Here is a 72,089-nt window from a genome sequence, read left to right as displayed (position 1 = left end):
GCTATATTTCATGGTATCAACACGAAACAAATGAAATATAAAACTTTTGTTATAGTTTCTGTTTGACAAACCGAATGGGGCCTTTGCTGAGGAATTTGTTGTTTCGTTTTGAATTTCACGCATAGCTACATGACGGCTATCCGCGCTAGCTGTCCTTAATTTAGCAATGTAAGACTAGAGGAAAGGCAGCTAGTCATAACCACCACCGCCAACTCTTGGGGTACTCTTTTACTAACGAGTAGTAGAATTGACCGTCACGTTATAGCGTCCCCACGGCTGAAAGGGCGAGAATGTTTGGTGTGATGGTCGCTAAAAAAGGAGAGCTTTAATTAAAAACATAAGCACCATGGCAACAAAGTCATATTAAAAACATAAGCACCATGGCAACAAAGTCATATTAAAAACATAAGCACCATGGCAACAAAGTCATATTAAAAACATAAGCACCATGGCAACAAAGTCATATTAAAAACATAAGCACCATGGCAACAAAGTCATATTAGGCAGTCTGCTCTATTCACCAGGCCCGGCATGGCCAAGCGTGTTAAGGCGTGCGACTCGTAATCTGAGGGTCGCAGGTTCGCTTCCCCGTCGCGCCAAACATGCTCGCCCTCCCAGCCGTGGGGGCGTTATAATGTTACGGTCAATCCCACTATTCGTTGGAAAAAGAGCAGCCCAAGAGTTGGCGGTGGGTGGTGATGACTAGCTGCCTTTCCTCTAGTCTTACACTGCTAAATTAGGGACGGCTAGCACAGATAGCCCTCGGGTCGCTTTGTGCGAAATTCCAAAACAAACTATTCACCGCGAAAGTCACTGTGAAAGTCCGTAAATTCTACGCTGTTTCACTGTAAAATGTGTAAATATATACATACATATGGTTTACACGTGATATATAAACACATACTGTGTACAACTTAACTTATGTGTGTTTTCTTATAGCAAAGTCACATTGGGCTATCTGCTGAGCTCACCGAGAGGAATCGAACCCCTGATTTTAGCGTTGTAAATCCGCGGATTACTGCTGTACTAGCGGATGGTGCAACTTAAAATGGAAAGAATTTTAGCAAAAAAAAATAAAAATAGAAAATAAGAAACATTTCGAAGTACAGAAAGGAATGTAAGGTACTTAACACCAGGGGTTCAGTTATACGCGGTAGAAAAAGTACAAATAACCTGCTAGGTAGCTTTAAACTAAGAAAACAACAATTTATTTAGAATGGAGGTGTTTGAAAGGGATTGAATCTGTTTCTTAGGTTTTTGTTCGCTTTCAACAATTTTCTCGAAATTTTCATTTCTTGTCTCCAGGTTTTATCACCAGAAAGGTTATTCAGTTATCAAGAAATTAAAATACGGATGATTTTAAAATTACCTTTTCAATTCATAGGAGGTTTCGAACCAAGAACTTTCTGCCTGCTTTCGTTAGTGGTTTACCAATATATTAGTACTCCCTGTGAGGTCACCTATATTTGCAGAACTTTGCGCCAGTTATTGATATCACACGTCTTCCGTCCAGAAATGTAATCTCTGCGCTTTTCTTAACCCTATAAGCAACAAACATCCTATTTTAAAATGAAATTTAAAAAAAAATTATAGCCTTAAACTGATTCAGTCTCGAGCCACTTACAAAGAACGTTTACTGTTACTGAACAAACATACAAGCTATAACAGGAACTGGATTCTCAAAATGGCTGGTATGAGAATCGAAACTTTAATTAAATTAAAGTAGAGAACAACCTGTTGACCTTCTTAGGTCATCTTCATCACGAGGGACCGTCTTTTTATTTTTTAAATAAAGCATTTATCTTCTCTCACATCTATAAGGCCCGGCATGGCCAAGCGCGTTAGGCGTGCGACTCGTAATCCGAGGGTCGCGAGTTAGAGCCCGCGTCACGCTAAACATGCTCGCCCTCCCAGCCGTGGGGCGTATAATGTGACGTTCAATCCCACTATTCGTTGGTAAAAGAGTAGCCCAAGAGTTGGCGGTGGGTGGTGATGACTAGCTGCCTTCCCTCTAGTCTTACACTGCTAAATTAGGGACGGCTAGCACAGATAGCCCTCGAGTAGCTTTGTGCGAAATTCCAAAACAAACACATCTATAAACTATAACTTTTTGACACATTCTTCAAAGTATATGTTTCAATGTTTTGTTTTTTATTTGCTTGGTGTATTTCAACTTTTCATGAATACTGCATCTGTACGTATTTTGTATATTATCTCCAATGTTTATATATTACTGGTTCCAAAACCTAAAGTTTATGTAATATCTAATTAAATATGAGAACATTTTTACCGCAATTCTTTCATTTTAAATTACACTCTGGATTCCACAAGATGAAACATCACAAGTGTCACACTGTGGCGGATTTAAGGTTGTGTGAGCCCAGGAACCAATAATTTTTGTGGGCCCTATATCGCATGTAATTTTATATAAAATAAAATTATCAATGGCCCCCATTTAGACCTTGGAGCTGAGCCCCCTCTAGCCCCTACCTAAAGACGCCACTAAACTTTCACAGTTGAGTCTGAACTTATAAAACTACAGAGGAAATGTTTACATTGTCCATGAACCGTTTCAATATTGTGTAAAACATCTTTTAAATAAAGTTACAAAACATAAGTTTTCGTTTTATTTACAAATAGACATAGGAAGATCCTTAAGGGATATAGGTTTGGTATGTAAACTCTTAATACCAAACAGCGTTGAATGTTAAATCTATTATAATTTACGTTACAGATTAGTTGAAAAGAGTAAACGTACAATAATTAGATTTTTGAATAATTAATTAGATGTCCTTGTTGCAGTATAATATATTCATATTGTATCTAATAATCTGTAAATGTCTGCTCTAAACAAGCAGTTCTATTTTTAATATTATACAAAATAAAATGTAACTAACTGCCCTAAATAAGCAGTCTTGTGTTTTTATTTTGTGTCTAATAACACTATGTAACAAAATTTTTACTTTTCTTGTTCCTGCGCATAAAGCGTCATTTCCCCGTATTTATCGGTGACTGGATCAGGTGTACTTGGTGGTGGTTATTCACGTATGTATTGTGACTGAGCTATGAGTACTTGGTGGTGGTTATCCACGGGTGTATGATGACTGAGCCATGTGTACTTGGTGGTGGTTATCCACGTATGTATGGTCACTGAGTCAGGTGTACTTGGTGGTAGTTATCCACGTATGTATGGTCACTGCGCCAGGTGTACTTGGTGGTGGTTATCCACGTATGTATGGTCACTGCGCCAGGTGTACTTGGTGGTGGTTATCCATGTACGTGTTGGTGACTGGGCCAGATGTACTTGGTGGTGGTTATCTACGTATGTATGGTCACTGCGCCAGGTGTACTTGGTGGTGGTTATCCAAGTATGTATGGTCACTGGGTCAGGTGTACTTGGTGGTGGTTATCCACGTGTGTATGGTCACTGGGCCAGATGTACTTGGTGGTGATTATCCATGTACGTGTTGGTGACTGGGCCATGTGTACTTGGTGGTGGTTAACCACGTGTATATGCTGACTGAGCCACTTTGTGACAATAATACAAGAGTGAAGTATCATACTGTTCTAATGTGATGACGTCACCTTTCCTATTACTTAAGTAAAACATGTATGAGTGTTATTTAAACACTCCTTTGCACGTAGTGCCGATGTTAATTTTATTGCTGGCATTAATAATAAGAAGGTGGCGCTTTTCTCGAAAAGTTTTGTTTGTTTGTTTTGGAATTTCGCACAAAGCTACTCGAGGGCTATCTGTGCTAGCCGTCCCTAATTTAGCAGTGTAAATTAGAGGGAAGGCAGCTAGTCATCACCACCCACCGCCAACTCTTGGGCTACTCTTTTACCAACGAATAGTGAGATTGACCGTCACATTATAACGCCCCCACGGCTGGGAGGGCGAGCATGTTTGGCGCGACTCGGGCGCGAACCCGGGACCCTCAGATTACGAAGCGCACGCCTTAACGCGTTAGGCCATGCCAGACCTTCTCGGAAAGACAATGGTACTGCGACTAGTTTGAATTACAGAAACGTATTTAGTATGTGTGGAAAAAGTAGAATTGAAGATTATATAAGTATTGTCAGGGTTAGCAGTTTAAACCACATGTTAATAGTAAGTAAAGTATAGTCAGGGTTAGCAGTTTAAACCACATGTTAATAGTAAGTAAAATATAGTCAGGGTTAGCAGTTTAAACCACATGTTAATAGTAAGTAAAGTATAGTCAGGGTTAGCAGTTTAAACCACATGTTAATAGTAAGTAAAGTATAGTCGGGGTAAGCAGTTTAAACCACATGCTAATAATAAATTAAGTATAGTCGGGGTAAGCAATTTAAACCACATGTTAATAATAAATAAAGTACTGTATTTAAAGAACAGGAATATAGTAAGCATTTCTCAATAATCAGTAATAAACGAAAACAACATCTGTTTCTATAAAGGAAAAATCATTCACTCATTAAGAAAAATATTCGTTATCTAAATTTATCGATCTGTCTGTCTAACTGCTTCTAATTGTATGTTTCAAATATCCTCGTCTGTGTGTGTCTGTACACATCTTTGTTGTTAGTATATATGATTCAATGATTGATTTATTGAGAATCTTTGAGATGACAGGGTTTATTGAATTTTGTAGTTGTAATAAGATATAAATTTGTAATCCAACAAGCGACTTTACGCTATATTTATATAAACATTACTCGCTGTTTGAAGATTCTGTTCCATATAACCTCTTGCAACAGACAGGAGAAAAGTGACATTAGATGTGGACTTTAACAATGGTTATTAGATCAAACCTGTTGCAGTTTTTCCTTTTCTTCAAACTTTCTGATTTGATCAGAGAAAATATCACAGTTTAACATTTTTATTTGTTGGTAAAGAGTTTGTACATAACTTGACTTGATTACGTTCTCAAAAACACAGTTAGAAACACGTGTTCATAAAGTTTTACAACTTGTACTGTGTGTTTTGGTTTTGAATTTCGCACAAAGCTACACGAGGGCTATCTGCGCTAGCCGTCCGTAATTTTGTAGTGTAAGACTAGAGGGAAGGCAGCTAGTCATCACCACCCACCGCCAACTCTTGGGCTACTCTTTTACCAACGAATAGTGGGATTGACCGTCACACTACAACGCCCCCACGGCTGAAAGGACGAGTATGTTTGGTGCGACGGGAATTCGAACCTGCGACCCTCAGATTAGGAGTCGAACGCCTCAACCCACTTGGCCATGCTTGGCCGCTAAACCCAGTTAGAAACACACGTTCATAAAATGTTACAATTTGTACTAATAGACATAATGACCCGAAAAATTCAATTTGTGTAAACGTAGTTACAAACATGTTCATAAAGTGTTACAACTTGTACTAGTAGACCCATTGATACGAAATATTCAATTCGTTTAAACGTAACTGGAAACACATGTTCATAACTTGTTACAACTTGTACTGACAGACATAGTGACGCGAAAAATTAAATTCGTGTAACCTACAGAACGTAGCAGTCACATGTACCGTGAGCTACATATCACCAGCCACACAGAGCAGTTAGTTATTAAACATACATAGCGTAACAGTCACACGTAACCATGATCAACGTACATTAATATATAAATTACACTATGTAACAAAATTTTTACTGTTTTTTGTTCCTGGACAGAAAGTATTATTTTCCAATTGCTAATGCCTAAAGTAAATGGAAAACACCTATTTTTCTCTTCAAACTTTGCTTTTATGACCTGGGTAACGAAATTTTAAAATTCTTCAATTTTCTAGAACATTCCAGGTAGATTCAGTGCTGAGCAGCTGATAGAGAATTTTCTTGAACTTACAAGAATTTTCAAGAACTTTCTAGAATGTTGTAGAACTTCACTCGTCAAAATGGGCTCTCCTTCTGCCACAATGCATCCGGTCTGTGCGAGACAATTGGAATTGCCTGTAACCCGAACGAGTGGCGCCTCTTCATTGATAGCTCATCCAGAAGCCTCAAAGCTGTGCTGCTCCATAACGGGAATAAGTATCCGTCCCTTCTCCTGGCTCGTTTGGTGCACCTCAAAGAGGAATACAACAGCATCAAGACCTTGCTAGAAGCCTTGAAGTATGATGAATATTGCTGAAAGGTTATCGGAGACTTCAAAATGGTGACATTCCTGATGGGTTTCCAGGAGGCTTTACCAAGTTTCCCTGTTATCTTTGCCTTTGGAACAGCAGGGACACCGCAGCGCACTAAAACAGGGAAGCACTGGCCACAATGGACCGAATTCTCTGTGGGGAGGCACAGTGTCAAGTGTAAGCCACTAGTGGATCTCCAAAAGGTGTTGTTCCCACCATTGTACATAAAATTGGGTCTTATGAAACAATTTGTCACAGCTCTTGATAAGGAGTCTGCTGCCTTCAAGTATCTTCAAGACTTCTTCCTTAAGCTGTCTGACGCAAAGGTCAAAGCTGGTGTCTTCGTTGGACCATAAATATAAAAGATCTTGGAGGGCACAAAATTCCCCAAGATGCTCGTAAGGAAGGAAAAAAAAAACTTGGGGCAGCTTTGTCGCAGTGATTCGGGGATTCTTGGGCAATCACAAGTCCGAAAAGTATGTGGAACTGGTTAAGGCTTTGGTGAAGAACTACGGCAAAATGGACTGCAGGATGTCCATATCTTTGACACTCATCTTGATAAATTCAAGGAGAACATGGGAGCATACTCAGAGGAGCAAGGAGAGCACTTCCACAAAGATATACTGGACTTTGAACGTCGCCACCAAGGAGCATATAATGAAAACATGATGGGAAACTATATTTGGAGGCTGATATGTAAAATTGGTTTACATTATAGTCGCAAATCTTGAAAAACTACTCACTTCTAAACATTTTTGTATAACTTTAGTATAAATACATGTAAATCTTGATTCATGTTATTTTATTTAGACCTTATGTAAATGAAAATGTGCAAATTTGCCCGTTTTTACATAGAAAAAAGGTTGATTTCTAAATTTCCTTATCCAGGTCACAAAAGCAAAGTTTGAAGGGAACGATGGCCATTTTCTGTACTTTTACAACATAAGCAATTAAGAACTAACACATACTATCCAGGAGCAAAACTTGTGTTACATAGTGTTATTTGCGAATGTTTTCGTTAAACAACATAAAATACCGTACTATAATCTTAACTTCCAAACAGCAAATGGTTAATGTGATTGATAAATTTTGTTACTGAAATCTTGTTTGATTTACGATTGGTTATATTTCTTGTATCTTTTTTTTGTTTTTATAATACTAATCGATAAAACTTAACATTAATTATTTTATGTATTTATATTATTAGTATCTTCTAGAAATTATAAATACGTTTACTGGTATAAAACTATTATAGTTTTCCCCCTATATTATGTTATTATAATTACCATCATAGTATACTTATGACTTTTTTATAATATCTGGTTGAAAGACTTCTCGCCCTCTGGTTGAGGGAAACCTTACACCTTATTTTCTCTAATTATTACACAATATTTTAAAAACGTAAGGAGCGAGGGGCACTCTTATTTGTCATTAAACGTATTTTTTGTTTTTGTAGGAAGTAAAGTTGTAATCTCACTCGTGATACCTCAAAATAAGACATTTGTATCAGGTAATGCCCAAGGGTAGAGACCTCCCTTGTGCTGAACCGAAAGTAGTTTTCGGTCATTTGAGATACGTCTGCGCCCTGGTCAGCCTGACTTTTTTGTGTATAAAAGATCAGACTCTATATGTTGTTTGTTCTTCTTATAGCAAAGCCACTTTTGGCTATCTGTTGTGTCTAGAGAGTAATTGAACCCCTGATTTTAGCGTTGTAAATCCATAAATTTACCGCTGTCTCAGCGGGGGACGATTCTATATGGACTGAATCAAATAGATTATTATGTAGAAATCGAATATGTTTCGATATTTATTCGAAGATTTTAAATAGATTTTTTTTTGCTTTCTTCTGATGTAAAAAGTTTTGCTTTCACTAAATATTAATTTTCTCGTATTTAGTTTGGGATCATTCCAATTGTTTGGTTTGAATTTCGCGCAAAGCTACAACAGGGCTATCTGCGCTAGCCATGCTTAATTTAGCAGTGCAAGACTAGAGGGAAGGCAGCTAATCATCGCTACTCACAACCAATGAATAGTGACATTTACTGTCACATTGTAACGCTCTCAAGGCTGAGCATGTTTGATGTGATTTGGATTCGAACCCGCGCCCCTCAGATTGCGAGTCGAATGCCCTAACCACCTGGCCAGCCAAACCGACTCATTCTAGTATTGTGTGAGAAAACTAATAACGTTTTCTCTTTACAGTTTTTCACATTTCTTTTTATTATTTTCCAGCAATACAAAATATAAATTAGTGTTATTTTGGGTGTGTAATCTCTTGTTTTGTGTTGGACTTGATGGAAGTCAGTGAAAAGTTAATCTTTACTTTGTAATAAGGTATTTATCAGACCTACTATTCTTGTTGACTGTTCCAATTTACTCTGAAGGAAGTCAGTGAATCTGAGAACACAACAGAGACGTTTTAGGGCCGTGATCACTGAAAGTTTATTTTCCCAAAATGAGTGTCTGTGTTCTTCTATCCTTTGGTGATTGTGCAGAGGTTCCGAACCTCAGGAAGGAAATGACATTTTCTTGTAATTGAAGGACATGTAACAAGTGTTGGGAGAGGTGGTTCAGCAGAAGTTCTTTCCTGAATATCAGACTTTTGGTGATAAGAGGAATGATAGCAGAGAGAATCGAGTAAAACATTCAGGCAGCACACATGTGCAGTAGCAGTTCGTCTCATAGGTTTGGGTGTTGAAATTAACAAGTCGTATTTATTATTTCATCAATTGATAGAAATCCGTCCCAAGACGGAACTCTGTCTTCCCTGTGATAATGCGAAAATCCATATTGGTCATTTCAGCACAACTTACAAGCCGGGAAGGAGAAATGCTATTACCTGATGTATCAAGAATGGTTGACAAAGTTCTCCCTCTGAGGCTGAGCCTCAGTGCCGAAAAACTTAAATGATTCAAGATCTTCATGGTAATGTTTGGCCTGGTAAGTTCAAGATGAAATGGAGTGGTTTCTGTTCCTGAACACTGCTCACCAACAGCAATTCTTTCTGCTAGAAGACACAAGTTGGTGAAAGTTAAAATGTATTTCCGATAGGTGTCAGGCTATTGCATATTAAATGTCGGATTTTCATGTGCAAATTTGAAACTCGATTTTAAGTGGTTGAAAGAAAAGCATTATCGTAAATCAGAATAATAAAGTGTATTGTCTGGTTCATTTCAAACTCATTTTATTTTTTATTTCAGAAACTAACTAATTTTCTTGTACGATTCCCAGCTTGGTCACAATGCGACGACAGCAGCTCGTAATATTAATTACACATTTGGCTAATGAATGCACAGCAAAGTGTTGGTTTAGGAGATTTTGCTCTGGTGACAGAAGCCTTCAAAATGAGCCTCGAGGCTGCCCCTCAGACAGCCATTAATGAGAAAGAATTGAAGTTCTTAATTGAATCTGACATGTACCAAATCGTAAGAGAACTTGCTGACAGACTTAATGTTCAGTATTCAACACTCTTCCATTTGTTCAACATCTTGAAGCACTCTGCAAGGTGAAAAAGCTCTATAAATTGACACCTCACGCACCTCACGAACTTACTGAAAACCATCAAAAGACGAGTTGAAATTTGTTCATTACTTACTCGCAACAAAAACGACCTCGTTACTTTATGTAATTATCACCTGTAATAAAAAATGGATTCTTTAAAACAGTCGACGACGATCCAGACAGTGGCTCGAGCACCACCAAAACAAGCTCTTCACTTCAAGAAGCTTATGGTTAGTGTTTGGTTGTTGTCAACAGATGTGATCCATTATTCATTCTCAAACCAAGGGAACAATCACAGCAGAGAAATATTGTTGTGAACTTGAACGTATGCATCAAACGTTGTCACGAAAACTATATAGTAACAGTCAATGATTCTTCATTACAATGCTCGCCCTTACGCCTCACGTGTTACTGCCCCAAAACTAAACGAACCTGAAGAAACTTTACCTCACACATCAGTTCCTTCTCTTGTATATTATCACTTTTTTAAAGATTTGGATATTTTTCTAAAGGAAAAAAGTTTGCAAATCAAAGGTCAATCGAAAGTGCCTTCGAAGACTTCGCTGCATCAAATGACGTCCAGTTCTTTAAAGATGGTATTTATAAACTTACAACTCGTTGGCAGAAGTGTATTGAATGTAAAAGAGCTTAGTTTGTTTGAATAAATTAAACAACAAAAAGATGTATTGTTTCACATTTTCTTCAAAAATCCGACATTTCATATGCAGTAGCAGATACCCCACCCTCTCACGCCCCCCGCTAGTACAGTGGTAAGTCCACGAATCTACAACGCTAAAATCAGGGGTTCGATTCCCCTAGGTGGGCTCAGCAGATGGTCTGATGTAGATTGCTATAAGAAAACACCTCTCACAAGATTAGCTTTTACCGTTTTGTGCTGCCCTCTATATGCGAAGATGCTTTATATCGCATCCCACAATAAAAATTCCATGTCTCATGCAAATCGTCATGTGTAATATCTCCACCAGTAGGAAGGTGCTACTATCCTGTGACGCATGTGATCCCCTCTTTGCGTCACTACAGAACCATCACCTTGAAATCTGACACAAAATGCAAGTACTGGAAGATTATAAAATATAGGAAGTATAAGTATAGGAAGATAATAAAATACAACTTCCGATCACAAGATTAGCTAGAATCTCGCATATTGAGAAGGAGGGACTGGTGTAAGGGAAGAACAGATGGGAGAAACAGATAAAGTGATTTGCAGAAGGACACAGCACCATTTCTGAACCAGGCATCTCTTTGGCATGAACAGAAATGAATACACATGGCAAAAAAGGAAAGAAACTCATCCAATCCAAGTGGGAGAGGATAAACCAGGAAAGTAAACCAAATAAAATAAATAGTTCAATCCCACAGAAAGTTGGTAAAAATGCGTCACATGGCATAGAACGGCAAGAACACAGCACAGTGTACTTGGTAAGTCAACTGTATCTAAGACCTCCTCACTGCATACAATATCTACATGAGGGATCACACCGTCTTCACCTCAAGCTCTAAACTTCGAGACCTAAGGAAACGACCAACAGCAGGGCAGGACATAGGAGTGGCATTGAACAAGGGATCTCGAAATGTATCATCTGGTATACGAGCAAAGTTCACTGCATTCAAATCAACTGTTGCGACTGTGACTCTGGTCCACAACGTCCAAATGCTAATATTATCGCCATTGCAAGAGAAAACGAGGGAATGTCCGAAGAAACAACTCAAGTATACCCTCCATGTTCCATTAAACAGAGGAAAGAATGGAGGGAGGAAAATGGACAACTCCAAACCTGTGTGAGAACTTATGTTGATTGGTTCACTTAACATCACACTAATATCTACGTGAGAGTAGGAGGGTGGCACCAATAAAGAGTGAAATACATTCAGACATCACATTCTGTTATATGTGTAATTAACTCCATAAGATGTTATACTACCTACACAAGCAGAACACTACGATCATACTCTAAATTAAATGGTTATAGCCATCTATGTGGCACCCATTCACCAGGATGCCTCAATGATGAACCACCCTAGCAGCTTGGAACTGATAAGAAGTAAGGACTCTAATATTTCACTAAAAAATACAATGAAAAAGAGTGTTGAAGAGTCCAGAGGGACTGCTACACTAAAGACAGTGCAATGGGTGACCGTGAAACTCGATTTTTAAAAGCAGACCACACAAATTTCTTATTAATCAAAGCATGGCAGGGATGGGCCTATTTATGTAACATATATCACGAGGTTACTGACACTTCAATGATCTAATGAAACTCAAATGTGAGTTTGCAAATCAACATAGCATACAGTCCAGATTGATGTATAAGAAATAATACATGGTCAGGCACTAATCAACTCAGAGCAGGATCCAAGAGACAAACTTCAAAGCAAGAAAAGAACCATTAATAAAAATTTACATCATAGCCACACTGACGTCACAGTTGCTAAGCAATACCACAAGAAGAAATTGCAATGTGGAGATAATGCAAGATGAACATCTGAAGGTTGACTATCCTCAGCTGCAGAATCTCCCCCAAAGGCTGAGGAAGACGAGAAGCATTGGCAAGGTGAAGTGGTAGATGTGATGAAAGGTAACATGGAACAACATATGTGAAGGAGGCAAATAAAAATAAGCCGAATAGAGTAAATGACGAACTCAAATGATAAAGATAAAAGAATAAATATTCTTAGAGGAAGAGGGTTGCCACGGAAGAAACAGATGGTAACCCCTGAAGGAAGCCATTTGGGCAATATAATGAAGGGCACACACCAGGCATAAAAATCTATTTAGATCAGGAAGATGGTGGAGATTAGAAATAGAAAGAAGGGAAACGGGTGAAAAGGAAGAGTTAACCTCATGAGTCACCGAGGTCTGAGGAAGGAAAGAACTATTAAGATAAAGGAGAAGATGGTACAGCGTGCGAGTGACGTCAATAGCGAATATTTCTGACTGACGCCACTCACAGGCTAAGATGAGAAGGAAAGACACCTTACAAAATACGTAAAATAAAGAACACGAGGTGAGTGGCTCAAATGAAGGTAAGGTAATGGAATGGAGTACAAAATTAATGTCCCAATCCAGAAGAAGCAGATGCTTAGACGGCTGACATATCTAGAAAAAATGGATCAAAAATGTAAGGAAAGAGGAAAGACTTTGCAGTAACGAGAAAAATGGAAGGTATGGGATAGGGCTTCCCGATACTGATGAGAGAGAAGATCCCTTCTCAAAAGCCATAAAAACTTCAAGACACTAGCAACCATTGGAAAGAAACTGGAAACCCACCCCACCTCTTCTGACCCATTCTATTTACACTAATACACAGCCACGGACGAATGACAAATACAATGAGGTACATGAAACACCACCTAACGTGAGAAAGTGGATCTCCTCGTCAGGGATTGGACGCCAGTCAGGCATGAAGATGGAGGACGTGAAGTACGGTATGCAGAACTAGCGACTGTGATTGACTTACAAAGTCAGAATATAAAAGGAGAAAGACAGAAGGAAACAACCATAATTAGAGTTAGTGAGAACACATTGAACAGTCCTGTAAGTAGCAATTGGAAGGGCTGTGCACAGAGTGGAATGGATGAGGAAGACTATACCATGAAATAATTGGATAAACATACAGAATTTGTTTGAGAAATCCTATAGCCATATCTCCAGGATGGGAAATTGGGAATCAAAACAAAATTAACTGGTGACTGAGGAGAATACCATCAACTGCAAAGCCAGTGAAAAACATTTGTTAAAATGAAGACGACCTAAGAAGGTCGAAACGTTGTTCTGAACGTTATTTTAATTAAAATGTTAATACCCATGCCAGCTGTTAAGAATATATATTTTACTTCAAGTGGGTTTCTCGTCACCACGATATTTCTTTCCCAATTTTCCATAGTTCAATCCAGGATGACTTGAACTATTTCAAGCAGGTTCTGAGCTAGAAGGTCTAAACTTTGATACCATCGAAAACTTGATGAAGTTATAGTTTGGAACTGAAATGTAATCATGCTCTAGTTGCACAGATGTTTTGAGCTGAACGTAAAACTCAAAGTAGTTTGGTGCTTACAACTAATAATTTCTGCTGGTTGCATGCGATGATATACCCTTCAATAGCCATTGCAGACTGATAACACATTCTAGTTGACAAGTTCATGAAAGTGAAATACCATGAGACACCATTTGGAAGTTATAGATAGTTGCTACCTATCAGACACATTACTTGTGGCAATGTGGTTCAAAGTAGTAACTTAAAATCTGCAGGAAAAGGTAAAGTTAACATCAGTAGTTGTGGTAGTAAGTCCTAATACAAGTTATTCTTTTGAACAAGTATGTTTCTTCAAGTTTTAGCTTTGCCACAATCAAATTAACAGCTGGCAAACTCTGATACCGTAACTCAAACAGTATGGTTTCCAGCAAAAGGCAGAGGCATGGTAACCTTACTATGATGTCTTTGCAGGTAAGAATTATGTTTGTGCCCAGATTTCAACTCAGAGGGGAAGACAAAACATCTGATTTGTTTGTGGGCAGCAGGAGAATAGCCTTGCAAACTGCCCATATACTGAAGGCATTGGGACAGACTAAATACACAGTCATATCCCACTGTGAGCTGTAGCTGCTATCATTTAAATTCTGTAAAGCTAACAGAGCCCCATTTTGACTTGTTTGACAAGAAGCACTCAAACAGTCTAGGATCAGTGTGGTAGTCAGCCCAGCCCTGAATGGTGTTTGGTAAAGATACATATTCAAGATATGGAGATACTATGTGATACAAAAACAGTTAGAACCATCATGGATATCACCATACATCAGACACTACAGGTAAAGCCACCATTTTGGCCAGTAACATTTACTTCTTTCTGGGTTTCACTAATAAGATGATGAAGGTAGTAATTCCAGATAACAATGGTTTATTAAATTAACTACATTCACAACTCTGATAATGTATAGTTCTCATCTTCACTGCTTAATTATTTTGATTAAAAGTCTTTGATATGAATACATATTCATGCATATAGTTGCAGAATGGTCTGACAATAAGGCTACTTAATTTGTAACCAACAGCTTGAATCTCCATTGACGATAAAGCTCATTCTCTCACCTTTCAATTTTATACTATTTCATTAATAATTGTTTTCCCTTTTTGATAATCAAAATACCTTCCAGAAAGTTCATAATTTCAAAACTATTTCTCTCCAAAAATACAGGAATAATTACGAAGATACTGAGCATCATTTCAACAATTACTTGAGTTATATGTAGTACATATAATTTTCTATTTTCAATTTTCTACTATTTCATTAATCAATGTTTTCCCTTTTTGATAATCAAAATACCTTCCAGAAATTTCATAATTTCAAAACTATTTCTCTCCAAAAATACAGGAATAATTACGAAGATACTGAGCATCATTTCAACAATTACTTGAGTTATATGTAGTACATAGAACAAGTTTCATTAAGTTGCTCTGCTTTTGATCAGTTATTCACGACCTATATTCTTAGGTAGCATATTTGATTATTTGCAAAACCACATATACATATATATTTAAATACTACTGAGCATATTCATTATTCTAATAAAAGAAATTTAAGGTAGTTATGTTTCAAGATTATGTTGTGTTGAAAATGTATCACTGCAAGATAGATGACTTATTGATGGTGTACCATTGCTGGATGAACGACCTGTTAAAAATGTATCACTGTAGGGTGGATGTTCTGTTAAGGATGTATCACTTTATTGGATGACCTGTTAATGGTGTATCACTAAAAGATGGATGATTTGTTAATGGTACATCAATGCAGGATGGTTGTTTTGTTGAGGGTGTATCACTGCAGGATGGATGGTGTATTATTACATCAGTAGCTATTACATAATCAAGTTATCATTTAATTTTAGAATGAAGCTGTTTGTGTAAAAGACAGATTTCTTATGTTTATAAATTTCACAGAAATAACCTCTTGACAACTTTCAGGGGAACATTTAGTAATAAAACTACTTGTTGTAAAGAGTTAGTTCTGAAAAATCCATAGTATATTTATTACAAAATACATATGTTTATTAGACACTAGATGGCACACCTTTATAAAACTAATTACAATTCAAAAGAAATGTTAAAAATCTATATAAAAAAGTCTGATTAAGAAATATATTTCATAAAATTATAAAACTAAGATATTTGAAGTTATTACTTAAAGAATATTATCTGTTATACAATGCTCTAGAAAACTTCAAAAACATTAATGTTACAGTCAATTACAGTTAGCTGTAACACGTGAGACGTCAAACTGTGATCTTAAGATCATCTCGTTACAATTGTTCTTGAACTGACTGAGAGATCACAATTTGACTATTTGTTATGATTTAACCTGGAGGTACTAATAAGAGACTATTATTTACTAAAATGCTGTTGGAGACTAGGAAGAAGGTCTAGGGTGAGACTATCGGCTACCATCATTCCTGCAGCAGACGTTCTAAGATTCCTGTAGAAAAATGGGAAAAAACATTACATAGGAAGAAGGTCTAGGATAAGACTATCGGCTACCATCATTCCTGCAGCAGATGTTCTAAGATTCCTATAGAAAAATGCGAAAAACCTTACATAGGAAGAAGGTCTAGGGTGAGACTATCGGCTACCATCATTCCTGCAGCAGACGTTCTAAGATTCCTATAGAAAAATGGGAAAAACCTTACATAGGAAGAAGGTCTAGGATGAGACTATCAGCTATCATTCCTGCAGCAGACGTTCTAAGATTCCTATAGAAAAATGGGAAAAACCTTACAATGTGTTTCTATCATTACATTACTTTAATAACAAATAAAGAACTTCAATACAGACAGAACTGTAAACATTATTGAGCATACGAGGGCTGTTCAAAAAATACGTAGACTGTTTGAATTGCGCGGCTCCAGTTGGGTCCAGGGGAATTCGCTTGGTGTCGCTAGGTTCGCACAGATCAGCTGATTACGACGCCATTTCCTGATTGCAGATATCTTCATTTGTGTATTAGCTACGCGGTTTTAAGTGAAGTGCGATTTTTTCGTTTGGCGGATTTCAGAATGAATGACCTGAAGGAGCAACGACTTGCTGTGAAATTTTGTGTTAAACTTGGAAAATCTGCGACTGAAACTTTTGCTATGCTTAACACGGCTTACGGTGATGTTGCTATGAAGCGTACGGCATGTTTCAAGTGGCATAAACGTTTTAAGGATGGTCGACAGTCCATTGAAGATGATGAGCGTCCTGGACGTCCTTCCACGTCAACTGACGACCCACACGTCGACAAAATCAACACCCTGGTGCGGGCAAATCGACGTCTGACTGTCAGGGAGCTTGCTGAAGAGTGTGGGATATCAGTTGGATCTTGTTACGAGATTTTGACCGAAAAATTGTAGATGTACCGCGTTGCTGCGAAATTCAGCCCTCAGAACTCGTGAATTTTTAGCCAAACACTCGATCACTGTTCTTCCCCACCCCCCCTACTCACCTAACCTTGCTCCTTGCGATTTTTTCTTGTTCCCCAAACTCAAAAGACCCTTGAAAGGAAGAAGATTTGAGACGATTCCCGAGATTAAGACAAATGCGACGAAGGAGCTGGATGACATTACAAAAGAAGCGTACCAGGACTGTTTCAACAAGTGGAAACACCGTTGGGATAAGTGTGTGCGTTGGGAGGAGAGTACTTTGAAGGGGTCCCAGACCTGTAACTTCTAAATAAAGTACATTTTGTTTTATGACGTCAGTCCGCGTATTTTTTTAACAGCCCTCGTACAGCTGATTCTTATAGAAAGAAAACAAATACATTTTTGAAACAATTTCCATAATTCCATGGTCAGTTTATAATGGGACAGAATAAAATTAGTGGAGTTCATGAAAGGATAATGGTTAGTAATATCAATCCACCTCAAATCTGTTGATAAAATTAACTTAAAACAACCACAAAAACAATACAAACAAAAACGATACTTTTAAAAATACAATAAACTGAACATAAATAAAGTTTCACATTTTGCAAACATGGTGTAATTCAACTATTGAACAGATTCAGGGCTTTTCATTGGTTATAATAGTAAGAGCAGAAGGAATTCAAAGATCTTTTTCAATATCTGGCAGCTCAGTAGAGTAGACCAAATTGATATCTTTCTAATACCTAAGACCAATTAATATTAGTAAAGGTTACATTTCCTGAATATTTTTGTACCGAACATCAAATTGCAATGCCTCATACAATCTTGTACCCATTTACCCTCTTGTTCCTAAGACACATACCCATCAATGGTCAGCTGCAAATTCAAAGATGACCTAAAAAGGTCGATTTATTATTCTGTACTTTATTTTAATAAAAGTTTTGATACCCATACCAGCCGTCTTTAGAATACATATTTACTTCAGGTGGGTCTCTCGTCATCACAAATGATTTGGTGGCACAGTTTATTAACAATAAGAAGAGAGGATCAAGCTACCTTTAGTACCAACAAAGGATTTAATGATTTGGATGGAACTTTTGATATATTTTAGTTCACCAGCCACCTTTCAGCATCAGGGAGAATTACAATAAAAACTGTATTTAATCTCAATACACAATGCATTAGATGCCTGCTACATGAATGCATTAAAGAGTATGCTCTCAGAATATCAAATCGTTAGGTAGTCAACAAAGTGTTACAACTCTACAAAATATGCCACTTAGGTTACAGTATAATTATGTACATCTCTACAAGATATGCCACTTAGGTTACAGTATAATTCTGTACATCTCTACAAGATATGGCACTTAGGTTACAGTATAATTCTGTACATCTCTACAAGATATGCCACTTAGGTTACAGTATAATTCTGTACATCTCTACAAGATATGCCACTTAGGTTACAGTATAATTCTGTACATCTCTACAAGATATGCCACTTAGGTTACAGTATAATTCTGTACATCTCTACAAGATATGCCACTTAGGTTACAGTATAATTCTGTACATCTCTACAAGATATGCCACTTAGGTTACAGTATAATTCTGTACATCTCTACAAGATATGCCACTTAGGTTACAGTATAATTCTGTACATCTCTATAAGATATGGCACTTAGGTTACAGTATAATTCTGTACATCTCTACAAGATATGCCACTTAGGTTACAGTATAATTCTGTACATCTCTACAAGATATGCCACTTAGGTTACAGTATAATTCTGTACATCTCTACAAGATATGCCACTTAGGTTACAGTATAATTCTGTACATCTCTACAAGATATGCCACTTAGGTTACAGTATAATTCTGTACATCTCTACAAGATATGCCACTTAGGTTACAGTATAATTCTGTACATCTCTACAAGATATGCCACTTAGGTTACAGTATAATTCTGTACATCTCTACAAGATATGCCACTTGGGTTACAGTATAATTCTGTACATCTCTACAAGATATGCCACTTAGGTTACAATATAATTCTGTACATCTCTACAAGATATGCCACTTAGGTTACAGTATAATTCTGTACATCTCTATAAGATATGGCACTTAGGTTACAGTATAATTCTGTACATCTCTACAAGATATGCCACTTAGGTTACAATATAATTCTGTACATCTCTACAAGATATGCCACTTAGGTTACAATATAATTCTGTACATCTCTACAAGATATGCCACTTGGGTTACAGTATAATTCTAAATAATTTAATCATGTAAAATTTTAGTGTAAGTGTTTTAAATACAATATATTGAAATGTTTGTCACTTCCCTCAGAGAAGCATTATACTGTTTTAAAGAATGACAACAATGAAATTGAGCCAATGATATGTCTAGCATTTAAAGTGTATCAAGTTTCTACAGAGAGACAAAGAACTGTACCAGTTAAACGATGACACTTATCAACCTGAACTAAAACCATGTCTAGTATATCAAGTTTCTACAGAGAGACAAAGAACTGTACCAGTTAAACAATGACACTTATCAATCTGAACTAAAACCATGTCTAGTGTATCAAGTTTCTATACTCATGTTACAACATAAAATAGGAAGCGAAAACAGAAACGTGTTTTGATCAGCAGACTTACTTAAGAAATATCAAAAAAAGACAAAAACTGTTACATATCAAGATTTACTTTGGAAGTTTATGTAATTCTTTTAAAACACTAAATTTGTAACAAACATTAACAAAAGCAACAAATCAGACATCATGTGCCAAAACTGTCAAAAATAAACCAACAGGCAGTACTTCTATGATTCAAAATAACAATTTTACTTTTCATATAAATTTGAATAAAATAAAAAACAAAACACATTTATAGTTGGGAATGGTAATGTTACTAGAACTGGCACCATTGTTTTGAACAGAGTGATGTCAACTCAATTGAAACGACACCATTGTTTTGAACAGAGTGATGTAAACGTAATTGAAACGGCACCATTGTTTTGAACAGAGTGATGTAAACTTAATTGAAACGGCACCATTGTTTTGAACAGAGTGATGTAAACTTAACTGAAACGGCACCATTGTTTTGAACAGAGTGATGTAAACTTAATTGAAACGGCACCGTTGTTTTGAACAAAGTGATGTAAACTTAACTGAAATGGCACCATTGTTTTGAACAGTGATGTAAACTTAATTGAAACGGCACCATTGTTTTGAACAGAGTGATGTAAACTTAACTGAAACGGCACCATTGTTTTGAACAGTGATGTAAACTTAATTGAAACGGCACCATTGTTTTGAACAGAGTGATGTAAACTTAACTGAAACGGCACCATTGTTTTGAACAGTGATGTAAACTTAATTGAAACGGCACCATTGTTTTGAACAGAGTGATGTAAACTTAATTGAAACAGCACCATTGTTTTGAACAGAGTGATGTAAACTTAATTGAAACGGCACCATTGTTTTGAACAGAGTGATGTAAGCTCAATTCAAACGGCACCATTGTTTTGAACAGAGTGATGTAAGCTCAATTCAAACGGCACCATTGTTTTGAACAGAGTGATGTAAGCTCAATTCAAACGGCACCATTGTTTTGAATAGAGTGATGTAAACTTAACTTATTAAGGTTATAAATTTAGTAATGGATTGAACAGTAATTTATATCATTATTAGGTAAAGAAAAGTAAGTACATCTATAATGAAAATGGGAAATCATTATTTATCCTCCTCAGCTTTCATTGTCACAGTGTTGATAATACTTGAGAGTAAATTGTAATATTAAAGAACTTTTCATGAAACATAGGATAGAAAAAAATATTTATAACTTGTAGCAGCAAACAGAATTCATAATGAATTATTGTGAATTTGTCAGAAACCAAAACTAAACATACGCACCTTCCATCAAACTGTAACAGCTTGTTTCTCATGTGTTCCTTCAGTGGCACTGAGTGACTTAGCACGTCTGTGAGACTGGCTCCACCAGAAAATATACACCATTGCTGGACAATATTTAAATAAATGGTTCAGTTATCATTTTAATATATACAATTATTACTGCATAAAGTTTGGTATTTACGTAATAATTTTAATTTTCATGTAATAGAACCTCTCAGTGTGCTCGACATTCTTAGTAAGTATCTCTATATAAATTACTGTAATTACATTTCCTCTCATGTTATTACAAGAAAAATATTGCTTTTCAATAGCACAAATACACATGAAATGAAAGTCTTTCAAGTTAATATTTATTCAACATATTCTCAATGTTTTCAAGCTTTGTGCTTATAATTAAACCTAGAACACAACAAGTCTTTTGTTAAGCTTTTATTAACACTGTGCAAATAAATATGTACTTTTTAAGTATTACTGGTTTTGTTTTCCAAATAAATTTCCAAGTTTGCTTCCCTCTGTTGAAAAAAAGTTTTTTCAATGTTGTTGTCAACTGTTGAACTGGTGTCTGGCCTTGATACTGAAACTGGTTCCTCAAACTTATTTTACCTTCAATATTCAGTATACAAAACTTGATACTGTGTTGTTACTTTAATTAATTACTAGCGATACAAAACTCTATTTCAGCTGTTGAAAACATTAACCTCAGATGACCTCATTAGTTATTACCTAGCTCTTCATTGGTCAGACACTGACCTACCCCCAACATTACTCACCTCATTATTTATCCCTCTGGCAGTTCTTAGTCCAGTCAGTAAATATTCTTCTAACCTGAACAAGTACACTTGATATTTCAGTTAAATTATTTGTAATACTTCTACGTCACTTTTAGAAAAGACTTACCACAAACAAAAATAGAAAAATGGAAATTGTGTATGTGAAGGTAAAATGTATTATATTAAAAAAAACAAATGTCTTGTCTGAACATGCTTAATAAATGTTTAATCTACTTACATTTAATTACAGCTGAAATAATTATGCAATAAATACTGGGGACTAATAAAAAACAGAAAAGTGTCACAATAAATTATATTGTATTTTGAAAAACAAAACAAATTGCACTTTATTCATACTGTTTCAAGAGGAATAAACAATTACTTTTGTAAAAAAAAGATTGGCACATGTATACTTTGTTGCATTTCAAAGACTATTTTTACAATTAAAAATAAACCTGAATTTATTCAAATGATATACAATTCCATCATCTAAACACAATTAAAGAAAAGGTTCAGTAATGGTTGGTGTGTTGTTAAGCACAAAGTTACACAATGGGCTTTCTGAGCTTTCTCCACTACAGGTATCAAAAATATAATATTTTTACTGTTACATGCACACAGACTTGCAAGTAGGCACTAGAGGGCTAACATCACAATAAATTGAACTATTTTAAATCTCTCCAGTATTATGACAACCTCCTTTTCAAATGTACAATTCATTAAAATGAAATGTCTTCAACTTATCACTGATCACAGATATTCCACCAATCTTAGAAGCAGCTTAATTGTTTACAACTGTTATGTCAGATTTACAACAAGGCAGTTAAAGCCTCAATTGAACAAAAAGAATATGGTTAAAATGCATCCTCAAATTAACTAAAAACAACAATTAATGCAGTTTAAATTAAACTAAAAAGAACAATAAATGCAGTCAAATTAATGTAAGAGAACAATAAATGCAGTCAAATTAATGTAAGAGAACAATAAATGCAGTTCAAATGAACTAAAGAAAACAATTAATTCAGTTCAAATGAATTGAAGAGGGCAATTAATTTAGTTCAAATTAACTAAAGAGAACGTTGAATTCAGTTCAAATGAATTAAAGAGAACGTTTAATTTAGTTCAAATGAACTAAAGAGAACGTTTAATTCAGTTCAAATGAATTAAAGAGGACAATTAATTCAGTTCAAATGAAGTAAAGAGAACGTTTAATTCAGTTCAAATGAACTAAGGAGAACGTTTAATTCAGTTCAAATGAACTAAAGAGAACGTTTAATTCAGTTCAAATGAACTAAAGAGAACGTTTAATTCAGTTCAAACAAACTAAAGAAAACGTTTAATTCAGTTCAAACAAACTAAATAGAATGCTTAATTCAGTTCAAACGAACTAAAGAGAACGTTTAATTCAGTTCAAATTAACTAAAGAGAACATTTAATTCAGTTCAAACGAACTAAAGAGAACGTTTAATTCAGTTCAAACAAACTAAAGAGAACGTTTAATTCAGTTCAAACGAACTAAAGAGAACGTTTAATTCAGTTCAAATGAACTAAAGAGAACAATTAATTCAGTTGAAATTAACTAGAGAGATAATTTACTTGATAATTTAAAGAAAAAGTGCTTTTAAAAAACCTTTAAAGTTGAGAAACATGAAATTAACATGGTCTTATAGTTGGAATTAAATATAATTTTTTTCAATTACTGACAATGAAATTTGTTTTACATGCAAATTTTTTGCATTAAATCTCCATTATCAACAATTTTGTCATTCATATTTACATACATTTTATATGAACAGTTTACCCGTTTTTTGTGAACTAGAAACCTCAGAATAGAAACAAAACGTTTCTTTGTGAACTTGACTAATACCTCTCCACTCACATGTCTAAATGGGACTGAACTACAATTTTTCTAGTTCCATGTCCATATCTTTCCACTTCTTTCATCCACACATCTGGCTCTAAAGTCTGAATCCGTGCTTCTCGACTGTGAGATGCCGTCTGCTGTGGCACAAAACGTCCATGAGCTCCTGTTGGTGAAAATAAAATAGAAGGTACCTTGGCTCACAAAGAAAGGTCACAAAATATGTTGTTGAAACAATACTTTCCTTTTTAATAAACTCAACAAGGATTTCACCTGCTGCACTTAATACTTTAAGCTGAAACTAACCTTCATTCAGAGTGTGCACTTCCACTTTCATTATTGTCATATCCAGTTGAAAACACTTTATGCTGAATAAAAAGATGCAGGCAAAAAACGTTCCATGTGATTAAAAGAATGAAATCAAAATTGAGAGACAAATTGGTAGCTACACATATAGTATTCATTCCTTAGTTAATTAGATCACATATGTTGTTGAGCTTGAGGCGTGTCGATGGTAAAATAAGATATGTAGCCAAACTAACTAGAGAATGAATAGTTGCTATTAAGTCTTTATTAGTGCTACAAGAGAAGCTACTAGTTTGACTACAAATTTTGATTTCATTCCTTTAAGTCACACACTCAATCCTTTTTCTGTTTGGTCACACATTCTTTTTACACTCAAGGTGTTTACGATTAGCTATCGTGACTTTTTGTCAATACTTATCAACTACAGCAAGTAAGCAAGTGACACTCAGTAGTAACCAGCATTAGCTCTAGGATTGCAATCTTACCATTCAGGACGGATCCTTCTGATTCTTTAAAATATATGGTATTTTCTTCATCTCTGAGACACTGTTAATAACTTTCTTTATAGTAAAACCATGGAATTTGGATTAACAGTTTCTTGTTATCATCTGCAAGCACTTGGTACAATTGTACCAAACATTATTAATTATGCTAGTTGCTTAAGTTAATACCATGTGACAGTAAATGCTCTGCAATTAGGTAAAATTACATAAAGGTTAGCAAATTTTTTGTTCAAAAAGTTGGTAATTAATAATCAACAATAACTATCTAACTGGTATGATTCTTTTGAAAACTTAAGCTGGAAACTGCTTATCTAGTTTGTTCGACCTAACTAATACTTATTTATCTGCAAGTCCTTTCATCCTATAGTTTCCCTACACTATGCCAACTGTATTTAATTCAGATGATAAAAAGCTAAAACTGGTGCACATTTACTCTTAGGTGAAACTGTAGCAAAAATGTTAAACTAATAGCTCATGTGACTTTTACATTGACGTAAGCAAAGATTTTAGTCAAAATTGAGTGTTTTTGTTGAATAACTATGCACATATAGATCACATTTAGACCAAATCTGTACCTGTTGGTTGTAAAGATCTATCAGTGTACCATATTCAACACTATTTATGAAGTATGTTTTTCTATGTTAAAAAAATTCATATTTTTTGTGTGAAGAAAGAAATAGAATATTTAACAAAAATTTTAAATTTTATGTCTTGCATATTTCTTAATTAATTAGTTTGAAGTCTGGTATATGAAGTAAGTGTTTAGTAAAGCACATACACTGAAAATACGTGATAGTTTGGATTACCACAGTCCTAACTAAATAAAGTGAAAAATTGGTAAACTATTACCACTATGTCCAGCAGGTTGTTTTGGCTGCATGGCACACTACAACGTCTCTTGATATTATACTTACAATTAGACATTCATGTACACACTCAATAAACCCTACCTTCATTACTTTTGATACTCAAGATTATAAAGAAAGATATTTGGTGATTAATAACTTTCTGTTAATTATACAGATGAAAAAAAAAATCTTTCTCTAAAGTCAGAGTTAAAAAACACATTCTACATGTGTCTGGTACTGGCAAAAATAAAACTGTAATATCAAACAGTTACAGAATACCAGTTACAGCCGAAACAAAAGCATATGTCCAACAGTTACAGCATAAATAAAACTGTAATATCAAACAGTTACAGTATACCAGTTACAGCCGAAACAAAAGCATATGTCCAACAGTTACAGCATAAATAAAACTGTAATATCAAACAGTTACAGTATACCAGTTACAGCGAAACAAAAGCATATGTCCAACAGTTACAGCATAAATAAAACTGTAATATCAAACAGTTACAGTATACCAGTTACAGCGAAACAAAAGCATATGTCCAACAGTTACAGCATAAATAAACTGTAATATCAAACAGTTACAGTATACCAGTTACAGCGAAACAAAAGCATATGTCCAACAGTTACAGCATAAATAAAACTGTAATATCAAACAGTTACAGTATACCAGTTACAGCGAAACAAAAGCATATGTCCAACAGTTACAGCATAAGTAAAACTGTAATATCAAACAGTTACAGTATACCAGTTACAGCCGAAACAAAAGCATATGTCCAACAGTTACAGCATAAATAAAACAGTAATATCAAACAGTTACAGTATACCAGTTACAGCCGAAACAAAAGCATATGTCCAACAGTTACAGCATAAATAAAACAGTAATATCAAACAGTTACAGTATACCAGTTACAGCCGAAACAAAAGCATATGTCCAACAGTTACAGCATAAATAAAACTGTAATATCAAACAGTTACAGTATACCAGTTACAGCCGAAACAAAAGCATATGTCCAACAGTTACAGCATAAGTAAAACTGTAATATCAAACAGTTACAGTATACCAGTTACAGCAGAAACAAAAGCATATGTCCAACAGTTACAGCATAAATAAAACTGTAATATCAAACAGTTACAGTATACCAGTTACAGCGAAACAAAGCATATGTCCAACAGTTACAGCATAAGTAAAACTGTAATATCAAACAGTTACAGTATACCAGTTACAGCCGAAACAAAAGCATATGTCCAACAGTTACAGCATAAATAAAACTGTAATATCAAACAGTTACAGTATACCAGTTACAGCGAACAAAAGCATATGTCCAACAGTTACAGCATAAGTAAAACTGTAATATCAAACAGTTACAGTATACCAGTTACAGCCAAAACAAAAGCATATGTCCAACAGTTACAGCATAAATAAAACTGTAATATCAAACAGTTACAGTATACCAGTTATGACAAATGTAGAACATTTATACCAAACTATGCTCAAAGTGGCCACAACCATACTTTCTACTTTATGGAAATATATTTACTTTTACAATTAATAAAATTCTTTTATTTGAATGAAACATTTGTATACAGGATTTCTGTATGAGATCAAAACAAATGAATATTTTTAAAGATTTAGGTATTTATTTATATGAGTTTTATTGTATATATACTCCTGCAACATTTCAGCTACAACAAGTATTTATGGCACTCAAGTGTAGAATACTTCACTTAGTTCAACAAAATATTACCCAAGAATAGTTTAAAATAAACAAATTTTAGAATTGAGTTTTGTCACGGTTAATATGTGTACGTTACAGTAAAAACTATTACCACTTCGGCATGTAAAGCATTCCATTTTATTAAAGTCAGTAGCAAAGAATATTATTTTCATTTTGTAAACAAAGATAAGTATTAGCGAGTGTAATTTAAATTTATCAAATTAAAAGCTTTTATTTAGATCAAAGCAAACAGATTTTTTTAAATATAACATGAAAAGCAGTGTGTAATGTACTAACCATACAACAGTTTTATAAATAACTTATAACCAAATGGTTAATGAACCAAATGACAATGTATTTTCAACAAAAAGATATATTAATTAGGTAGTCGTTACATGAACGACAACTAACAAATCGATACATCTTATGTATTAAAATGTTAAATAATATCTTACTGGTTCAGACAGACTCTTCCAGATATATGTGCAAACTCGTAATAATTCTACAAATACTTTTCACATTTCATAGAAGCCCACAAAGCTGGTTTATTTAACTATTTCTTCCAAAATAAATTAACACATTTCAAATGTCAAATGTAAGAAAATAAATTAATTCACATATAAATAAATAAGTTTTGAATGTTTATTATATTTGAACAAAGAATTTTACACCCGTAATTACTGTAGTGACCAAAATATCATTACAACACAAAACTGTGTACATTGTCTTCTACAGGTCAAAAGAACTAACTCATTTTACCATCTCACGTTTTTGCTACAGAAAACAAATTATATTTTCAACAGTACAAGTATATCCACAAGAAACTTTACAATTTATAATGTAAAATGCATGCTACACAACTGACTATAATTTGTTACTTAAACCAACTGAAGTATGAACACTCACAGTTTGTTTCCTACTTCCCTGAAGAATGTATAAAGTAAACCATTGAAGATTTGTCCATTTAAAAAGAAAAGTTGGTTTTATAAAGACATTTACAAAATCAATTTAGAATCTTATTTACAGAGACACTAAAGTCTCTTTCACAGGGTTAAACTTTTAAATAACAGCTCTAATCAAACCACATTTCTCACCAGCAAAGATAGTTATTACTAACATCTTTGGGGTAATGTGAAAACTCTGAACAAATGGCAAATACAATTAAACTTCACAAAATTATAAAGGTTGCTGTGGTAACTTAATCTCTGTGAAGTTTTAAACAATACTGTGAACACATGGCCTTCACAAAGTTTCTGAGCATGCCAAAGACATTCAACCTCCATGAAAGTCTAAATATTGTCTTACATAATGAACCTCAATGAAGTTTAAAAGCTTCCTGTTGACACTCAAGAAATTATTCACATTTACAAAAAATAGCAAACATAATCATGCCATAAAAACAGACATAAATAAGTGAGTCTCTACTGTTACATTTCAGATTCAAACTTTTCATACAATATTGTTGGTCATACATACTTTTTTTGCTACCACAAAGTTACTCAACTTTACATAATACCCACATCTGTTTATTGTAAATGAATTTTACTGTATACCTGGACCAATACCAATATACTGTGTTCCATTCCAGTAACTGTTGTTATGAATACTTTCTGCTCCCTAGAATTTGAAAATGTGAAATATTATACATCTAAGTGATGTAAAACACAAAACGTTAGATAATATGAAACACTAAACACACAGATGATACAAAAACAGAATATTAATCATTTACGTACTTAAAAAATAAAACATTGAGTACATTAGATATTGTTAACTACCGAGATGTGTATGCTAAACACTTAGATAACATGAAATATAGTCCATTTAATATAAAACCTGAATACTATTAAACACCTACATAATGTGGATCACAGATTGTTAAATGTCAACATGGTTTAATGTTTAAGTTATTCTTTAAGCTTCAAGAGTTAACCTAAGAACTTACATTCCTAGTTTACCAATCATACTTTATTCCTATGCTAAAAGATATTTGTTCCTATCGTCTGTCAAGTTGGATATTTATGATACATAAAGAAAGTATCACCATATTTTTCTGTTTGATAAACGCTTACTAAAAAAGTTGAACTTAAACATGTCAACATGTGTATTTCAAAAACGGTTACAGAAAAATTCTGATTATCTCTTAAAAATATTGTATTGTTTCTTGGTACACATCCAATAATTAAAACTAATAATTAATGTAAGAAAACAGGATACAAAAGTGATGCCGGACTGAAGACCTGCTAGTTCCTGACACCCACAAGATATACTGTTGAGGGTTAAAGATCGGATTAACATAATAATTCTACTAGTTAAACCATGTGGAATTATTTACACAAATAGTAAATAAAAAATATGAAGTTGTATTACTTCAAATGTATTGATGTTCAAAACTTACGTTTCTTGCAAAATTGGACACCTCATACCTCTGGAAGCCTGCATCAGTTAACATCTACAGTAAAAAAAATACCCGTTACCAATAAATACAAACAAAAATCAATTATGTAATGTTTTGCAGAATACAAAAAAAAATTGGCATACACCAAATAATAATTTAATTATTACTATAAAAGTTTAAATCTTATACAAAACTATTCTTACCGATACTGCTACTTCATAAAAATCTGCCACTTCTGCATCAGTAGGCATGCTCTAATAAATCAAAATATACTTCACTGAATTGTTTAGTCATTATATTTGGTAATATAAACAACACAAAAACATGTAATCTATAGTATAAATCTGGAAGGTGCACAACTAATCAAACATTAGCTCATTTTTTACTTTTATTATTTTATAGCAAGGATAAAGTCAAGATGGCTGAGACAGAGTTAACATAAATACAAAACGAGCCTTGTAGTTTTATGTAATTCACTTGCAGAAAAAATTTTAATAAAATACTTTTCCAAATTGAGATATATTAATGATCTATGTATGTATACATCTGGCCAGTAGCGCTATTAATTTCATTTCAATACATTTTTATTTTTAACATATAATAAGAACTGTACCTCTCAAAAACAAAACAATAGAATTTCTCGATTACAAACTCAAATGAAACAGAGCTGGAAGATGAACAAATGATAAAAGATATCTCTTCATCAAACATGACCTTAGTCCTATCCAGTAGAAGATACATCTTCATCAAACATGACCTTAGTCCTATCCAGTAGAAGATACATCTTCATCAAGCATGACCTTAGTCCTATTCAGTCAAAGATATCTCTTCATCAAGCATGACCTTAGTCCTATCCAGTAGAAGATATCTCTTCATCAAACATGACCTTAGTTCTATCCAGTAGAAGATATCTCTTCATCAAACATGACCTTAGTCCTATCCACTAGAAGAAATCTCTTCATCAAACATGACCTCAGTCCTATCCACTAGAAGATATCTCTTCATCAAACATGACCTTAGTTCTATCCAGTAGAAGATATCTCTTCATCAAACATGACCTCAGTCCTATCCACTAGAAGAAATCTCTTCATCAAACATGACCTTAGTCCTATCCACTAGAAGAAATCTCTTCATCAAACATGACCTTAGTCCTATTCAGTAGAAGATATCTCTTCATCAAACATGACCTTAGTTCTATCCAGTAGAAGATATCTCTTCATCAAACATGACCTCAGTCCTATCCACTAGAAGAAATCTCTTCATCAAACATGACCTTAGTCCTATCCAGTAGAAGATATCTCTTCATCAAACATGACCTCAGTCCTATCCACTAGAAGAAATCTCTTCATCAAACATGACCTTAGTCCTATCCACTAGAAGAAATCTCTTCATCAAACATGACCTTGGTCCTATCCACTAGAAGAAATCTCTTCATCAAACATGACCTTAGTCCTATTCAGTAGAAGAAATCTCTTCATCAAACATGACCTTAGTCCTATTCAGTAGAAGATATCTCTTCATCAAACATGACCTTAGTTCTATCCAGTAGAAGATATCTCTTCATCAAACATGACCTCAGTCCTATCCACTAGAAGAAATCTCTTCATCAAACATGACCTTAGTCCTATCCAGTAGAAGATATCTCTTCATCAAACATGACCTCAGTCCTATCCACTAGAAGAAATCTCTTCATCAAACATGACCTTAGTCCTATCCACTAGAAGAAATCTCTTCATCAAACATGACCTTGGTCCTATCCACTAGAAGAAATCTCTTCATCAAACATGACCTTAGTCCTATTCAGTAGAAGAAATCTCTTCATCAAACATGACCTTAGTCCTATTCAGTAGAAGATATCTCTTCATCAAACATGACCTTAGTTCTATCCAGTAGAAGATATCTCTTCATCAAACATGACCTCAGTCCTATCCACTAGAAGAAATCTCTTCATCAAACATGACCTTAGTCCTATCCAGTAGAAGATATCTCTTCATCAAACATGACCTTAGTCCTATCCAGTAGAAGATATTTCTTCATCAAACATGACTTAAGTCCAATCCAAAAGAAGCTATCGCTTTATAAAACATGACCTTAGTCCTATCCAAAAGAAGCTATCTCTTCATCAAACATGACCTTAGTCCTATCCAAAAGAAGCTGTCTCTTCATCACACATGACCTTAGTCCTATCCAAAAGAAGCTATCTCTTCATCAAACATGACCTGAGTCCTATCCAAAAGAAGCTATCCTGTCATCAAATATGACAAAACCATCATCTTGACCTAGAAACTACTATAACTAATAAACAATACCAAAAAAAAATTTTTTTATAGTTACATTTGTCACCCATCTGGATTTTATATTTTTAGTTTCACATCAAAAACAGTAATCAAGTCTCACTGAAGTTTATACAGAATTAAGTAAAATACTAAATGATGACATTTACAGTACATCAAAATGTTCATGTGCAATTCCTATGTTGGCCTGATATCAAGAGATTATATCTAAAAAGACTGCTAATTGTGAAGGTACCCTACTGATGAATTAATATAATCAAATAATTATGTTTCTGTTTTATTACATTCCACACTCTTAACATCAGTATGTTAAATGAACTGTATTCGTTGGCAAATTACGTTTTAGTTGTAAACTACATAAGTAGTTCATTTTGTTGAGAAGTTACTTTTAAACAATTTACGTTTTAGTTGTAAACTACATAAGTAGTTCATTTTGTTGAGAAGTTACTTTTAAACAATTTACGTTTTAGTTGTAAACTACGTAAGTAGTTCATTTTGTTGAGAAGTTACTTTTAAACAATTTCTGAGTAATACTTATATTTATCTTACTTTTATATTTGGTTTATGTTTTCTGATGATAAATTTAAATCTTCAGTATTAAAAACACAACTCTTTTTAAAACCACAACTTACTAGTTTTCCACAATGGACAAGTTTAAACAAGGATGTTCCTCTTTCTAAAGTTAGCTGGTAGAGTGAAACATGGTCATCACAAATATCCAATAACTAAAATAGACAAAACCAAATCTTTAACAAACAAACTCTAACAATACTTCAAGGACCAAAACTACAGACATTTACAAAAATATTCTACAAGCATGATTGTCGGCATAGTGTCACCCAGTGTTTGGGTCACTGTCAATAATGTGTCATGTAGCGTGTGGGTTAGTATCAATATAACGTCACCCAGTGTTCAGATCAGTGTCAGTATTCTGCCATTTAGTGTTCAGGTCAGTGTAATGCCACCAAGTGTTCAGGTCAGAATCAGTATAATGCATCCAGTGTTCAGATCAGTGTCAGTATTCTGTTATTTAGTGTTCAGGTCAGTATAACGTCACCCAGTGTTCCGATCAGTGTCAGTATTCTGTCATTTAGTGTTCAGGTCAGTATAACGTCACCCAGTGTTCAGATCAGTGTCAGTATTCTGTCATTTAGTGTTCAGGTCAGTGTAATGCCACCCAGTGTTCAGGTCAGTATCAGTATAATGTCACCCAGTGTTCAGATCAGTATCAGTATAATGTCACCCAGTGTTCAGATCAGTATCAGTACAACGGCAACCGGTTTTTAGATCAGTATCAGTATTCTGTCACCCAGTGTTTGGGTCAATGTCAGTATAACATCACCTGGTGTTTGGGTCAGTGTCAGTGTAATGTCACCCAGTGTTCAGATCACTATCAGTATAACGGCAACCAGTGTTTATATCAGTATCAGTATTCTGTCACCCAGTGTTTGGGTCAATGTCAGTATAACATCACCCAGTGTTTGGGTCAGTGTCAGTATAACATCACCCAGTGTTTGGGTCAGTGTCAGTATAACATCACTCAGTGTTTGGGTCAGTGTCAGAGAATGTTACCCAGTGTTTGGGTCAGTGTCAGTGTAATGTCACCCAGTGTTCAGATCACTATCAGTATAACGGCAACCAGTGTTTATATCAGTATCAGTATTCTGTCACCCAGTGTTTGGGTCAATGTCAGTATAACATCACCCAGTGTTTGGGTCAGTGTCAGTATAACATCACCCAGTGTTTGGGTCAGTGTCAGTATAACATCACTCAGTGTTTGGGTCAGTGTCAGAGAATGTTACCCAGTGTTTGGGTCAGTGTCAGTGTAATGTCACCCAGTGTTCAGATCACTATCAGTATAACGGCAACCAGTGTTTATATCAGTATCAGTATTCTGTCACCCAGTGTTTGGGTCAATGTCAGTATAACATCACCCAGTGTTTGGGTCAGTGTCAGTATAACATCACCCAGTGTTTGGGTCAGTGTCAGTATAACATCACCCAGTGTTTGGGTCAGTGTCAGTATAACATCACTCAGTGTTTGGGTCAGTGTCAGAGAATGTTACCCAGTGTTTGGGTCAGTGTCAGTGTAACGTCACTCAGTATTCAGGTCAGTGTCAGTACTGTCATCCAGTGTTCAAGCCAACTTTACTGAACAAAATACTCTTTAAGTATCAGTCGCAGTATAGTGTCATCCACTGTTCTGATTAATTACACATTACGTGTATTTATAAAAGTTTCAAATATAATAAAAAACTTTACGGCTGAGCTAGATTACACCACATCTGATGTTATTTCTGTAGGCTTAGCATATAAAATTGGATAATGTTTTATCTTGCTCAAGCAGTGATAAGTCAGCACGACAACTGAAAGTCATCTTTTCTTACACTCCAGATAGATGCAGTTTATCAACATTTTAAATTCAGTAAAAACATCAATGCTTCTTTAAAATTACTTACAAAAGATTATTCTAAAATGGAAAAATACAATAATGTTTCAGCTGGCTGATTTTATTTGCATAGAAATTAATAGTTTACTCCCTACATTAACAGAAAACATTATTTAATAACCCTCTTTTTTAACAGTAAAAACACAAGCACCTACCTTTTTAAGTTCATCTTGCCATGCATACTGAGTTTGGTAAGGACGTCCAAAGATAATATCAATCGAAGTACTTCCACTATAAATATTTTTTGCTTCATCAATAACTCTTAAAGCTTCTTTGACTGAATGGTTTCTACCTAACAGCAGTAAATCTCTATCATTCAAGGCCTGTAAATAGGTAGAAAAATGCATCAAAAACTAAACTTCAGACAATAAATGTTTAATAAACATCTGTCATATTGGAAGGATCAACTTCATTCTAGAATTAAAGGTGGAACCTAGTAGATTCCATCAGCTACTTAACACACTTTAGGAACAACTTCATTCTAGAATAACAGGTGGAACCTGGTAGATTCCATCAGCTACTTAACACACTTTAGGAACAACTTCATTCTAGAATTACAGGTGGAACCTAGTAGATTCCATCAGCTACTTAACACACCTTAGGAACAACTTCATTCTAGAATTACAGGTGGAACCTAGTAGATTCCATCAGCTACTTAACACACCTTAGGAACAACTTCATTCTAGAATTACAGATGAAACCTGGTAGATTCCATCAGCTACTTAACACACTTTAGGAACAACTTCATTCTAGAATTACAAGTGGAACCTGGTAGATTCCATCAGCTACTTAACACACTTTAGGAACAACTTCATTCTAGAATTACAGGTGGAACCTGGTAGATTCCATTAGCTACTTAACACACTTTAGGAACAACTTCATTCTATAATTACAGGTGGAACCTGTTAGATTCCATCAGCTACTTAACACACTTTAGGAACAACTTCATTCTAGAATTACAGGTGAAACCTGGTAGATTCCATCAGCTACTTAACACACTTTAGGAACAACTTAATTCTAGAATTACAGGTGGAACCTAGTAGATTCCATCAGCTACTTAACACACCTTAGGAACAACTTCATTCTAGAATTACAGGTGGAACCTGGTAGATTCCATCAGCTACTTAACACACTTTAGGAACAACTTCATTCTAGAATTACAGGTGGAACCTAGTAGATTCCATCAGCTACTTAACACACTTTAGGAACAACTTCATTCTAGAATTACAGGTGGAACCTGGTAGATTCCATCAGCTACTTAACACACTTTAGGAATAACTTCATTCTAGAATTACAGGTGGAACCTGGTAGATTCCATCAGCTACTTAACACACCTTAGGATCAACTTCATTCTATAATTACAGGTGGAACCTAGTAGATTCCATCAGCTACTTAACACACTATAGGAACAACTTCATTCTAGAATTACAGGTGGAACCTGGTAGATTCCATTAGCTACTTAACACACTTTACGAACAACTTCATTATATAATTACAGGTGGAACCTGGTAGATTCCATCAGCTACTTAACACACTTTAGGAACAACTTCATTCTAGAATTACAGGTGGAACCTGGTAGATTCCATCAGTTACTTAACACACTTTAGGAACAACTTCATTCTAGAATTACAGGCAGAACCTGGTAGATTCCATCAGCTACTTAACACACTTTAGGAACAAGTTCATTGTAGAATTACAGGTAGAACCTGGTAGATTCCATCAGCTACTTAACACACCTTAGGATCAACTTCATTCTATAATTACAGGTGGAACCTAGTAGATTCCATCAGCTACTTAACACACTATAGGAACAACTTCATTCTAGAATTACAGGTGGAACCTGGTAGATTCCATTAGCTACTTAACACACTTTACGAACAACTTCATTATATAATTACAGGTGGAACCTGGTAGATTCCATCAGCTACTTAACACACTTTAGGAACAACTTCATTCTAGAATTACAGGTGGAACCTGGTAGATTCCATCAGTTACTTAACACACTTTAGGAACAACTTCATTCTAGAATTACAGGCAGAACCTGGTAGATTCCATCAGCTACTTAACACACTTTAGGAACAACTTCATTCTAGAATTACAGGTGGAACCTGATAGATTCCATCAGCTACTTAACACACTTTAGGAACAACTTCATTCTAGAATTACAGGTGGAACCTGGTAGATTCCATCAGCTACTTAACACACCTTAGGATCAACTTCATTCTATAATTACAGGTGGAACCTAGTAGATTCCATCAGCTACTTAACACACTATAGGAACAACTTCATTCTAGAATTACAGGTGGAACCTGGTAGATTCCATTAGCTACTTAACACACTTCTGAACAACTTCATTATATAATTACAGGTGGAACCTGGTAGATTCCATCAGCTACTTAACACACTTTAGGAACAACTTCATTCTAGAATTACAGGTGGAACCTGGTAGATTCCATCAGTTACTTAACACACTTTAGGAACAACTTCATTCTAGAATTACAGGCAGAACCTGGTAGATTCCATCAGCTACTTAACACACTTTAGGAACAAGTTCATTGTAGAATTACAGGTAGAACCTGGTAGATTCCATCAGCTACTTAACACACCTTAGGATCAACTTCATTCTATAATTACAGGTGGAACCTAGTAGATTCCATCAGCTACTTAACACACTATAGGAACAACTTCATTCTAGAATTACAGGTGGAACCTGGTAGATTCCATTAGCTACTTAACACACTTTACGAACAACTTCATTATATAATTACAGGTGGAACCTGGTAGATTCCATCAGCTACTTAACACACTTTAGAAACAACTTCATTCTAGAATTACAGGTGGAACCTGGTAGATTCCATCAGTTACTTAACACACTTTAGGAACAACTTCATTCTAGAATTACAGGCAGAACCTGGTAGATTCCATCAGCTACTTAACACACTTTAGGAACAACTTCATTCTAGAATTACAGGTGGAACCTGATAGATTCCATCACCTACTTAACACACTTTAGGAACAACTTCATTGTAGAATTACAGGTAGAACCTGGTAGATTCCATTAGCTACTTAACACACTTTAGGAACAACTTCATTCTAGAATTACAGGTGGAACCTGGTAGATTCCATCAGCTACTTAACACACGTTAGGAACAACTTCATTCTAGAATTACAGGTAGAACTTGGTAGATTCCATCAGCTACTTAACACACCTTAGGATCAACTTCATTCTAGAATTACAGGTGGAACCTGGTAGATTCCATCAGTTACTTAACACACTTTAGGAACAACTTCATTCTAGAATTACAGGCAGAACCTGGTAGATTCCATCAGCTACTTAACACACTTTAGGAACAACTTCATTCTAGAATTACAGGTGGAACCTGATAGATTCCATCACCTACTTAACACACTTTAGGAACAACTTCATTCTAGAATTACAAGTGGAACCTGGTAGATTCCATTAGCTACTTAACACACTTTAGGAACAACTTCATTCTAGAATTACAGGTGGAACCTGGTAGATTCCATCAGCTACTTAACACACGTTAGGAACAACTTCATTCTAGAATTACAGGTAGAACTTGGTAGATTCCATCAGCTACTTAACACACCTTAGGATCAACTTCATTCTAGAATTACAGGTGGAACCTGGTAGATTCCATCAGCTACTTAACACACTTTAGGAACAAATTCATTCTAGAATTACAGGTGGAACCTGGTAGATTCCATTAGCTACTTAACACATTTTAGGAACAACTTCATTCTATAATTACAGGTGGAACCTGGTAGATTCCATCAGCTACTTAACACACTTTAGGAACAACTTCATTCTAGAATTACAGGTGGAACCTGGTAGATTCCATCAGCTACTTAACACACTTTAGGAACAACTTCATTCTAAAATTACAGGTGGAACCTGGTAGATTCCATCAGCTACTTAACACACTTTAGGAACAACTTCATTCTAGAATTACAGGTGGAACCTGGTAGATTCCATCAGCTACTTAACACACTTTAGGAACAACTTCATTCTAGAATTACAGGTGGAACCTGGTAGATTCCATCAGCTACTTAACACACTTTAGGAACAACTTCATTCTATAATTACAGGTGGAACCTGGTAGATTCCATCAGCTACTTAACACACTTCAGTAACAACTTCATTCTAGAATTACAGGTGGAACCTAGTAGATTCCATCAGCTACTTAACACACTTTAGGAACAACTTCATTCTAGAATTACAGGTGGAACCTGGTAGATTCCATCAGCTACTTAACACACTTTAGGAACAACTTCATTCTAGAATTACAGGTGGAACCTAGTAGATTCCATCAGCTACTTAACACACCTTAGGAACAACTTCATTCTAGAATTACAGGTGGAACCTAGTAGATTCCATCAGCTACTTAACACACCTTAGGAACAACTTCATTCTAGAATTACAGGTGGAACCTAGTAGATTCCATCAGCTACTTAACACACCTTAGGAACAACTTCATTCTAGAATTACAGGTGGAACCTAGTAGATTCCATCAGCTACTTAACACACCTTTGGAACAACTTCATTCTAGAATTACAGGTGGAACCTGGTAGATTCCATCAGCTACTTAACACACTTTAGGAACAACTTCATTCTATAATTACAGGTGGAACCTGGTAGATTCCATCAGCTACTTAACACACTTCAGGAAGAACTTCATTCTAGAATTACAGGTGGAACCTAGTAGATTCCATCAGCTACTTAACACACCTTAGGAACAACTTCATTCTAGAATTACAGGTGGAACCTAGTAGATTCCATCAGCTACTTAACACACCTTAGGAACAACTTCATTCTAGAATTACAGGTGGAACCTGGTAGATTCCATCAGCTACTTAACACACTTTAGGAACAACTTCATTCTAGAATTACAGGTGGAACCTGGTAGATTCCATCAGCTACTTAACACACTTTAGGAACAACTTCATTCTAGAATTACAGGTGGAACCTGGTAGATTCCATCAGCTACTTAAGACACTTTAGGAACAACTTCATTCTAGAATTACAGGTGGAACCTGGTAGATTCCATCAGCTACTTAACACACTTTAGGAACAACTTCATTCTAGAATTACAGGTGGAACCTGGTAGATTCCATCAGCTACTTAACACACTTTAGGAACAACTTTATTCTAGAATTACAGGTGGAACCTAGTAGATTCCATCAGCTACTTAACACACTTTCTACATAATTTATGCATCTAATATATATGAGTCCATGCCTTAGTTAGAGGACCTCTAACAATGTACGTGTTACCCAAAAAAACATAATATAAAATGAAAATTAATCACACTAATTACCACTTGGGTCCTTTATGTTTCAAAGTAAATAATCTCACCCAATGTTTCAGTTAATTATTCATAATAAGTACTAAAGGAAATATATTAAACTGTTCAAAATATACATACAATAAACTGCTAGTGAACTAAATAAAAGGAAATCAATAGTTTCGAATGTTAGGACTACAACCCACAATTAAAAACTAATTTATTTACTGACTTCAAAACATCTTAAATAATATATTCTATTATTTCACAAACTTTATAAACAGATATCTTTAGTACACGTTGAAAAATAAATGCATTTAATTTAGTTTATATACCTAAAAAAAAGTTGAAATTCACTCTACTGAAAATAACTGTACCTATTATTCATAAAACAATTATTGTATAGCACTTACCTGAACTCCAACAGAAACCCTGTTTATTCCAGCTAGCTTAAACTCCCTGAGAAACATAAATAGATATATTTGTGTTTAAATAGTCCGTGAAACACACAAGCTTGTAAGAGTCGTATTTTAGATACACTAGAATATAAAAAAATACACACACACAAAACACTATAGAGAAATAGTTTATACTGAGAACAATCTAAATTAACCATAAGAATTCACTTACAAATAATAAATAACATACCTCAGCCTTTGTGCTTCCAATGTTGTGGGATTGCATTCTAAGGTAACTTCAGTGTCATGAGGTACAGCTACTAAGTCTCTCACACAACTTATAACACTTTCTATTGTGCGAGGCTTAGCAAGGCTTGGAGTTCCTAAAATAAATGGTTGTGTGGAAGAAAAACTGTCAAAGACAATTATGAGTTTCATAACTTCATGAACTTCTATTCAAGTTGTAACTACTAAAAGTATACATTTGTGCTAATTATCACAGTAACTCAAATATGGGAAAATCTAATTACATCTGTTATTAAAGTCTTTAACTTTATATAGACAAAGATACTTTCATTTCTCTTACAAAAATAAGGAGCTACGTTTGTCTGATGTTTTTCTTATCAGTATGGATGTTGTAGACATGTTGTTGTTCCTGCTAATAATAAAGTTGAAATTTGTGTTATTTCTGTTACCCAAGGTGTTACATAGTAAGTCTGTATTGTTATGTTTGACATCTAATGTTGAAGTACAAGTCTTACTTATGTCATCTACAGATGAAGTACAGGTGTTATTTATGTTGTCTACTGTTGAAGTACAAGTGTTATTTATGTTGTCTACTGTTTATGTACAAGTGTTATTTATGTTGTCTACTGTTGAAGTACAGGTGTTATTTATGTTGTCTACTGTTGAAGTACAAGTGTTATTTATGTTGTCTACTGTTGAAGTACAAGTGTTATTTATGTTGTCTACTGTTGATGTACAAGTGTTATTTATGTTGTCTACTGTTGATGTACAAGTGTTATTTATGTTGTCTACTGTTGAAGTACAAGTGTTATTTATGTTGTCTACTGTTGATGTACAAGTGTTATTTATGTTGTCTACTGTTGATGTACAAGTGTTATTTATGTTGTCTACTGTTGATGTACAAGTGTTATTTATGTTGTAAGTGTTATTTATGTTGTCTACTGTTGAAGTACAGGTGTTATTTATGTTGTCTACTGTTGAAGTACAGGTGTTATTTATGTTGTCTACTGTTGAAGTACAGGTGTTATTTATGTTGTGTACTGTTGAAGTGCAAGTGCTATTTATATTGCCTACTCCATGGTAATGAACAATGTAAGTTATCAAATAACATGATAATGTCTGATCATCTGAACAACTCGCGAGTGTGACTGATGATGACTGTTACCATCAGTAGCCTGATGTGTTTGTGTGTAAAGATACTACAATGAGTTACTTTTAACTTGACAAGTTTTTATACCTCACCATTATTTGTTTGTTCAAGTTTGTTCTTAATATGGAATGTTCATGGTTCATTGCAGGATCTAAAGCATGTTGATGGTTCATTCGAGTATCTAATGGAAATAAATTATTCTCACACTTTGCAGTGTAGCTTAGAATTTCACATACATACATAAGAGACATTAATACCAAACATATATCTTTATATATATAAACTGAATAACTGAATCACTTAGTGGTAATGTTATTATAGTTGGAACTATATAATTAATAAACACCTTGCAAGACACAGAATGGTTTCCATTAATTTCTTTTTTAACATCTTATTTCTGTGTAACTTTAAACAGTTACAAATTTTTCCTGTCTCTGGTGTATACTGACTCAAATTAAAAAGTCAGATAATTTTGAGAGAGAAAATAACAAATAAATGAACATTTTAAGTTCAACAAACACCAGATCTTTAACCATTAGATTTTTCAAAAATCACTCAAGCAAAAATGTTTAAATTTGAAATCCAATGAAGAGTAGATGAAAAGCAACACATTACATGTATTTATGATATAAATTGGGATTTAGTTTTACCCTTCACCACAGCTGCCAATAAAAGAATAGAAACTGATGGCATCAACAACATATCAAACTTACAGTGGTAATACAGACATTGTCATTGTATTTGGTGTAAATAGCTATACAGTTAAGCTGAACATCTCTCAGTGGTAATACAGACATTGCCATTCTATTTGGTGTAAATAACTATACAGTTATGCTGAACATCGCTCAGTGGTAATACAGACATTGTCATTCTATTGGTGTAAATAACTATACAGTTACACTGAACATTGCTCGGTGGTAATACAGACATTTTCATTCTATTTGGTGTAAATAACTATACAGTTACACTGAACATTGCTCAGTGGTAATACAGACATTGTCATTCTATTGGTGTAAATAACTATACAGTTACACTGAACATTGCTCGGTGGTAATACAGACATTTTCATTCTATTTGGTGTAAATAACTATACAGTTACACTGAACATTGCTCGGTGGTAATACAGACATTTTCATTCTATTTGGTGTAAATAACTATACAGTTACACTGAACATTGCTCAGTGGTAATACAGATATTTTCATTCTATTTGATGTAAATAACTATACAGATATGCTGAACATTGCTCGGTGGTAATACAGACATTTTCATTCTATTTGGTGTAAATAATTATACAGTTACACTGAACATTGCTCAGTGGTAATACAGATATTTTCATTGTATTTGGTGTAAATAACTATACAGTTATGCTGAACATCTCTCAGTGGTAATACAGACATTGTCATTCTATTTGGTGTAAATAATTATACAGTTATGCTGAACATCACTCAGTGGTAATACAGACATTGTCATTCTATTTGGTGCAAATAACTATACAGTTATGCTGAACATTGCTTAGTATATCTCTGCCCTGCTATGTTTCAAACAGTACTTGTTTAACTTAGAAAATTCCACAAGAAATATATTTACTAATCACAGAAAAGAATATATGTGCAACACCATTTCTCCTAGTACATGATATATGTTTACTTTCTAATTAGTGAATGTACTATTTGGAGTGTTTACCTCCTCCAAAAAATATTGTCTCAATATTCTTTACACCGCTAAGTCTCACAAGGGTTGTAGTCTCCTGGACTAAACATTTACACATACGATCATGATTCACTTGGTTACTGTAAATAAGAGAAACACAGAAATAAGTGACAAAGATACAAAGGTTCAAGCAAAGTAATTAACCAAGAGATGAAAATTGTTTACCTTTAAGGATGTTGATAATAAAAGAACAGACAGATGTAGTAAGCTCACAGCAAGAGAAAATTATGTACATATTACATGTTTATAACAACGTTTTATCTCACCTTGTACATTCATTGTTATCAATATCTGTCATACTAGCTTTATAAAGTCAGAAAAAGAATTTAAGAAATACACAGAATATTTTGTATAACAACAAGTTATTGGAAAAATAACTTTTAAAACTTCTAGGTAAAAAAATTATTTTGTTGAGATAGTTTATTTCATTACTTTGGGACTAAGTCAAACTCATAATATGTCATTAGTTGCTATACAAACATTACATTAATACCTCAGTCCACCTTAAACATTGAAGCTTATGACACGTTCAACAAATAAAAGTTTTAAAACTGCAGAGAAAACAAACCTGATGTACTTGTTAAAATTACAGTAAGAACATCGTTTTTCACAATATGGCCACTGAAAGAAATAAAACAACATTGGTATAATTACAAAGATAATCTATATATTAATCTCTATTTACACATACAACAATAACTCTCTTTAGATATTATTCTTTGAAATTCACATTACAACAGAGAAACTTGTATTAGAAAAGATCTGAATTTTCTAAGTTATTTTACAAATAAAGGATTTTTCCAACACTGAAAAAAAGCCTCTAAGGATGTTGCTTCTCTTTACTTTTGTATAACTCCTGACAAAATAATTTTATCTAAATAAAATAAAATAAATAAAATAATTTTTTTATTACATTGTAATGATAAAAGCTGAACCTATATTTAAAATTGATGTAGTAGCCATAAATAGAAGATAGAAAGTTTCCTAGGTGGATTAATCCAAATTTTGTCATTTCTTTGGTATCACTTTCAAATGTATTTTATTAATTACTTAATGCTACTGATATTGGTAGCAGTATAAGGCTATAGTTTCTTATAATGTTATCTGTATAAAAAAAACAGCTTTGAAAGTCCATGTCCTTTAACTCTTCTGAATGTCCTTATATATTATCTGATAAGTTTAGATACTACTTAATCATATTCAATAACAAATAATAACATATATTATCTCTAGCTCTAAATTTTCTTTTATTAACTTGATTTGGTACTTCAAAACACTATTTTAAATACTGGCAAGTTATGGCACAATGTAATATTTATATAAAGTTCCAATTTCTATTTTACTATCATACCTATATTTATAGCTTTTGTTCTACATATTTACACTCATTATGATACAATTCTTTCACAAGTACTCACTCCTCATATCATAACTGCACTCACAATTCTTTACCTAATAAATTTCTCTACATTGTTTGATAACACAAAAATTACTTTCCTTTAATGATTACCTTTAGAATCACTATTTCATCTCTTAAGTATTTTCCAAAAACTTCTTATTAAAATACTTACGTGGATGTAAAGAGCTGCCTTTTCAAGCCAGCCAATAGTTGACCTTTCACTAAAGCACTGTGTCTCTTCCCACTGCTTGCTAACATTACTACACATACACTTCAGTAAGCATTTAAAGTTATTTCTCAGTGCTGGTGTGTAATAAGAACAAAGCCTCACCTTCAACATGTATTTTATTTCTTCAGTCTAATTCTAATTTGTCAGTTAAGCATCAAAACATATGATTAAGTAATATTAATTATTACACATATACACTAAAACAAACAGTAACTACATTGCTAACCAAGGTATTCAAAATTATTTACAAAAAATAAATTTCAAATTTACTAGTCAAATGTTTTAATGCATCAATCAGTAGAAAATATGAGGAATTTAATTTTTTTCAGGATTTGCTGTAAAAACTTCAAGATAGAATTGTTTACTATTGTACAAGGGCAGAAAGCTGTTGAGTAAACTGAACTATTTTTTTTCCACCTGCTTGATCGTAAACGGTACATTTTGTACACCTAGTAACAGTAGTATTTAGTAGTAACATCGTTCAAACTTATTTTTGTAATTAAATATGAAATATTTGTATAAACAGTAACTAATAATACTATATAATTAAAGTTAATAATACTAACAACATCGTATGTTTTCCTAATTCTGGTTTTTAAAACGCTAACTCATATCAAATTTTCTAATTAATTTGAATTGAAATGGGAAAATATTAATTAATGTTCACCTTATAACTTTAAAATATTGCTATAGTATAACAATTACTAACTGATTAGTATAAAATTCTACGAAGATTTACGAGTTCATAACCGTTAATTTTACATCCATATTGCCACTAAGGTATAGAGGGCGCTATATGTTTTTAAATTTAGGGTGTGCGTTTTCACTGTGGGCTATCTTATTATTTGTTGTATCAAGCGATGGGAATTGAACCCTTGATTTTTTAGCGTTGTAAATTCATAGGCTTATCGTTGTTTTACCAGGAGGCTTTTATTCACACCTAAATGCAAATTTTCACTTTTACAACTTTCCAATTTATCCTGGAATGATATGACACGTTATCACAGATACTGGAGAATTATAATCTCTCGATGAAGATTCATAACTCATTAACTGCATCCTTAGGTTATGTTTGTTTGTTTTCCTTGTTTTTAAAAATGGTCATTCCTGTTTAAACAGAAAATCATAACAGTTTTAACCCAAACAAAACGACAACAAAACTCCCGAGTACATATGGAACATATTATCATTCATAATTGTCATATGAAATGTTAAAATTTGAATCAGAACTGTTGCAAATTAAATATCCTAAAGCTCCTAACTACTAACTCCATTGGAAATTTGATAAATTACGAAATAAAAAAGCTATCGTAAAATTATTATTTTGTATAAAATTTTTATGATTTCTGTCCGTGCTTTAAGACATATGTTTTTAATATATATAATTTGCATGTTTTACATTTTAACAGTGCTTCGACGGGTCAGACACCCAAGATTTTGCAGAACGTAATTTTCAAGACATTACGGATTGTGTGTTTATTGGCTAACGATTTTACCAAAATCTGATTGGACAAAAAGCAGGTGATTGCTTCACCCTTTGGGAAAACCGAATCCATGACTGGCTACAAAACAGGTATTGATATTTAGTGAGTAAGTGTATTGATTTTGTATTGATAAAGCAATATTAATACACAAAAAGAAAAAAGGGTTTGTAAGTGCCTACATACAGTACTTGTAGGAAATGCGCTCGCTGTCAGTGTCAAAACAATGATTTAGACACAGAGGTCAAAATGGCACGAAAAGCAGGAGAGTTTGTTTGTTTTTGAATTTTAGCACAAAGCTACTCGAGGGCTATCTGTGCTAGCCGTCCCTAATTTAGCAGTGTAAGACTAGAGGGAAGGCAGCTAGTCATCACCACCCACCGCCAACTCTTGGGCTACTCTTTTACCAACGAATAGTGGGATTTACGTAACATTATAACGCCCCCACGGCTGGATGGGCGAGCATGTTTGGCGCGACGCGGATACAAACCCGCGACCCTCAGATTACGAGTCACACGCCTTAACGCGCTTGGCCATGCTGGGTCTAGCAGGAGAGAACCAGCAGTACAGCAAATTAAAGGTATGAAGAAAGAAACGAAGTAAAAAATTGATTGTACTATTCCATTGGAGAATTATGAAGATGAAATATCTAGCAATACTTCTGAAGATCGCTTGGATTTTGTGACACCGAAGAAACGACGCAGATCATCCAAAAACTTAAGTGTGAAAGATAGTCGCTGTTGTAGTTAGACATGGCGCTGGGACGATGATTATTCACTTTGTTAGTTCTTTCCGTGATTGGAAATAAAAGTTGTAAGAAATCTAATGATACAAAACTATTCTCATCTGCCAACAATGTGCAAAAAACTCTGCCAGAGAAATGTTTCCAGAGAAAAGTTATACTTGCAGTTCTATGTTAATTGGTGAGATCCACAGAAGTGAAATACAGATTTAAGATTGGAGAGCAAGCTTTTGAAAACAGATACAACCTACAGTACGATATGTCCAGCATAACTGAAAACGGTAAAGTACTATTGATCAAACTGATGAGAATTTTGCCACAGACGCCAAGCTCAAGGCCTTTGTATCTCCTTTGAAAACAAATAACTAATAATAACAAATTATGTTTGATCTCAGCCAAGAGGCACAGGAGGTAAGTCAACACCACACGTACATCTTCTAAGTTTATTACTGTGTACTATGGGAATCACAAACTTGTGATAGCGTTACTAAATTTGCGAATTTTTCGTAATAATTTATGTGGAATTTCAATTCAACCCGAAAATTATGAAAATAGAGAGTTAGCTTATTTCGGAATGATGTTACATTCAGGTCTTCCTTAATATATAATGTTTATTTTTGGCTATGAAGGAGTATCACAAGTTAGAGACGCTTAAAAATCATTTAAATTGATCAAAATTTGATGCGTTAATCTTTATATAAAATTAGACTATAAACTATAAAAATTCTGTTAAATTGTATTTAAAAAAATCATTTCGGAAAGGAGGAGTTTAATCTTAAAAAGAATTAAGGTTACTCTTGCTGTCAACGTTTTATGGTTTCGTTAGGGTCAACCATGTGGTTAAAAATTATATGATATAATTTATTTGTATTTAGTTTTGGCAACGTGAAATGAATAGTCATGGATCGTATTACATATATTTCAAGTCATCTCTAAGCCGCAAGGAATGACTTTTTCTTTTTGCGAAGTGTTATATTTCGTTTAGTGGGTTTGGACAGCATAAGGCTTAGTGTGCTAAAATATCGATTAGGTAATCTCAAAGCAGAAATTACTTGGTATAACATTTTACGGAAATGTCTTTGAAAAAAAAATCTTTCTGAACGCGCTTAATTTCGTAGTTATATGGATGTAATGTCGAAATATTTTGACAATATTTGTCCTGCATCTATTGTGAATTGTATAGGGTGTTCGAAAAGTTTTGTTTTTTGTTTTTGGAATTTCGCACAAAGCTACTCGAGGGCTATCTGTGCTAGCCGTCCCTAATTTAGCAGTGTAAGACTAGAGGGAAGGCAGCTAGTCATCACCACCCACCGCCAACTCTTGGGCTACTCTTTTACCAACGAATAGTGGGATTGACCGTCACATTATACACCCCCACGGCTGGGAGGGCGAGCATGTTTAGCGCGACGCGGACGCGAACCCGCGACCCTCGGATTACGAGTCGCACGCCTTACGCGTTCGGCCATGCCAGGCCTGTTCGAAAAGTCAGTGTGCAGTTTTGTCTGTTAATAAATATATAAGTGCACAGTGACTTTCCGAACACCCTGTATTATGATTCGAGTGTTTAGAAAAAGTACCTAGCACGACTCTTATCTGATCTAATAATTCTTTCCTTGGATCGAAATCATTACAACTATTTATTTCTTCTTTGATAACGTAGCAAGAAAAATATAAAACGACTTGTGAAAAAATGATCGTTGTTTGTTTGTTTTGAATTTCACGCAAAGTTACTCAAGGGCTAACTGCGCTAGCCTTACACTGCTCAATAGGGGACGGCTCTTGAGCTACTCTTTTTACCAACGAATAGTGGGACATGACCGCTGTTAGTTATTCCCCAAAACATTTGCTTACATCAGGTTAAATTTTCAAACAGGCTTAAAAGATATATATAAAGAAGTATCAACTGTTTATGTTTAACGATTTTATAAAATCATGTTAGATTAAACTTTTAGGCCAAATATCCTCAGGGTTGAGCGAGGCTTACTGATTAGAGTTCCAGACTGTAAATCTTAATACAATGTATCGAGCTCGTATCAACTGAAACGCGCTTCGTGATGACAAAATTCCACAGTGGATACTATCACTTCAAAATTATGGTCGGTTGTATGCAAATAACCCTTTGTGTAGCTTTGCGATGAAATTCTGAAACAAACAATAAGAATATACTATGATGTCAAACTTCAAACTGTTTTTATAGGGAAAGTATATGTTAGAATTAGTTCCCAAAGTATTGTATAGTCCTAGTTAACAGATGCTTTTCAATCAGCAATCGGTTTTTATTTTTTGTCTGCCTTTAAAGAATTTTGAATTATATTGAAATGTTAATCTAAAAAAAAAAAGTTTAAGTGTTTCTCTGTCGTAGTAAAACTGTTTAGAACAAGGATTTTAGCACATTAAGCCTAGGAACCAACTGTTGGTTCATTAGGAATCTCCAGGCATGGCTAGGTGGATAAGGCACTCAACTCGTAATCCGACGGTCGCGGGTTCGAATCCCCCGTCGCATGAAACATGCTCGCTCTTTCAGCCGTGGGGGCGTTATAAGTGACGGTCAATTCCGCTATTCGTTGGTAAAAGAGTAGTCCAAGGGTTGGCGGTAGGTGGCGATGACTAGCTGTCTTCCGTCCAGTTTTACACTGCTAAATTAGGGACGGCTAGTGTAGATAGCCCTCGATTAGCTTTGCGTGAAATCCCAAAACCAAAAACAAACCTAATAATGTGTCTGATAAAAATTAGATGAAAAATAAATTATTATGCGAACTAGACAGCTACCGCATACATGATGAAGATAATCCTTAGTATCTCTCCCCGATCGACATATATTTTAAAGACAAATATAAATTAAAATATGAAAAAATAAAATAAAGTAAAATAAATAAATAAAATTAATAATAAATAAATAAAAAAGGTCACCATAAAACTAGACTTCCTACTGGGCAATATTTGTAAATGTATTAAACCACTACACAGACATTGCTCTGAAAAGGGTCGGAGAAATTCGGCTCACTTTGACCCTAAAACAGTAGCCATACCAACCAACACTGCATGATCATAATTAAAGGAAGGAGAAAGAGATGAAAGCGCACCTGACCCTCCAGGGTACATATGATTACCCAAATCCCGAGAGGTTTGTTTTTGAATTTCGCACAAAGCTATTCGAGGGCTATCTGTGCTAGCCGTCCCTAATTTAGCAGTGTAAGACCAGAGGAAAGGCAGCTAGTCATCACCACTCACCGCCAACTCTTGGGCTACTCTTTTACCAACGAATAGTGGAATTGACCATAACATTATAACGCCCCCACGGCTGAAAGGGCGAGCATGTTTGGCGCAACCGAGATGCGAACCGCGACCCTGAGATTACGAGTCGCACGCCTTAACACGCTTGGCCATGCAGGGCCTGTAATCCCGAGAGAGAGAGAGAGTGTGTGTCTGACTGTCTCTTTTATAGAGCATCCACAACTCCAAAGAACTGAGCGAGGTTTTGGATCAAATATGAAATAATTACGAGAAGAAATAGAATGATAAAAGTTACAACAATTCTCTTTGTTTGTCTTTTAACAAAATATTCAAATTCCAGTTGAAAATAGAGGCTTGTGACCTCGTTTGATGTTAAGAAAAAAGGACACAATGAACTGTCAGTGTTACACCCATCCAGGTTTTAGTGTTTTAAGCTTTCAGACTTATTGTTGAGCGCTTGGGGGCACTGTAGTTGATTCACTTATTTTTATTTTATAATTAATTAGACACAGTTTTCCTAATTAAAATTAGTACTCTTCAAACATTCGACCTTAGAAATTTTTATATGATTGGAACATTTTGATGACACATGGACAGTATGTAATTTATTTTTTTACGTTTGTTTTGTTTGTTTGTTTTTGAATTTCAAACAAAGCTACTAGAGAGCTATCTGTGCTAGCCGTCCCTAATTTAGCAGTGTAAGACTAGAGGGAAGGCAGCTGGTCATCACCACCCACCGCCAACTCTTGGGCTACTCTTTTACCAACGAATAGTGGGATTGATCATCACATTATAACGCCTCCAGTGGCTGAAGTGTAGGCAGTTATTATAACCCTCAGAACTTGAAGAAATTTTTAGTAATGTAACAATGCTACTTTATTTTATAAAGCTAAAAACAATTGTGATTGTGTGACTGATTATTCACGTCATGCACGAGAGGAAACAAAACATTAAAATTTAAGACCTGGGAAAGTGCTGCTAAACAAACTCTGAACTTAATGGCGGATTTTTGTTGCTATGATCGTCGTCTATCCTACCTCAAGTTGTAGGATAATCGCAGGCTAAGAAATAAGTTCATGACCGCTCAAAGACAGAAGACAATTTCTTGGAATATATGTATAAAACGTGCAAGAAAACTCAACTGTTAAACATTATCAAATTTATTATTTTATCAGGGCAGACGATATTGGCAATACTCTTTGCTAAAATACAGTTTTGAAGCACATGAGTATAATTAACTGAAACATACAGAAGATTTTCATTTTACTAAATGGCATTTTATATCTCTTTTTAGTTTAAACGCAACATTTTCAAAATCACTTAAACTTTGATGATTTAAATACATAAAATGAGGTTTAACAGTAAACAAGACTTAATAAAAGTTTCTGTTATTTAGTATTCCAAATATTTGGAATATAAAAATTAAATGAAGTATCACTACTAGGAGGTGGTGTGCAAAGGATTCGCTGCACCAAAATGAAAATAAAAGAGGCCTACAGAAAACTTTCAATGTACATATTTTTATTTTATTATACCCTATTGCATTTAATCACTTCTGTATTTCAGTGTATTTCCTATAAAACTGGACTAATATTTCATGAGAATACTTTTAAGCTTCTGTACCAGGATTTTAGGAAATGTGGCGCCAATCTGTTTTACAAATTTTTTTTTGTACAGTAACACTGTAGGAACAGAAACGTTGAAGCAATCAAAGAGATAGACATATTTGAGATGCTTTTAGGTAAGTTTGTAATCTATACAACTTTCTAAACTAACTTCTTACTTTTCCCAAAATTATAGCAAGCTGACGTTTGTATCAAGATATTATTGTTAGTGCTTTAAAATTTCTGGTGAAAATACTAAAACTTTGACGCGTAGTCCTAATTATTTTAGCAACGAGACAGGCACGTGATTCTTCCGGCGGGATGAATCATGAGATAAGCTGTTCGTTATGCACTGCATAAAGTGTATTGTTTTCCTTCTTTCTATCTCCTAGAAATAAGAGCTGATTTAAGATATTAAGAAGGGTGTTTCCGTTCTCGAATATAGATGATACCGTCTTTCTTCTTATAAACCTTTTCTGTGCTACATTTTTTATATCGGTCGTTTTATTGAATTTTGTTATACTGTGAATGGAATGTGTAATCAGATCTTTCACAGTTTTGTATCTTTATACATACATTGGTTTTCATTTTTTAAATTAACATAGCTAATTTAGATCCGTAGAAGTAGAAGAAATGTTCGATTACCTTTTAAAAAAAATAAAACTGCTCTCTTTGAGCGAAATATAGAATTTGACGAAAAATATTATAGAGGGCGCTGCGTCAGAAGATTCGCTGTCTTTCAATTCCGATAAATTGAAGAGTTGTGTTTCAGGATGCTTTACGTTGAATAAATCTGAAACGTTCTCTTCACGTGTTTATTCCCTTCTTTGAGTATTTGGTATAAGGAATATTTTTCTTACTTATTTAGGGTAGACGAAATGCGGAATGAGGAAACTTTTATAGCTGAGGTGTTAAAAATCGTGTTTGTTCTATATCCACCTGGCCAGGCATGGCCAGGAGGGTTAAGGCGTTCGACTCGTAATCTGAGGGTCGCGGGTTCGAATCCTCATCGCATCAAACTTGCTCGCTCTTTCAGCCGTGGGGGCATTATAATGTGACGGTCAATCCCACTATTTGTTGGTAAAAAGAGTAGCCCAACAGTTGGCGGTGGATGGTGATGACTAGTTGCCTTACCTCTAGTCTTACACTGCTAAATTAGGGACGGCTAGCGCAGATAGCCCTCGAGTAGCTTTGCGCGAAATTCAAAAAACAAACAAATAAAAACAAACTATCCGCCACCTAGCGTACCTCATGTGCCCATATAAACTGTCATGTACATAAAACACAGTACAGCAGAGTTAATTGGTTTGGTTTGTTGTAAATTTCGCTCAAAGCTACACGAGGGCTATCTGTGCTAGCCTTCCCTAATTTAGCAGTGTAAGACTAGAAGGAAGGCAGCTAGTCATCACCATTCACCGCCAACTCTTGGGCTACTCTTTTACCAACGAATAGTGGGATTGACCGTTACAATATAATACCCCCACGGCTGAAAGGGCGAGCATGTTTGGTGTGACGGGGGCAGAGTTAATACTATTTCAACAAGTGTTAGAAGACAACAATAATAAGCATATGAGTTTACTATAATACACGAACTCGTATCCATGCGTTTAACGTGGTACAATGCCTAAATATTACTTTGTCATGATATTATTCATATCAGTGCTGCTATATCGAAGGGTGCGCTATACTGTTTATGTAGGAGCGGCACGGACGCCCCTATTAAAGCAACACAACAGTCATCTGGATTTTCTTTTCTACCGGTTATCGGAAGCTAGATATGAAGAGCTCTTATCGCCATATATTCGGTACATGTATCGGTTTTCAGTTATCAAGGGCGCCCCCAAGTGGAAAATTGGGTGATTAGCGCTAACGGATTTCGTTTATGATCATTTCTTGAAGAGTCGTGTCACTTAATTATTGAAGCGGTAACTATAATATTGTCATCATTTGATATATAAGAAAAATAGTTCTCATGATCTTGGACTATCTATTTTATTATTATATTTAAAAAAAAGTAGATAATTTTAGTATGAACGATGCTATTACCCCTTCAAGTTGGCTTTTTATAGAAAACTGATGTTCTTTTAATTGAATAAAACAAACACATTTTACGTATGGGGTGAAACGGGAATAACCAGTCAATAATGAATTAATGTTAGATGAATGTAACATGTAGAATATTCAGTGCTCTGTACACTGTACAGTTGGTGTCATTAGGGAGCCAACCTCTTTGTTGTGGATGAAATGAAGGAGTGAAAGCCGTTCAATAATGTTTATTTTTATTTATTTGCATTCATAGGATACACTAACTTTCATTCAGGGGAAAACGTCACAATTAGCACACATACAGGTCGTCAGAAGGTAGATATGAAGAGTTACCTCGCACAGAAGCTCTATCACTAGTGTATATACTGCTTTTCAGCTATCTAGAGCGTCCGAGAGTCGAGAATTGGCAAATAGCCAAAATCGAGACTTCTTATTTTCATTCATCATCATTTTTTTTCAACAGGCTTAGCACCAGCTTAGTTTCAGCAGTAACTGTATTTTTGGCCCAGCATGGTCAGGTAGTTAAGGCACTCGACTCGTAATCTGAGGGTCGCGGGCTCGTATCCCCGTTACACCAAACATGCTCGCCCTTTTAGTCGTGGGTGCTTTATAATGTGAAGGTGAATCCCACTATTTCTTCGTAAAATAGTAGCCCAAGAGTTGGCGGTGGGTGGTAATTAATAGCATTTCTTAACCTCAAGATCACAAGAACCGATGTACAATTCAGAACTAAAATCCACAGAAAAATCAGGCACACTGGATTATACATTTCCTTGGACTCAGCACATGAAACAAAACAATAACTTAACATATTAAAAAAACTAAATAAACACAACCACAAAACTATGCTCCCCCTATAAAATTAACAATGAAATCAACAAAATAAAATAATACCTCATCAACATCAACAAATTTCCTCAAAAAACTGTTGAAAAAACTATACGCACACACCTAGACCAAGAACAAACAAACAACAATAAATCCCAAGATACAACAGATTACAAAACCTTATACTGCTGCATACCATATGTTCCAGACATCAGTGAAAAATAACCAACAGTTGGAAAAAAACTTGTAACAAAACACATTCCAATTAAAACCAAATTTATTCAAAAAGCAGGTTCAAAACATAAGTCCATACTATGTGAAAACTACACAACACTAAGATTATTTATAAAACAAAATGGAAATTCAAAGACCACACAAAAAAAACCTTCACACGTTTTTATGTGTTTTTCTTATAGCAAAGCTACATTTGGCTATTTGCTGAGCCCACCCAAGGGAATCGAACCCCTGATTTTAGAACTAAGTAAGGGAAGATAAACAAACGCAAAATCAAAGAAGCCATACTTATACAGCAACTAAAACCAAAATCCAACTAATATAAAGGAACACCTTTATACCACTGCTAATTAATAACCTAACATCCAACTGCAGTGCCCTCTACAATTACGTATCCGTTATACTCTCGTCTCTAAGACGTGTGTCCGGCAACGGTCAGTTGCTTGTTTGTTTATTTTTAGCCCTCGAGTAGCTTTGCGCGAAATAAAAAAACAAACAAACTATCCGCCACCTAGCGTACCTCACGTGACTATAGAAACTGTCATGTACATAAAACACAGTACAGCAGAATTAATTGGTTTGGTTTGTTGTGAATTTCGCGCAAAGCTACACGAGGGCTATTTGCGCTAGCCGTCCCTAATTTAGTAGTGTAAGACTAGAGGAAAGACAACTAGTCATAACCACCCACCGCCAACTCTTGGGCTACTCTTTTACCAACGAATAATGGGATTGACCGTCACATTATAACGCCCCCACGGCTGAAAGGACGCAAACTCTGTTTACCGCAGATGACCTAGAAAGGTCAAAACGTTGTTCTCTGCTTTATGAATAAAAGTTTTAATAACTGTACCAGGCGTTCTGAGATACGAAATTTCAATATATTTTTTTACAGTAATTATTTTGTTTTGTATGTATTTTCAGGTGGTTTGGCAGTAGTCACTATGCAGGCATCTCAAACACTTTAAATTGTCGCTCGTCAGTAAAACAGACACATCATTAATTAAATAATAACGGAACTTTACATTTGTAGAAGGGTTGAGAAATGATTCATCCGGACATTCAAATATGGTGAAAGTAATAGCCAAGAGAGGGAGCTGTGTACCAATACATGTTTTGTAATGAGATTATTTTCCAATAGCTATTCAGAGAATAATGATATTTTAAATAAATTATGCCTCAGTAATAACTATAATGAGCAAAAACGTTAAGATAAAATTAGATTTAGTGACTTTATACACTCTTATAAATATTTATATTTTTATGACGTAATAAAAAAAGAAAACCACTAACAGAACGATCGTCAGTGGATTAAGTTACTTACGATGTGACATAATATAAAAATATTTCAGTGAACTCAAAAAGTTGTTGTCTGGAAAAATATTGGAAGCTCCTTTGTAAATAAAGTTTTAAAAGTATAATTGTTGCATACAATCAGCTAAAGTAGTCACACAGTAAGTCACTATCAGTCAAACTAGTCAGGCCTTTCATTAACCATCAGTCAAAATAGTCACACAATAAGTCACTATCAGTCAAACTAGTCGGGCACTATCATTAACCATCAGTCAAAATAATCACACAATAAGTCACTATCAGTCAAACTAGTCGGGCACTATCATTAACCATCAGTCAAAATAGTCTAACAATAAGTCACTATAATTAAACATCAGTCAGAAGAGTCACACTATAAGTGACTATCAAAGTAGTCACGCACCATCATTAATCATCAGTCAGAAGAGTCGCGGGATAAGTTACGATCAAAGTAGTCACGCACCATCATTAATCATCAGTCAGAAGAGTCGCGGGATAAGTTACGATCAAAGTAGTCACGCACCATCATTAACCCTTAGTCAGAAGAGTCGCAAACTAAGTCACTATCAAAGTAGTCACACAGTATTCTTAACCATCAGTCATAAAAGTTACAAAATAAGTCGCTCTCAGTCAAAGTAGTCACGCAACATCATCAGCTATCAATTAAAATAGTCGCACAGTAAGTTAGTATTATTGTAAAAGATCATAAAAGAACAATATGACGAGTTGTGGTGTTAAACAAGAGTTCCCCTGGGGAATGTTAGTCGTAGGTGAAAGACAGGTGTGTTTTTAGACATCACATATTAGAAATATGTAAAAAATCAAAGTGTGGGTGTTGTGTAAAAAAAAAGTAGTCAAATTTTAATTTTTAATATTTTTTTGTTAACTCTAAATTTTTTCTTCTATATTCATATAGATTATTTATTTAATTGGTGAAAATTCTAATGTTCATTGGAAATACACTCTATTTCACTGTGACCTATACGGTTATAAAAGGAAAACTTTATTAAATAGGCCTGAATTAATGTTAGAATTTGAAATGGTTTTGACGAAAATATTGGAACAGTCAAAAAACTGAATCGCCCTATCATTACTATACTGTGTGGTTGATGCTGTACACTTATTCATTGTTGTTCCATTATATCATTAGGCGTTCGTATTAGTGAAAATTAGCCATTATGGTGAAGGCAATTAGAGTTTGTTGTAATTGTCGCACTAAAATTACTTTCGTATGTCAGTTAAAGAGGTTATAGAATTCGTGAACGAATAAAACTGCTTCATGATGTAGAGGGGTGTGTGGTACTTGACGGTAATGAGGTGGAATAATGTCCATAGGATTTTGGATAATTGCACCTGAAACTGAGCTAATGTCTATTAACCGATATTCATAGCAGCTATCCAAATACATGTTTCTGATGGTTTTAATAAAATGCATCCGTATCGCCCTCTTCCTCCTTTTCTTATCGCTTCTTAAAGAAAATTCGATGACGCAAAAGCTTTGGGAAGGTGGATTTTACCTTAACAGGGGTGTCAGGAAAGTATTATTGATGAATCTATGGAAAATATCACTGAATATAAATTACAGAGTGTCGAGGTCAAACGTTGTTTAACACGGATTTCAAATATATTAAACGTAAACTTTGTTTTACCTTTCTTTTGTAGATTTGATGAATTGTGAAGTTTTATAACTTGGAACTCTATAACACTAAGAAATTTCTTATAAACTGACGATATTGTGCAACTCGTGTACTGGAAAAGTGTAAACATTTGACTTTTCAAAATTCAATTGTTTTAAAGCCAAATTTCGTGTTTCTCACTTTGGAATTACCAGATTATTTTAATGAGCAAACATATTTCTGGTATACATCCGTTTCTGGTGGAGTACATAAACCCATTAATCTATGATTTATTCCATATTTAGAATAATCTAGTAAGAACACACACTTGTAGTACAGACAATATACTTAAGAGCTAGTGTAGTTTAATCACCAAGTAAAGAGAGATCGATTATTTGTAACTGGAGTGTTTCTGAACAAGTAAATATGGCGCTTGAAACTGACCAGGTATTTGGCCAGATATTAATTTCATTTTGAAACTCTTATAAGAAAATGAGTAGTTTTGTGTAACTACGTGTCTTAAAGATTTCAAGTTCGATTTCCTCTTTTACTTCTGACCTTCCGTTTAAATAAAATCCCATAACACGAGACATTTGGGAGGGTGGACTTCTCTTCAGAAGGGGGTGTAGGAAGATATGACGGATGGATTTTTGCACGTGATAATGATAGTGACTTTCCTTTGTTATAAGCTATGGTAAAATAACGTTCTCTATGGGTATATCAACATGGATATGTTTGGATTTAAACAAGTTGTATAAGTTATAATTTTACAGCTAGAACAGTATACAAGCTGAGAAAGCAAATATAAACGCATTCAAACTACTCACTATTGAGACTTGCAAATATAGCGCGTAAAAATATTTGCAAGGTAAGTCAATGTAGTTATGCGTCAGTCAAACGTTCACATACACGCATGATTATTGCAAACTCTTCTGTCGGTAGAAGATGCAGAGACGAAGTGATATAGCTGAAGTATTCTTGTAAGTCAAACAAATCTTTATTTAAATTTATAAATTTCTAAAATGACTGTATTGAATACTTGTGAATAGACATTCTACAAAGACGAGGTATGCTGAGCTATGACCCTTCATTAGACGGTCACCCACGGTCAGAGTTACTAAACAAAAAAATTCTGTATAAGATGACCTGACAAATAAAGGTTATGTCACAGGAACCGCTGCTTTACCTACAAAGACAACCTAGTCATGTCATATTGGAGTCTTGTCAGAGTTAACCACAGTATCTTTAAGAAATAACATTTAATCAGAATTAATATTATCTTCAGCTAATACAGCTATATCACTGTGGTAGACCAGTGAACTTGTTGTATATTACCTGATACAGCTATATCACTGTGGTAAACCAGTGAACTTGCTGTGTGTTACCTGATACAGCTATATCACTGTGGTAGACCAGTGAACTTGCTGTGTGTTACCTTATACAGCTATATCACTGTGGTAGACCAGTGAACTTGCTGTGTGTTACCTGATACAGCTATATCACTGTGGTAGACCAGTGAACTTGCTGTGTGTTACCTGATACAGCTATATCACTGTGGTAGACCAGTGAACTTGCTGTGTGTTACCTGATACAGCTATGTCACTGTGCTGGACCAGTGAACTTGCTGTGTGTTGCCTGATGCAGCTATGTCACTGTGCTGGACCAGGGAACTTGCTGTGTGTTGCCTGATACAGCTATGTCACTGTGCTGGACCAGTGAACGTGTTGTATATTACCTGATGCAGCTATGTCACTGTGCTGGACCAGTGAACGTGTTGTGTGTTGCCTGATGCAGCTATGTCACTGTGCTGGACCAGTGAACGTGTTGTGTGTTATTTGATACCTTCTCAGGTCATTTATCTTCAGGTTAACAGCTATACATACACGCTATGTCACAGTGCTGGACAAAAATCTGATTGGACAAAAAGCAGGCGATTGCTGCACCCTTTGGGAAAGCCGAATCCATGACTGGCTACAAAACAGGTATTGATATTTAGTGAGTAAGTGTATTGATTTTGTATTGATAAAGCAACATTAATACACAAAAAGAAAAAAAGGGTTTGTAAGTGCCAACATACAGTACTTGTAGGAAATGCGCTCGCTGTCAGTGTCAAAACAATGATTTAGACATAGAGGTCAAAATGGCACGAAAAGCAGGAGAGTTTGTTTGTTTTTGAATTTCGCACAAAGCTACTCGAGGGCTATCTGTGCTAGCCGTCCCTAATTTAGCAGTGTAAGACTAGAGGGAAGGCAGCTAGTCATCACAGAGGATATCTGTGAAACAAGATGAAGATTGTTAACATCTTCAGGTTAACAAAGTGAGAAAGCTTGTTCTCTACTTTTATTTTAACAAAAGTTTTAATACTTATACCAGCCGTTTTGAGATATAACATAACTTTGAGTGGGTTTCTCTTCATCACTAAAAGAATAACTAGTACTGTACTGTTTCTCTGTTCTGTCCTCAAACTCCTGCGCTCCATGAGAGTTTGGTCACCATGGAAACTTAAGTTTGTTATTTGGCTCAACTGTTGGGAAAGGCGAAGAAGGCTAGAAGAAAGCTTTGGTTTGTGATTTAAACTGGGTCACTACCTTGGGCGAAGGTTAGTCAGTGAGACGTTGCTGAGATACTAAGGTTGGCTGGCGTATTGATTACTAACGTAGCTCTTCGATAATATAGTTTTCTTTCTCAACTGATCAGAGCTGACGATGTGGATGACGGTTAACGCCTGTCTCTGATAAACGTGTACGTGCTTTGTGTTGTATGTTCAAATGCGTGGATGGCGATTAATGTGTGTTTAGTATATTCCCATTGATAATTGTGTTATCTTAAGGATAGTTGGGTCAGTCAAGGAGTATATGTCGTTTCATTAGGTGTTATCGAAAGTTGGTTATTGGCCATTCTTTGTGTTATCTTCAAGATAGTTGGGGCACTCTAGAGGCATAATAATAATATTTAATATTAATTAAAGTTTGGTATTAATCCAAACAACGTGACTTAATAACAGCAGAAAAACATAATTAGTTAACGCTCCTAACTGATCTGAAGTTTACTTGTTGTTCGTGCGTTGCTTTTAAATGATATATTTCATGTTTTGTATTTTTATATTACCAATGTAAGGGAGTCGTTTAAAGTAAGTGGAGTGTTTAACAAGTGTATGTGGAGTAACTTGAATATCTTCAGTTGTTAATAGACTGTAACCTAAACCTTGTATTACAATTTTATTCAACATGTTTCTATTTATTACAAAATTTATTTTCTACTTAGAGGAAAATGTGAGAATAACAGCACAAAGGTTTAGAATTTCCCACAAAGAATGGCAAGATTTGTTGTTGTCGTGATGATCTGTGTGTCTGTCCTTCTGAGGTTAATAGAGAAGATAGCAAGCTTTGTTGTCGTAATGTTCTGTAGGTTCTTCTGAGTATGACAGAGTATAACAAGCCTAGTTGCAATGTTTTGTGGGTCATTCTTAGTGTAATACAGAGGATATCAAGTTTTTGTGTCATAATGCTATCTGTGTTCTGAGTGTAACACAGATGATAACAAGCTTTATTGTGGTAATGTTGTGTGGGTCCTACTTAGTATAAGACAGAGGATAGCCAGCTTTGTTGTCGTAATGTTCTGTGTGTTCTTCTGAGTATAGCAAGTTTTGTTATCGTAATACTCTGTGGGTTCTTCGGAATATAATAAATTTTGTTGTCGTAATGTTCTGCGAGTCCTAATTATAATGGAAAGGATAACAAGCTTTGTTGTCGCAATGCTCTGTGAGTCCTTCTGAGTATAACACAGAGATTAACAAGCTTTGTTGTCGTAATGTTCTGAGTTCTTCTAAGTATAATAGAGAGGATAACAAGCTTTGTTGTCGTAATGATCTGTGGGACCTTCTGAGTATAATACAGAGGATGGTATGTTTTTTCGTAAAATATAGCAGATTCTATTATTTAACTTTATTTTGTGTGAACCATCCAGGATAACTAACTCTGTTGTTGTTCTTCTTTTTTGTTGTTGTGGTAAATTGTGGATTTTCTTTTTACAGGGTCAGTTGTTGTTTTTACAGGGTCTAACCCAGTTGTTGTTTTGATGAACTATGTCTATGATAGTAGTGCTTGTGATGAAGTGCTCTGACTAGCTGTACACGTGATGATGAATGAACTATCATATGGTGACCAAGTAAGCCTTGCTCATTATGATATTTGTATCTTATTGTGATTCGACGAACAAAATTAATGATGACCTATGCCCATGTCAAGTGTGTTTGGTGGTTACCCGTGTACATATTGGTGACTGGGCCATGTGTACTTGGTGGTTGTTATACGCGTATTTATTGGTGATTGAATCAGGTGTACTTGGTGGTGGTTATCCATGTACGTGTTGGTGACTGGGCCATGTGTACTTGGTGGTGGTTATCCACGTGTATATGCTGACTGAGCCATGTGTACTTGGTGGTGGTTATCCACGTATGTATGGTTACTGGGTCAGGTGTACTTGGTGGTGGTTATCCATGTACGTGTTGGTGACTGGGCCATGTGTACTTGGTGGTGGTTATCCACGTGTGTATGGTCACTGGGCCATGTGTACTTGGCGGTGGTTAACCACGTGTGTACGGTCACTGGGCCATGTGTACTTGGTGGTGGTTATCCACGTGTATATGCTGACTGAGCCACTTTGTGATTATAATACAAGAGTGAAGCATCATACTGTTCTAATGTGATGACGTCACCTTTCCTATTACTTAAGTAAAACATGTATGAGTGTTATTTAAACGCTCCGTTGCACGTGGTGCCGATGTTAATTTTATTGGTGGCTTTAATAATAAGAAGGTGACGCTTTTCTCGGAAAGACAAAAGTACTGCCACTGGTTTAAATAACAGAAACGTATTTAGTATTTGAGGAGAAAGTAGAATTGAAGATTATATAAGTGTAGTCAGGGTTAGCAGTTTTAAACCACATATCAATAATTAAATAAAGTGTGGTCGGGGTTAGCAGTTTTAAACCACATATCAATAATTAAATAAAGTGCAGTCGGGGTTAGCAGTTTAAAACCGCATATCAATAATTAAATAAAGTGCAGTCGGGGTTAGCAGTTTAAAACCACGTGTTGGCCCGGCATGGCCAAGCGTGTTAAGGCGTGCGACTCGTAATCTGAGGGTCGCGGGTTCGCATCCCGGTTGCGCCAAACATGCTCGCCCTTTTAGCCGTGGGAGCGTTATAATGTGACGGTAAATCCCACTATTCGTTGGTAAAAGAGTAGCCCAAGAGTTGGCGGTGGGTGGTGATGACTAGCTGCCTTCCCTCTAGTCTTACACTGCTAAATTAGGGACGGCTAGCACAGATGGCCCTCGAGTAGCTTTGTGCGAAATTCCAAAACAAAGAAACAAGCAAATTAAACCACATGTTAATAATAAATAAGGTTCTGTATTTAAAGAACAGGAATATAGTAAGAATTTCTTAATAATCAGTAATAAACGAAGACAACATCTGTTTCTATAAAGGAAAAATCATCCATTTCTTAAGAGATATATTCGTTATCTAAATTTATCGATCTGTCTGTCTAACTGCTTCTAATTGTGTTTCAAATATCCTCGTCTGTGTGTGTCTGTACACATCTTTGTTGTTAGTATATACGATTCAATGATTGATTTATTGAGAATCTTTGAGCTGACAGGGTTTATTGAATTTCTTAGTTGTAATAAGTTATAAATTTGTAATCCAACAAGCGACTTTACGCTATATTTATATAAACATTACTCGCTGTTTGAAGATTCTGTTCCATATAACCTCTTGCAACAGACAGGAGGAAAGTGACATTAGATGTTGACTTTAACAATGGTTATTAGATCAAACTTGTTGCAGTTTTTCCTTTTCTTCAAACTGTCTGATTTGATCAGAGAAAATATCACAGTTTAACATTTTTATTTGTTGGTAAAGAGTTTGTACATAACTTGACTTGATTACGTTCTCAAAAACACAGTTCTTGTAAACACAGTTAGAAACACGTGTTCATAAAGTTTTACAACTTGTACTGTGTGTTTTCTTTTTGAAATTCACACAAAGCTACTGGAGGGCTATCTGTGCTAACCGTCCATAGTTTAGCAGTGTAAGACCAGAGGGAAGGCAGCTAGTCATCACCACCCACCGCCAACTCCTGGGCTACTCTTTTACCAACGAATAGTGGGATTGGCAGACACACTACAACGCACCCACGGCTGAAAGGGCGAGTATATCTGGTGCGACTATGATTCCAACCCGCGACCCTCAGATTACGAGTCGCACGCCTTAACACGCTTGGCCATGCCGGGCCACAAGTCAGTTGAAGCGTCACCGACATTGTAAGCTTCTTCATTCATCAAAATGGGCTCTCCTTCTGCCACAATGCATCCGGTCTGTGCGAGACAATTGGAATTGCCTGTAACCCGAACGAGTGGCGCCTCTTCATTGATAGCTCATCCAGAAGCCTCAAAGCTGTGCTGCTCCATAACGGGAATAAGTATCCGTCCCTTCTCCTGGCTCGTTTGGTGCACCTCAAAGAGGAATACAACAGCATCAAGACCTTGCTAGAAGCCTTGAAGTATGATGAATATTGCTGAAAGGTTATCGGAGACTTCAAAATGGTGACATTCCTGATGGGTTTCCAAGGAGGCTTTACCAAGTTTCCCTGTTATCTTTGCCTTTGGTACAGCAGGGACACCGTAGCGCACTACAACAGGGAGCACTGGTCACAACTGACCGAGTTCCTGTGGGGAGGCACAATGTCAAGTGTGAGCCACTAGTGGACCTCCAGAATGTGTTGTTCCTACCATTGCACATAAAATTGTGTCTTATGAAACAATTTATCACAAATCTTGATAAGGAGTCTGCAGCCTTCACGTACCTTCGAGACTTCTTCCTTAATCTGTCTGAGGCAGAGTTGGTGTCTTCGTTGAACCACAAATAAAGAAGCTCCTGGAGTGCACAAAATTCCCCAAGAAGCTCAGTAGGAAGGAAAAAAGCTTGGGGCAGCTTTGGCACAGTAATTCGGGGCTACTTGGGCAATCACAAGTCCGAAAATTATATGGAACTGGTTGAGACTCTGGTGAAGAACTACGGCAAAATGGGCTGCAGGATGCCCCTAAAAGTTCATATCTTTGACGCCCATCTTTAAATTCAAGAAAAACATCTGAGCATACTCAGAGGAGCAAGGCGAGCGCTTTTATCAAGATATACTGGACTTTGAACGCCGTTACTAAAATTCACATAATGAAAACATGATGGGAGAATGTATTTTGGGGCTGATACGTGAATGTGATTTATATTACTGTCGCAAATCTCGAAAAACTACTCGCCTCTAAATATTTTTGTTCATTTTTGTTTGACTTTAGTATAAATACATGTAAATATTGATTTATATGTTGTGTTATTCAGACATTATGTAAATGAAAATGTGCTAAATTTGCTCGGTTTTATTTAGAAAATAAGTTAATTTCTAAATTTCATTATCCAGGTCACAAAAGCAAAGTTTGACGGGAATGATGGCCATTTTCTGTACTTTTACAACATAAGCAATTAAGAAATAACACATACTATCCAGGAACAAAATTTGTGTTACATCGTGTTATCCATGATATCTAAGCAGGTTAATTAACGGCTATTTAAAACGAGCTTATAATAAATTCATAGGGTGTTTTCTCAGCTACTATAGTTCTGAGCTATCATTTGTTGAATCTATAATTGCAAACACTACTTTTCATGTAGGTGTTAATTTCGTTTTTAATTCTAGCTGGTTTTTTGTAGAAAGTTCCTATTTACGTCGGCACTACTGCCATCGATTTTCATCTTCTGAAGGGCGACATCTTTAGAAAAATGATATTTTTTACCTCACGCTATCACACCCTCGTTCAACTCATTACAAGTGTCTGTTTCCTGTGTTTCATCAGACCCAGCGTAACGGTGGGGGTGCTGGAATCGCATAGAGAACGGTTTCCATGACGTAACGTGTGAAACATTTCGAACTTTTGCTTTTGAGGTGTAGTTAGAGTTATAGTAATTTTATATGGTACTTTATATTAGAGCGCTCGACTCGTAATTTGAGGTTAGCGGGATCGAATCCCCGTTAACCAGACATGCTCGCCCTTTATGTCGTGGGAGCGTTATAATGTGCAGTATATTCCACTATTCGTTGAAAAAGGAGTAGTCCCCCAAGAGTTGGCGGTGGGTGGTGATGACTAGCTTCCTTCTAGTCTTACACTGATAAATTAGGGACGACTAACGCAGATATCCCTCGTGTAGCTTTGCGCGAAAATTCAAAACAAACAAACAAAACTTATTAAAACTGTAGATGTGAACTTGGAAAAATGAAACAGAAAATTAAAGCTTTAAATGATTGATAAAAACCACAGAAGTGACAGAGGTTTTGTTTCCACGTCCCTTTCAATTTTCTTTTCCATTTGGGATTTAAAATCAGAGGCGTGTAATAAATACATATCGCCTCTCTTTTGTTACAGCCAGAGAAGCGTTGCGTACAATACCAAAGCACTTCAGTTGAGCTGGATTAGAAAAGACAGATGCAGTGACGTGTGGAAAACAAAAGACAGATCTTAAGGGCTGTTTTTGCACGACACTAATTTTGAATCCGAAATGAAAAAGGAAACAAACAAAATGTCTGCTGGTGACGAAATTTCTATCACAAATTCTAACCTGGTTTGTTTCTCACGCTTCGCTCTATCTCGGCCGTACCGCAACTTTAGAAATGTAATATAGCAAGCTGGTTGTTTTTTTCTGACAAAAGACTTTATTTTGTAATCTTCAGAGATTGAAAAAGTTCCGCCAATGAATCTTGTCTATCGTTCGATTTGTTCTCCAAGGAACAACATGTCTTTGTTTGGTTAATTAGTTTTGTTGCTGAGATAACCACGAAAGGAACACTTTCTGTGGGCTAATCATAGAATGACCTTCTACTGGTGTCTTGCTACAGTGACAACTTTTCAAACCATGTCGTTTTAAAGGGATTTAAGCAAGTATTGCCATGTTAAGAGTAAAAGGACGAAATATATAAAAAACTACAGATACTGTATTAAAGGGTGTAATTTTGAAGAACAATTCTTTCCAGTTTCAGGTGTAGTAGTTTATTAATAATTAACTTACAGAGATTACGACCAACATGAGTCAAATAGTTCATACAAATAACTTAATAAACTCTCCTTACTGTGAGAATGAAGCCATACGATTAAAACTTTTTGTTTTGAATATCGCGCAAAGCTATATGAGGGCTATCCGTCCCTAATTCAGTAGTGTAAAACTAGAGCGAAGACAGCTAGTGATCACCGCCAACTCTTGGGCTACTCTTTTACCAACAAATAGTGGGATTGATGGTAACATTATAACGCCCTCACGGCTGAAAGGGCGAGCATGTTTGGTATGATGGAGATTCGATACCACGACCTTCGGATTACGAGTCGAGTGCCTTGACCACCTGGCCATGCCGGGCCCGATTAAAACTTAAAATGATTAGAATAAATTCGTATGTTTCCTCTTATCAATATTTTCAGTGGTAATTTCAATGTTTCACGAGATACGGCTCGTGTGGAAACTTTATGCCAAATCTTTAACCGACAACCAAGCACCTAATTACGTGAAACATATTTGATAATAAGAATGATACATATAAAAATAAAACCTTTAGTGTTACGTATCTAAATGTTCTTGTATTACCGGTTTTGTAATAATGCTACGAAACCGGAAAAATAAAGAAAACTGTGGTGGAAAATATTAAAGTTTTGTTACACATCCGTTTTACAGTCAAACTACCTAACACAACGCAACACAACACAACACGTAAAATGTGTAACAAATATTACATTCATAAGTACTGGGGTCTGATGGAATTAGTGTAAGTTACAGAGTAAAAGGATATTAGGGGTCGAAGGGAAGAAAGGAATTCTTACATAGTGCAATATACATAACACATTTTGTTTGGTTGGCTTGATGTCGCATTTAGTCTTTAGTTGGTTTGTGGTCAATGATTACTTCCTGTCATACTTTAAGCTGCAGTTTTCCTCCATTGTTTCAGTATTTTATAATCTAGAAGTGTATTGTGTGTTAAATTTGAGTTGTTTCATTGTTTTAAACAGCTGGATCATTGAAAGTTAAATTTGTCTTGTATAAAAGTCTGCTGGAATGATAAAAGAGCTTAGGTTATAACCAAAATCACTATCTCTGAAGGGATAAAAAGGCTTACTTTCATAACCAAAATCCGTTACTACGAAAGCTAAAAGGGCTTAGTTTCATTACTAAAACTTGTAAATGTGAGTGCTGAAAAGATTTACCTTTATTATTAAAATAGGACTTGAGAATGAAACGCGTTAGTTTATATAAATATTTTTAATTCACTGTCTGGACGAAACGTTGTACTTGTTATAAAATCAAATCTTGCATACTATGAAACGTGTAAATTGTAATAAAATATTTTTGTTACTTAGCTTGTGACTTCTTTCCGTTGACTGAAAACCAGTGTATTCTTTTAAGGTGTGTAATAAAAGTTAATGTGTATTGAGTAATTGGCTCCCTGAAGACACCGGTTGTATAGTGTACAAAGCGTTGAGTATTGTACATGTTACAGTCGTTTAATGTTCGTCTATTATTGGCAGGAAATTCCTGATTCATCGTGTACTTAGGTTTTTTAAAGGAACACCTTTTTTGTTGGTAGGAAGCTAACTTTAAGGGGTAATAATAACATCGTTTACCCAAGAATCATAGTTTGTTTTTAATTAATGTTATTACGACTTACTGATAAGATCGTATATTGCTCAGAAACTCGTAAAGCTGATTTTTGTTTAAACTTACGTTAGTGATAAAGTAATTGTAGAATTATCTTGACTGAAACAAGAAGAATGAATGATTAGGTAACTTTCTTGTTTGGTATCTTAACGATGGTTTTTTACCTTTTTGGGGGTTTGTTGGATAAAGTGCCAATCATTTCTTAAAGTCAACATTTTTCATTGGTAATTTTTAGCGTGTATATTTGTATTATGACTGCTGAGTACGTTGACTATCACTCCTCAGAGTCTGAGGACTCGATAAGCCCTCTGGTGGGACAGCGGTAAGTATTCGGATTTACACTGTTAAATATAGGAGTTCTGTGCCCCTTAATGGACACATTAAGGACACAATACCCCGATGTGGTTTTTTTATGAGAAAAAGAACACTATATCAAATAAGCGCGATTGTACTTAATATATAGGGATGGGTAAGCGCGATAGTACTTAACATGTAGGGATGGGTAAGCGCGATAGTACTTAACATGTAGGGATGGGTTAGCGTGATAGTGCTTAATATATAGCGATGGGTCAGGAAATAAATGGCCGCCACGTATTATTTAATACTCATTGTAGTTTCAAATTTCTGTTATAACAATCTAAGAAACTTTTATAAACATCTAAATCAGGTTTTCAATAGCTAAAGGTTAAAATGTGACGTCAAACCAACCAAAGACTAAATGTGACGTCAAACCAACCATCACCATTGGTTCTTCAGTAAAACAGCGGTAAATCTACGGCCACCGCTAATATCCGGGGTTCGCTTCTCCGTGGTGGATACAGCAAACTGCCTAATATGGTTTTGTTGAAACAAACATACTTGTAGTTGTTACCATGGTGCTTATGCTTTCAATTAAAGCTCCCCTTCCTTAGCAACCGTCACACCAAACAGGCTTGCCCTTTAAGCCGTTAGGGCGTTATAACGTGACGATCAATCTTATTATTCATTGTTAAAAGCGTATTCCAAGAATTGGCGGTGGATGGTGATGAATAGCTGCCTTCCTTCTAGTCTTATACTGCTAAATCAGAGACGGCTAACTCTGATAGCCCTTGTAGTTTTGTGCGAAATTCAAAAACAAACAGGCAGTTAACGCTGTTAACTACTGCTTGGATTCTCGTGTATTTGACCAAATGCTTTTGGTAATTTTTTTTTCAATATGATGCTCTAGGTGGGCGACGAACGGAATAAAAACAAGCCAGTCGGTTGAGAGTTAATATTTTGCGACTCGCAAGTGTGCCTAGACGTGTGACGTGTGGAATAAATTAAATGCTTTTTTAAAATTATTGTCTGTAAATGGTATATCATAGCTTAAATATAGACAAATTCGTAAGCGGATTTATCACGTAGTTAGTTAGCCATGAATTAGGTTCTTATGTGATTATAAGTCAATAGTGAAACTACCAATAACCAGATTTAATTAATTGCGTGTCCTGTTTAATAGCGAAAATACTTAAACTCAACCACTTGTTTGCTCTCAATTGGAATCAATCACAACGTTAGAAGTATTTTGTGAATCCACAAACTTTCTTCTGGTATTTTTCATTGACTGCACTTTCCAAAGATTCTGAAATTGTTGGTCGTAGGCCTAACGTCACAGTGGTGTAAGTAGTGCCGACCAAAGATGCTGAATTTGTTGGTCGTAGGCCTAACGTCACAGTGGTGTAAGTAGTGCCGAGAAATGACAGACTGATTAAGTATTTGCGCATGCTCCTTACTTTTTGAATTCAAACAACGAATCGCAGAACCAACATTAGCTCCGGTTACAAATGGTGCACGAGTGATGTGTTTTAATGTCTTTAATACCAAGTAAATTCGTGAAGGTCGAGAAAAGTTGAGAAATGCTCAGAACTAAAGAATGTTTTATGGATACACAAAAGACGTCCAGGATTAAACGTGAGTCTTTACTTCTGAAACACGGTTATACAAGAATCAACACAAACATTTTTTATAAGCATCTAAATGTATCAGAACTAACATACTGCCTTTCTTTATTAACACATATCTATTTATCAGAACTAACAATCTGCGTTCCTTTAACATAAATACAGTGGAGCCCCTCACTAACGACTTCAAAAATGCCTCGACAAAAAGGTCGTTAATGAGGGGGAGTCGTTAGTGAGGGGTGGTTACCCAATTCGTTACCAAGATTTAAATTATGTACGTTTTTATAATAGGCAATCGGTCTCTGTTCATTTTAAGGGTATGGAGTATTTAAAAACGAAATAAATATTGCGGTAATATGTAATACAAACTATATTTTCACTAGTTCTCAGTACTTTACCTTGATTTTATGAGGCTATTAAATGTTTAAACACAAGTCTATTCACCATTCTGTACACAAAAAATGTTCAAATGCAGGTTTAAAATACGATCCTAAAATACATTTCTTAAAAAAATCACTGTAAAATGTTACACGCAAAAGTGTTCAAATACTGACTGGATATACGATCGTAAACTAAAGAAATCACTAATGTTCATGCAGACTTAAAATACGATCATAAAAGACATTTTCTTAAATCACTAATGCTCATGCAGACTTAAAATGCGATGATAAAATACATTTTTATAAAGAAATCACTGCAGAAGAAATGCTACACACACACAAAAATGATCAAATACAGACTTAAAATACGATAAGAAACTACATTTTCTTAAAGAAATCACTAATTTTTGTTTGTTTTTTCTTCGAAAATTGTACAGTTTCAATGTCTTTGCTCACTGCTACCATGCAATCTACAATGTCCATTTTGCCGTGTTTGAGACCAAACTGTAAACGTTTTTCTGCATATGACATTGCAGTGGCACAGTCAATTGTCTCGAAAGACTCTACAGTTCTGTCGTCACATTCTTCACCATCAATACTCTCGATTTCTTCAGGACACGCGATAATATTGTCAGAAACTGAATCATCACAAACTGGAGTTTCGTTGTCGAAGTTGACATATTCGCCAAGAGTTACACCATTCAAGACAGGCCTGAAGTCGGGGTCAGATTGGTTTTCTGAAACATTGTCTTCGCTTTCGTTTGACACTTCGCCTAAACAGAAGTTAAAGCCGCATTTCAAGAAACACTTTTGAATTGTGGAAGTCTTAACTCGAAGCCAAGCGACGCGTAACCACACAATTGCGTTCAGAAGAGTGATTTTTTTGCACAACTCGGGACCTGTAGCCGTCTGGTCGTTATCCATGTGAAACAAAAGTTGTCTCAAGAATGTTTTGCGATACAGCAGTTTGACGGTCTGTATAACTCCGGCGTCACTCCATAAATGAGAAGGCAGACCGCTATGTAACTTCTCAGAATATGCCACATAATAATGTCACTTAGCCGTTAGTGAGAGGTAAAATAATCAAAATTGTTCAATTTGGTAGGTCGTTAGTTTCGTTTGAGGGGAAGTCGTCCACGAGGGGTCAATTTAATGCAAACAGGGTACCGTCAAAAATTTTCCGGTCGTATGACAGGGGAAGTCGTTAGTAAGGGGGTCGTTAGTGAGGGGCTCCACTGTACATAAAAACTAACATTGTCTGTCTTCAACATATATGTATATCACAACTAACACAATACCTTTCTTTATAAATACGAATCTATCAGATCTAATTATTTGCCTTACTTTAACACAAATATACCAGAAGTAACACATTTTTTTTCTTTTAGACACATGTGTTATACTTAATTTCCCTCTGTGAACATTTGTGTTT

At 35.2% G+C, this 72,089-nt stretch overlaps 1 protein-coding gene and 1 pseudogene across 10 annotated transcripts in view; one reads left to right on the top strand and one right to left on the bottom strand.

The window, feature by feature from the left end:
• Positions 1 to 15,111: 15,111 nt before the first annotated feature.
• LOC143236914 (radical S-adenosyl methionine domain-containing protein 1, mitochondrial-like) lies at positions 15,112 to 45,301 on the bottom strand. 9 transcript variants are annotated; one of them, XM_076475590.1, is made up of 15 exons: positions 45,181 to 45,289; positions 44,457 to 44,648; positions 43,454 to 43,506; positions 42,859 to 42,965; positions 40,029 to 40,161; positions 39,794 to 39,839; positions 34,230 to 34,397; positions 32,259 to 32,351; positions 29,536 to 29,586; positions 29,333 to 29,386; positions 28,488 to 28,551; positions 23,578 to 23,725; positions 21,699 to 21,753; positions 20,929 to 21,032; positions 15,112 to 15,442 (listed from the first exon to the last, which is right to left on the bottom strand). In XM_076475590.1, the coding sequence occupies exons 2-15, from the start codon at positions 44,622 to 44,624 to the stop codon at positions 15,343 to 15,345; spliced, it is 1,344 nt and encodes a 447-aa protein (XP_076331705.1). In that variant the 5' UTR covers positions 44,625 to 44,648; positions 45,181 to 45,289; the 3' UTR covers positions 15,112 to 15,342. The 9 variants fall into 9 exon arrangements, 4 of the variants coding, with proteins under 4 accessions (XP_076331705.1, XP_076331708.1, XP_076331706.1 ...); XM_076475593.1 differs by lacking the exon at positions 15,112 to 15,442 and adding an exon at positions 15,648 to 16,093 and having other exon boundaries at positions 45,181 to 45,290; XR_013019797.1 differs by lacking the exon at positions 15,112 to 15,442 and adding an exon at positions 15,648 to 16,093 and having other exon boundaries at positions 23,566 to 23,725; positions 44,457 to 45,301.
• Positions 45,302 to 51,524: 6,223 nt separating this feature from the next.
• The window catches only part of LOC143236549 (ankyrin repeat and fibronectin type-III domain-containing protein 1-like), a 319,259-nt pseudogene continuing 298,694 nt past the window's right edge, over positions 51,525 to 72,089 (top strand). Inside the window, exon 1 of the transcript XR_013019582.1 lies at positions 51,525 to 51,711. The product of XR_013019582.1 is annotated as an ankyrin repeat and fibronectin type-III domain-containing protein 1-like (transcript). The remainder of the gene's footprint in view (positions 51,712 to 72,089) is intronic.

This window comes from Tachypleus tridentatus, chromosome 13, assembly GCF_004210375.1.
Source record: "Tachypleus tridentatus isolate NWPU-2018 chromosome 13, ASM421037v1, whole genome shotgun sequence".
Lineage (NCBI taxonomy): Eukaryota > Metazoa > Arthropoda > Merostomata > Xiphosura > Limulidae > Tachypleus > Tachypleus tridentatus.
This window is presented reverse-complemented; position numbering and strand designations above follow the sequence as displayed.

Bases quoted from the DNA above. Each gene is read 5' to 3' on its own strand.
- LOC143236914 (XM_076475590.1), bottom strand. From the start codon at position 44,624: ATGTTGAAGGTGAGGCTTTGTTCTTATTACACACCAGCACTGAGAAAT. The intron at 29,587-32,258 runs GTAAGTTGTGGT...TTGATTTATTAG, and splicing joins TTGTCCATTGTGGAAAACTA to AGCATGCCTACTGATGCAGA. The intron at 21,033-21,698 runs GTGAGTAATGTT...AATATTGTCCAG, and splicing joins CCAGAGGGATAAATAATGAG to CAATGGTGTATATTTTCTGG.